Source organism: Dipodomys spectabilis, unplaced genomic scaffold, assembly GCF_019054845.1.
Source record: "Dipodomys spectabilis isolate Male_0828 unplaced genomic scaffold, ASM1905484v1 ptg000783l, whole genome shotgun sequence".
Classification (NCBI taxonomy): Eukaryota; Metazoa; Chordata; class Mammalia; order Rodentia; family Heteromyidae; genus Dipodomys; species Dipodomys spectabilis.
Genome location: NW_024871460.1, coordinates 17736226 through 17808314, shown reverse-complemented (window position 1 = coordinate 17808314; position 72089 = coordinate 17736226). Strand labels below are relative to the sequence as shown.

Here is a 72089-nt window from a genome sequence, read left to right as displayed (position 1 = left end):
CAAGATGGGCTGAGGTATTTCTATGACATGCCTGTGGCACATAATACATCTCCTTTCTCTGCTTCTTAACATTACTCCTTATTTGGAGAATGTGTGACTGGACCTGACAATGAAACTCCTGGAGTTTGGGTTTGGGGTCTAAAAACTCTATTTTCAATATTCTTAATTCTGCCAGTATTGAGGCTCAAACTCAGGGCCTGAGGACTGTCCCTTAGCTTTTTCCACTCAAGGCTAGTGCTCTACTACTTGGGCCACAGCTCCCCTTTTTGGTGGTTAATTGGTGATTAAGGGTCTCATGGACTTTCCCACTGGGCTGGCTTCAAACCTCAATCTGATCTCCAGATCACAGCTTCTTAGCATTGATTACAGGCATGAAGCTGTGAACACTAGTGCTAGCCTTGAATATCCTAAGGAACAAGGTTGTGAACCTTCCTTCTCATACTCTAAATTTCTTCCCAGGTTTTTGTTTTCTTTTGTTTTACCAGTACTGGGGTTTAAAAGTTTGAAGTCAAGGTTTACAAAGTTCTTAAGGAAGTGCTCTAACCATTTAAGTCATAACACCAGCCCCCAGCTCTTCTTTTAGCTTATTCACTTGAACTAACCCTTCTGTCATTTTAATTAGTCATTTAGAATATTCTTAAACAGAAAGTATCTCATTTTTACATGGGAAGAAATTTAGTACTTCTTAATACCTCCATAATTTCCTTTAGTGCTTAACTGATTTTTGTTGTTGTATACTGTTTTTCTCCTTTTCTTTCCCATATCTTGTAGGTCAACCTATGTTATCATTTTAACTTTAATAGTATATACAAACTCTGTTCCTCTATGCCTCTATCCCCTTTTAACGATGTTGTTATCCTCACAAATTATATCTTATGCATTATGTGGTCATTAACATAGATCTATAATGATTGTTTTTGTGTTGGCAGGTTGGATCATGGAGGAGTTATAACTAAAATACAATAATGCTAGCTATGTTTTAACTGATATTGACACATTTACAAGTGTGCTTTCCTTCTTTTTTATTTTTACTTTTTTGTGTTTGTGTGCCAGTACTAGGACTTGAACTCAGGGCCTGAGCATGTTCCTGAGCTTTTTATTTTTGGTCAAGACTAGTCTCTACTACTTGAGTCACAGCTCCATTTGAGGCTTTTTTTGGTAATTACTTGGAGATTATAGGCTTACAGACTTTCCTGCCAGAGCTGGCTTTGAATAACAATCTTTAGATCTCAGCCTCCTAAGTAGGTAGGATTATAGGCATGAGCCACCAGGATAAGGTCTTTCTTTCTTTGCATTTTATTTCTCCACATGACTTCCAGTTACTATCTAGGATCCTTTTCATATCCATGCTACAGGATTCACTTCAGCATTTTTTGTGGAGTGAGTCTGTAAGTTGGAATATCAGAACAACAGAAGTGAACCAACCTTGGAGCATCCGGGAAGGCCCTTAGCGGTTTTCTCTTAATCTATCTCAGAGACAAAGGAGTTCATTTTTCACTAGATTTAGGTAAGAACTATTGATATATCTCCCTTGTCCAGGCTTTGAGGAGTCAAGGAATCTAAATTTGTGTCCTGTTAATGCCCCTAACTCATTATGTGACTCTGAAATAGTCATTCATCTTACTAGAGCCTTATCCTTTATCTGTAAAGGTGGTGTAGATCAAAGGTTGATAGAGTTTTTCTCTAAAAGGACAGATTGTGAGCATTTTAGGCTTTGTAGTTGTTAAGGGCTCTGGGAAAACTACTCAACCGTGTCATTGGAGTGAGGAAGCAACCAGGAAGCACAAGTAAACAAATCGGCACAGCCTTCTTCCAGTAAAACACGATTTGGCCCTAGATTGCTATTCTCTATAATCTGGCAGGGTTGTTCTAGTTCAAAATGTAAAAGGCCTGGTGACCTGCACGGTTGCTGTTAGTGTGCTTTTCCAACTTCACTCATTCATATTGCCGAGCATGTCCTTCATCAACCATGCAGGGGTAAGAATCACTACCACTATTTTGGTACCTGTGTACCAACCTTTTCCAACTTTTTTTTTCTTTTCTTTTCTTGGTATCTTATTTGTTCTTCTCAACAAAATAGCAGGTGACTACTTGCTATGGTCAGAATGTCCTCAATTTCAATTTATCCCCATGGTGAGTGTTAGAAGGTGAGGGCTCTGGGAAGTGATTAGGGTATAAGGGCAGAGCACTCATGAATGAGCCTAGTACCTTTATGGAAGAATCCTCATGGAAGTAGCTCACCGCTTCTACCGTGCAAAAGCATAGTCAGTAGGAAGGCCCCAGCAGATACTAACTCTAACACCACCTGGATCTTGGACTTCCCAGCCTGTTCAACTGTATGATACAGATTTCTCCTATTTATAAACTATTCAGCTAACTGTTTGAACCAATTAATACAGTGCTATTATAATTCCTATACAAAAGAAGTATATAAGGTCAAAAAGGTCCCTTAAGATGTCACTCCAGAGCTGGTAAGAACAGAAAGCAGGCCTTTGTTGTATTTTCTCCTTGTCACTTATTTTACAATAAGGACTGTTTAAAAGAAAAGCACAGTAGACAGGCTGGGAACGTGGCTCAGTGCTAGAGTGCTTACCTTGCATGCATGAGGCCTTGGGTTTGATTCCTCAGTATCACATAAACAGAAAAAGCCAGAAGTGGTACAGTGGCTTAAGTGGTAGAGCCTGGGCATGAAAGTCTGTGAGACTACAAGTAACCTGAAAAGCCTGAGATAGAACTGTGGCTCAAGTGGCAGAGTTCTAGCCTTGGGGCAGGAGGCGGAGGGGGAGGGAGGAAGGAAGCTCAGGAATAACGCCTAGGCTCTCATGCCCTAAATTTAAGCCCCAAGACCAGCACCCCCCAAAAATTTTTGTGGTCAAATTAAGTCAGGAAATCTGTGAAAGTTTCAGAGAAAAGTACAATCTTAGGAGGATTAAACAACATGTAATAGAGATGGCTTCCACCTGTACCTCATGACCACTCCATTCACGACCACTCCATTCACGACCACTCCATTCATGACCACTCCACTCATGTGCCTATTGTGTCAGTTCTAGCATAGCTGATGGCTTAGAAAGGCCACAGTCTGATATGTTAAAAATCTCTGGGGTCATTCAAAAGATGTCTTCATTTTATCTGTGAGAGTTAAGAGGTGTTTTAACCTATGTCCCAACCTTATCAGACTAGCCTCTTTTGAACTATTCATCCTAACCTAAACTTTTTCAGTGCTTCCATTGTGGGCTAAAGGTGTTTTGCGTGTATCCAAAGGCTTCTAGACTTCACAGCTGACGTTCACCCTCAGGGCTCCATACAACTTAGATGACACTTAGCAATAGACACCCAATCCTGTTGTCCTCATATCTATCTTTTCCTTCAGTCTAAAATGTCTAATACAAGCCAGGTGCTGGTGGCTCACGCCTGTAATCCTAGCTACTCAGGAGGCTGAGATCTGAAGATCGCGGTTCAAGGCCAGCCCAGGCAGGAAAGACTGTGAGATTCCTATCTCCAATAAACCACCAGAAAACCAGAAGTGGTGCTGTAGCTCAAGTGGTAGAGCGCTAGCCTTGAGCTGAAGAGCTGAGGGACAGCGCCCAGGCCTCACGACCGACCAAAAAAAAAAAAAAAGTCTAATACTTTGTGTACCTGCCATTATAACACATTCCTAATACGACTCTGAAAGATTCAACAGTTGACCATCCATTGGTGTCTGGGCTACTGGCTAGCAGGATTGGGGTCCTCATGATCTTCTTCCCAAATTTAACCTTATTGGGGGCTGGGAAGGTGGCTCAGTGGTAGAGCGCTTGCCTTGCATGCTTGAGGCCCTGGGTTCGATTCCCCAGCACCACATAAGCAAAAAGAAAAAAAGCCAGAAGTGGCACTGTGGCTCAAGTGGTAGAGCGCTAGCCTTGAGCTGAAGAGCTGAGGGACAGCACCCAGGCCCAGAGTTCAGGCCCCAAGACTAAACCTCTCCCCCCCCCCCCCCCCCCCCCCCAAACAAACCTTATTTTCTGCTTTCATGGATCATATTCAACATTAACTGTTGTAGGTTAAGGCCTTTGGAAGTATGAAGAATAGATATTTGACTAGACATCAACGTTTCAAAGAATGTGAGAAGCAGGTGAGTACTAAGGAAGAAGTTAACTACAATGTCAGTCCAGCCTTTGGCAACCGAGGAGGAAAATCCAGAACAAGCAATTCTTGTCAGTTTTCCTAGGTCAAAATGGCTTTACATTCCTCTTCTTTTAGTCACGGGCTCAGCTGGGAAGGACATGATCTCTGGGGAAGCCACTGAGCCACTTGAAGAAACTGACCACTGCAGACTGTTGACCACATTCTCTAGAGTGCTCTTCTGTGGGGGAGGATTTTATGCTAGATCTTCATTTTTGCCTCTGGTATCTTTGAGGTTACCTTCCTCAAACCCAGTTCTGCCTCAAATAGAAAAACTGAGGAGTTCACTGCAAACTGGGAGATAGTGGCTCATACCTGTAATCATAGCTACTGAGGAAGCTGAGATCTGAGGATTATTCAAAATCAACCCAGACAAGAAAGTCTGTATGATTCTTATCTCCAATCAACCACCAAAAAACCAGAAGTGGAGCTGTGGCTCAAGTGGTAGAGTGCCAGCTAGCGTGAAAAATCTACAAAATAGTAACCAGGCCCTGAGTTCAAGCCTCACAACTGGCATGTGTGTGCGCACACCCACACCCACACAATTCACCACAGCTGCATACCAATTGGAGAATACCATAAAAGTAAAAGACCAGTCTAAACAGCATAAATTTCATCTTGAGACTTTTTTTTTGGTGGATCCTGGGGCTTGAATTCAGAGCCTAGGAACTATCCCTGAGCTTGTTTTATTCAAGGCTAGTGCTCTACCACTTGAGCCACAGAGCCACTTTGTGTTTTTGTAATTTATTAGAGTCTCATGGAGTTTCCTGCCCTGGCTGGCTTTGAACCATGATCCTCAGCTCTCAGCTTCCTGAGTAGCTAGGAAGGATTATAGACATGAGCCACAGGAGCCTAGCATCTTAAGATTTTTTTTAAAGGATCATTTATTCATTCATATTAGAAAAAAACCTTTGGTATTAATTTATTACAACATGCTCATAAGAATCAGTCATTGCTATTTCCCCCTTTAAATTCTAGATGAAAATCTTAAATGATTTTTCCTTTCCAGTCTCATTGGAAATGCAAAGTCATGTAGTAAACTCTGTTAGTAATTCACAGTTAAACTGTACAAAGTTAAAACCATCTCACGTGACTGTCATGGGTTCCCTGTGAAGAGCTGAATCACATACACAAAAGAAAACTTCCTTAGAAGGAAAGCCAAGGCATGGAAAACAAGAGGAAAGTCTCACTGTAGAGACCAAGCCGGAAGGGATCTTGGAGGCAAGCCACTACCCAAATTCCTACAGGGCAGAAATAATAACCTGGTTTTACTCTCCACCTCCTCCCCAGCAAGTGTGTGCTGAACATCTATATTTCCTTTAAGGTTCCACAAGTCCTCCAGGGATGCTGAGAGTCACAGGGACTAAATGACGCCTTTAATGGTACATTGCTTATTTGGGGCAAAACTGGGACAAAAGCCCAGACTTTCTGACTCTCTTCAGACTACATACTCTTTGCATGCAACAATATGTCTGACAGACTTAAAGACAGAAAGCAAAGCCCAACAGCCTTACTTTTTTGCATGCTACTACTCCAATTTCAAGATCACATCATGTTGTATATGTTCAGGCTCTGTGTGTGCCTTCCTCTGAGCAGCCCAGTTTCTGGGGAATCTCCATGTCATCCTCTCCCATTCTCCCTGCCCAATGGCTGGTTGGCATGGGCTTATGAGTTCCTATTTCCTTTCCTGCCAGGGAACAACTTTGGGATGAGACCTATTCTGTCTCCAAGTTAACTCTGCCCCCTAGAACCTCCTTTCCCTACTTAGCCCTCTCTCCTTTTCTATGCTGATTTCTTATTCCCTCATGGTCATTCCTGGCAGCACTTTTTAATAAATCATTTTTGTCCAAGTCTTCCTTGTCTCATAATCTATATTTTATTATTTATTTATTTATTTTTGGGTCCGGTTGTGGGGTCTGAACTCTGGGCCTGGGCACTGTCCTTCAGCTCTTCAGCTCAAGGCTAGCGCTCTACCACTTGAGCCACAGTGCCACTTCCGGATTTTTTCTTTTTGCTTGTGTGGTGCTGGGGAATCGAACCCAGGGCCTCACGCATGCAAGGCAAGCGCTCTACCACTGAGCCACCTTCCCAGCCCCTCATAATCTCTTTCTAAGGAACCGAAATGAAAAAGAAAAAAAAAAGCCAAAACTTCACACTTTGTTGAGCTTCTGCTTATATGGATCTGGACCTCAGAGAACCTTGCTTCCCACTGCTGGTGTACTGTTTGCCTTTGGACATGCTATTAAGTCTCTGATATATGGTTCCTTATAAAACATGGAAAGAAATCTCTCCTCTCAAGGATAGTAAGTGCCTATTTTTATGGCAAGAGAAGTATTATTTTTCTGCATTCCTTCTGGGACTAGGCCATTGAAGAATTTTCTATGTGTTGACATACAGGTGATTGTGGCCAGGTAAGCCCCAGGAGCTTACTAGGAAACATGGGGTGTTTGAGAGCGGATTGGGGTGGGAGAAAAAGAAACTGCAGAAGCATTGGAGCAAGCCTGGTATGTGCGAGGAGAAGGCCTGACCCACTGAAGTTCTGGGGATCAGCTGAAGATTCCAGAAAAAGAAGATGACAACAGGGGTGGGGGTAGCCTGCAGGAGGTAAAACTGGATGGGGTCACGAAGCACAGATACTCAAGGCAGAGATGCTTACGAACATTTTTAATCACTTCTTGTCAGATAAAGTAGTGGGTAACAGAGAGACATAAGGCTATTTGCATAGAAAGAGACTGTAAGGCCAGCAGTAAGGCCTAGAATTCCTACCAGCAAGTAAGACAGTGATCTTTAGAGTAAGATTCTTAACCTGTGAACATCTGTGAATGTGTATTATAACCAAACTGCATTTATTTGTTTGTTTTCCAGAGATAAGGTTTTGCTATGCAGTCCAGGCTAGCCGCTAATTCCAGATCTGCCTCCTGAGTGCTGGATTGCAGTTGTATGCTACCATGTCCTGGCATCAATCTGAAATTTTAGTTATTTCAAAATATTTATGATTTCTGTATTTTGAAACTAAAAAAAATGCTCCTAGATTTTTTTTAAAAAAGATCTTGTTATATAACCTAGGCTGACTTTGAACCATTTAATCTAGACTTGCCTCCAACTTTAGATCCTCCTGCCTTAGATTCTCAATACTAGGATTATAGGTGCATACCACCACTCCCGTTTTTCTTTTGGCAGTCTTGGGGATTTGAACTCAGGACCCGTGTTTAGGCAGACACATTCCCACTTGAACCACATCCCTAGCACTTCTTCGTCTTATTTTTTAATGTATTGATGAAGAATATGTATTACCATTTTATATTTTAAAACACATTTTGATGATGTATTTCAATATTATTGGCTCCCCTTTTTAAAAAATTAACTTAAATCCATTATTTTAAAGAGAAATCATAGAAGAAAAACTTACCAGGATACTGATGGTCACAGAAAAAAGAAAGAGCTCATTTTCTTTAACTATGAGCGGAGCTTTATTTTTCATGGAGGTCTTGAAGGGTTTGAGGAGAGTGTCTTTTGATGAGGGAAAGAGAAGTAAGGAGGAGTAGAGGACAGGACAGTTGGTCAAGGCTGGGATATCTCCAGGTGGTTTGTTTGTTTTTGCCAGTCCTGGGGCTTGAACTCAAGGCCTAGGCATTGTGCCTGAGCTTTCTTTGTTCAAGGCTAGCACTCTACCACTTGAGCCACAGGGCCACTTCTGGGTTTTTCTGGTTATGTGGTACTGAGGAATCAAATCCTAGGCTTTATGCATGCTAGGCAAGCACTCTACCACTAAGCTACCTTCCCAGCCCTGGAAGGACATATTTTAAAAGAGAAAATCAGAGAACTTGCACCAGAATACAACAAAGTAATTATGGGTTGAGGACTGAGTCAACCCAAACCTTGGTGTTTATTAAAAATACAGAATCCCAGGCTTGGCTTGAGCCTAGGAATTTGTAATTTGGGGGGTGGCGGGGTGGAGAGGGGAGTTGTTGGACTTGAACACATGGTCTGGGTGCTGTCTCTGAGCTTTTTTCCACTGAGCCACAGACCCAGCCAAAGCTCCACTTTTGATTTTTAGGTAGTTTATTGCAGGTAAGAGTCTCATGGACATTCCTGCCCAGGAATATCCTTAGATCTCAGCCTCCTTAGTAGCTAGGATTTACAGGCGTGAGCCTGTAAAGGAATCTGTATTTTTGATAAGCATTCTAGGTGCCTTGGAAGTAGTGTTGCCTATATACCAATGCTAGAGATAGAAGGAAAAGTTGTAGTTTTACTGGAAGTAATTCAGCTGTCCTTGACATGTTAATATGTGTCTGGCTTACCAAAATGCTTGCTTCAATGCTTGCTGGGGCAGGTGTATCTTCAACATCACAGAATTTTATTTCCTGTCTTTCACGTGTGTATGTGGTGCTATATTTTCCAAAGCCCAATTTTGGGGCTTTCCTTGGATTAGATGAATCTGAAATAGGCCAGATTTCTAACTATAGCTCCTGTCCTGATTTGTAAAGAGTGAAATATTTACTTATTAGGTGATTCTTATTATGTTAATCACAACATTCTAACCATGTCTGAATGCTGTCAAAATCAAATGCTGTAGGGAGTAAATTTGTGGCTCAGTTCAAAGAGAGATTTAAATTGCTAATCCTGTCTCCTCCCTCCCCCCCAATGTGAGGAAATTTAGCTGGAAAGACACATATTTAACATTCCTATCTAAGAACCCTCCCTTCACTTGCCTTTGGGTTTGACAAAACAGCAAGAACCAATTCAGCACTGGGGGAACTGTTGTTTCTTTAACAGAATATGAAGCTTGATGCCCATCAGGAAAAAGATTTCACTCACATGCCCCATCTTCACCACAGTTCTGTGCCATAGATTACCTCTGAGAGAACTACTGCTGTCTGCATACTGCTGAGTTCAGTTTTGGTCCCCAGAATAAGGAAGTAGAGGGATCTGTGAGACACACACACATCATGGAATGTAAAGAACAAGCATATCACCAGACAAATGTCATCTGGAACAAAGACATTTTTATTTGCCTAAGGCTCATAAAGTCATGCTAGCAGATACTGGGACAAACTGGCTGGGTCTTGCCCTTTGCAACCCCCTTCCTTCTCTGTTTCAACTGGCCAAGGAGTATTCTGACTACTAGCACAATGTCATTGGGATGTTTCAACAGCATAATTAGTGACAATTCAACCATGTTTTTTGTTGTTGTTGTTGTTGATCATGGGGCTTGAACTCTGGGCCTGGGCACTGTCCCTTAGCTCTTCAGCTCAAGGCTAGCACTCTACCACTTGTGCCACAGCGCCACTTCCAGTTTTCTAATGGTTTATTGGAGAAAAGTGTCTCACAGACTTTCCTGCCTGGGCTGGCTTTGAACTATGATCCTCAGATCTCAGCCTCCTGCTGAGCCACCAGCGCCCAGCTTTCAACCAGGTTTTTGTTGTTGTTGTTGTTGGTTGTGGGGCCTGAACTCTGGGCCTAGGCGCTGTCCCGCAGCTCTTCAGCTGTAGACTAGTGCTCTACCACTTGAGCCTCAGGCCCATTTCCAGCTTTTTCTGCTTATGTGGTGCTGAGGAATCGAACCCAGGGCCTCATGCATGCAAGCAAGCACTCTACCACTGAACCACCTTCCCAGCCCCTCAACCAGTTTTTATTGAGCATCTTCCACATACCCCAAAAACTGGACTCAGCCCTTTATGAACTTTGGCTTTACCACCTGAGCCATGCCTCCAACCCATACATAGCTCTTTAGATACTACTTGTGTCCAGCTTTTGCAAACAGACTTTTCTCCTGGATATTAAGGGCTTGCCAAAGCAGAGAAATGAGGTGATGATTTTTATGATTATTATTGGACCTGCCTAGCTGAGTACCTCTGTACCTGTAACTTGGCTACTATCTTTTTATTTATTGTCTCCCCTCCCATCTGTATTGCAGCTTGGAACAGAGCTTCAGGCTCTCAAGGCAAGTGCTTTACCACTAGAGCCACCTTCTCAGTCCCTTTTGCTTTAATTTTTCAGATAGGGTCTTATACTTTTGCCTACAGGCTGGCCAGGATCAAGATCCCCCTATCTATGCCTTCTGTGTTGTTAAGATTACAGGCCTGTACCACCATATTTGGCCCTTGGGTAGTATCCTTTCATATACCAATTTCTTTTCTTGTATTCCAATTCTATTCATAAAAATGATAATGATCATTATAACTAGCACTTTGAGGGGAGTCATTTGGTGCCAGGTACCTGCTTAAATGCATTATTACATTATTTTACTGACTTCTCCCAATAAGCCTGTTGGGGAATTTATAGATGAGACAATTGAGCTGCACATAAATTAGCACACTGGCAGAGCCAGGCCCACCTGAGTCATTACAGAGTCCATGCCACTCTCCAGTCCCTTTAACATAGTGTCTACAGTCCTATCTTTTGTTGAGCCATGCTCCCTCCTTTTCCACATACCCCAGGAACTGGACTCAGCCCTTTATGAACATCCTTCTGGCTTTACCACCTGAGCCATGCCTCCATGGCTTTGAAGACTCTCATGTCCTATTTCAAAGAATCAGTTATTCCAAGGATTTCTCTTCCTGCCCCGAGTATTGGTCATTGAACTCAGGGCCTCAAGCTAGGTAGGCAGGCACTCTACCACTTGCGCCACACTTTCAGTCCTTTTTCTTTTTGTTGTTGGCTGTGGGGCTTGAACTCAGGGCCTGGGCGCTATCCCTCAGTTCTTCTGCCCAAGGCTAACACTACCACTTTGAGCCACAGCTCCAAATCCAGTTTTCTGGTTATTAATTGGAGGTAAGAGTCTTATGGACTTTCCTGCCTGGACTGGCTTTGAAACTGTGATCCTCAGATCTGTCTTATGAGTAGCTGGGATTACAGGCAGGAGCTACCAGCACCCAGCTCCTTTTATTCTAGGTCATCTTTGAGGTATGGTTTCATGTAATTTTTGCTTGGGCTGGTTGAAAATTGTGATCTTCTTACTTCCATTGCCCAAGTACCTGGGACTACAGGAGTACACCAAAATACCTGGCCCTTATGCTAAGAATGTTGGACAGAGGTTAGTTCCTATAATTTGTATTAAACATGTATCTACCTAACCCTCCTATCCAAAGTGATAATGTAATATTAATTGTGCTTTTCAGATTATATTCCACCTCTTCTGTTTGAGGATCGTACTCCAGTTCTCATATCCTGTATGCCTTTTGCTGCTGATCAGCCTAGGACAAGAACACTACTGGTGAATGCCAGACCTGGAGTGACCTATTTCCACTTTCAGCTCTCTGCCTATACTCTCATGTGATACCTGAGGTCTATTCCTTTCATCCTTGGATATTTTATTAATCAGTCTATATGGCTCTTATATCCTATAGATAGTGCTTACCTATCCAACCCCCACAACACTCTATCTCTTATCTTCACCCCTGCAATGATGGTTTTACTTCCATGGACCCAGATAACATGTTCCCATTCTCTTTCAACTAACAGGCAAAAACTGGTTGATATGATAAAGTTTTACGCCAAAATCACCCTGATCTCTGGCCTCAAAGTCATTATATGTAATTTTCATGGTACTGAGGCTTGAACTCAGAGCTTAGGTGCTATACCTTAGCTTTCTCACTCAAGGCTGATACTCTGCAACTTGAGTCACACTTCTACTTTCAGCTTTTGATAGTTATAGATAACAGTCTTACAGACTTTCCTGTCCTGGCTAGCTTCAAATAATCATCCTCAGATCTCAGCCTCCTGAGCAGCTAGGATAACAGATGTGAGCCACTGATGCCCAGTTATAATTATTAAATTATTTGTCCATTTTAATCCAATCGAATATGTATAATCAAATAGGAATGTTTCCCTTGTGTTCAAATTGCTTGCAGTCATCTGATGATGGTGATGGGGCAACTGTCAACAAATGTTTAGGGTTTACGATTTTACCTGGCTTATAAGCTAGTTTTTTCAGACTTAATGGGTGCTAGTGTACTACACAAGTCTCTTGGGTCAGTAGCTTGAGCATCAGATTTCCATCAGCTCCCTTGGCCCTTATTCCTTAAAGGTTAATGTGGTGGTTTTGGTGGATGCCTGGACAGGGAGTGGGGCACATTACAGAAGAGGAACCCTAAACTTAGCCAACCTCAATCTTTCAGGCTGGACATTATAATATAAAGCTTAGCCAAACAAATATACCATACAGGAACTCTCTGCTGTCTTCAACTTTCTTATTTGTATTTTTTGTAAATATATTTTTTGAGCACTATAAAGTATAAACATTTTCCCACATACTTTAGCTAGTGGTATATTTTTTTCCTTTACTCAATTGATTTTTTTTTTTCTTTTTGCTTCTTTGGTGTGGTCTCAGTACTGTCTTTTGTCAGAAGAACTCTTTATGTGATGTAACTTGGATATCACAAATTTACACTAAAAAAAAGTTTACTTAAAGCAGTTGAGGTAGATTTCATTAAAGGATTGTGCAGACAGCAAAGATTTACAATATTGCACTTAAAATAATCTCAGGTGAAGTTCTAAATGTTTGTCTTTTACTAGAATTGTTGTTTTAAACCAATAAGCATTTATTTGTCTGAATTTGAAGTCTGGGAAGTTCAAGATCAATGCACTGGGAGTATCTCATGAAGAGCCATTCCTCAGAAACACCACTGCCTTATCCTGCACCAAATCCGCTTTTCTTTTTGTTGTTGTTTTTTAATTTTGTTGTTGTTGTTGGTTGTGGGCTTGAACTCTGGGCCTGGGCACTGTCCCTCAGCTCTTCAGCTCAAGGGGGCCTGGGCACTGTCCCTCAGCTCTTCAGCTCAAGGCTAGCACTCTACTACTTGAGCCACAGTGCCACTTCTGGCCTTTTCTGCTTATGTGGTGCTGGGGAATTGAACCCAGGGCCTCATGCATGCAAGGCAAGCACTCTACCACTGAGCCACCTTCCCAGCTCCATTTTTTAATTTTTGTATAAGGCTTTGGATGTTTTTGTTTTTCTCATCTCTTTCCATCATTTCTCCTTGCCTTTCTCTACCCATCCACACACCAATTCCTGCTCCTTTTCACTAAGTCTAGTTTAGTTGTTTTGCCTTTTTTGTCTCATTTATCCCAGCTGAGTTAATCTTCTCCGCCCTATTAGTTTACCAAAGTTATTTCCCTAAACAAGTACACTTTCTTTCCTGGGAGGGATTACCTTTACCAATTTTCAAGATAGCTTTAATATTATAAGAGAGTGAATAAAATAAATACTGTTTGAAACACTTTCCCATTTTCTTTCATTTGAATTTTATTGTTGGTGTGACTCCATTCTGTGAGGCTCCTCTCTAGAACATGGACTTTCATTTCCATACTCTTTTCTCCTATTTAAATATCTCTCCTGAGGTCCTAGAACTTTTTTTTTGTTGTTGTTAACTGATGACCAACTAAGTTTTTACCTTACTGTGGAAAATGATGGGAATGAATGTATTATCAAGAGTGATCAATTTAAACTGGTGGCTCCTACCTGTAATCTTAAGTATGTGGGAGGCTGGACAGCCTGGGTAGAAAAACTCCAAGACTGGATCTTAATGGAAAAACTTGGGTGTGGTGGTGTATGTCTGTCAGTCTAGCTACAAAGGGAAGAAAAAAAAATAGGATTGTGACTCAGGCACAAGGCTGGAAAGGAATCAAGACTCTTAATGTCAAAAATTGCCAGTGCATGCTGGACACTGGTGGCTCATGCCTGTAATCCTAGCTACTCAGGAGGCTGGAATCTGAAATTATGATTTGTAGCCAGCCCCAGCAGGAAAGTCCAAGAGATTCTAATCACCAATAAACTACTCAGAAAAAACAAAAACAAACAAAAAAAATCGTATAGCACCCTGTCTCCAGAGATAGAACCCTAGCTTTGAGCAAAAGCAGCTCAGGATCAGCACTCAGGCCCAGAGTTCAAGCCCCAGGAACTACACACCTACACACACACACACAAATTACCAGTGTAAACCTAAAAGGTTTAATGAGAAAAATCTCAAGATCTTTTGTTCTAAGAACAGTGGCACCTATATTATCCACCTTACACCATAAGGATATTTTAGAACAGCTACTTGCTACTCTATCTTTCCCCTTCCCTGAAGGACAACGCTTTCCCTTGTCCATGCCTGTCCTGAAGCCTTCCGTGGTTTCCCAAATGGGATGTGGCTTGCGCTCGGTGTGTTTACCACATGCTCTGCACACTCGGGAAGCGGACAAGGAAGGGCTCGTGGCAAAGGGCAACTTGCTCCGGTAGGTAATTCTTAAAAACAAACTCAATGCTGCCCGGTCAGCCATCCAGGGGCAATTAGGAAAGTAGGCAGAACTAGGTGAAGCTCACTCCCAGGTAAATTACCCCCCCCCAAATTCCGCTGGACAGGCCCGGGCAGAGGGCCGGAGAGAAGTTCTTACCTGCAGAAAGCCCAAAGGGGACAGGGATAGGGGTGAGGGGAGTGACGTTTCTGGAAGGCGACCCACACGCACACACGCACGCACGCACGTGGAGACGCTGAGAGGCGGGGAGCTCCTGAGCCCCGCCCACCCCAGAACCGCCAAGCCTCCGGCACTCTCTTATCCCCGCCCTTCAGAGCCGCGCCTGCGCAATAGCGCGCACGTAGGCGGAGAGCTGCACACCGCGGTCAGCTGACTGCTTCCTCCCGCACGTGACTTGCTCTGTGGGCGCCCGGGGTCGAGGAAGTCGAGAGGCCGGAGCTTAGGTCCAAGAGGGATGGAGCGCTGAGCCGTTAACGTCTGTCAGGCTGCTTGCCTTTACACCTGCTGCTGCGGCTGCTTCTTCCTTTGACACCTTCCTGGGTCAGTGAGCGATGGCCGCCCCGCGAGGGGAGCCCTGGCCAGGCCGGAGCTGGTGCCGCTCCCGTCGCCTGGACGGGAGCTGGGGGCCGGCGGTGGGGTGGGGGGTGGGGAGGTGTGAGCGGGACTGGCGGCTGCCGCTGGAGCCGGCCAGATGGCTGTGTGTGCTTTAACAGTGCCGTGCTCCTTGCCTGCAATCCTGGCCTAGGGTTCCGCTCTAGGGAAGAGGAAGGAGGGAAAAAAGGAAAGGGCACTGGGGATCACTCAGTAGCCGGGGCCAAATGAAGCTCAGAGGTTTGGGACGTTTCTTCTTGGGAAGGGGAGATCATAACGAATCCACGCCGCCTGATGAGGGGTTGCAAAGTGACAGTGGCCCAGGGAGGATCTGGGGGGTGTATGAGAGGTCACAGCTAGCTCAGTGGTCTTCCTTGGGTGTATGCGCGCGCGTGAGTTGGGGTGGTGGTGGCAGTTTTAAAGGCTTAAAAGCCCCACACTACAGACAGAGGACCAACCATCACTGAGGCAGGGAACTCATATTACTTTGTGTTAGAGTGGGGTAAAGGGGAGACAAAAAAAAAAAGCCCAGAGAAGGAACTTACTGGGAGAGGCTCATAGGCAAATTGAATCACCTGTTGGGCAAAGGCGTAAGAAGGAAGCAGTGTTCTTTTCAGAGGAAAAAATTGGTATGCTAGGGAAAAATCAAGTGTCTCAGTGAGAACTCAGTCCTCGGCACTGCTTTGGGAGTTGTGGAGTAGGGTACATGTATCCAGACATTCGGAGTTCACATGTTTAGAAGAAAAGTTTCACACAAAACTCTTGAAAGTATAGGCTAGGAAGGTGGCTCAGTGGTAGAGTGCTTGCCTTGTATGCATGAGGCCCTGAGTTCGATGCCTCAGCACCATATAAGCAGAGAAAGCCGGAAGTGGCGCTGTGGCTCAAAGTGGTAGAGCGCTAGCCTTGAGCTGAAGAGCTGAGAGACAGCGCCCAAGCCCAGAGTTCAGGCCCCTCGACCAACAAAAAACAAACAAAAAAAAAACTTGAAAGTAGTGTGAAGTTATAATTATTTTTTAAAAAAAGTACAAAGCTCTTTGAAAGCACAAATGGGGTGGGGGATATGTGAACTGGCACAGGAGAAAATATCCTGTAGGAAAGAAAATGTGAGCTGGGTCCTAGTTAAGCCAGTGGAATTTGAACCCTTTTAAAGAAATGGGGAGAACTTTCTAAGCAGTGAAAGTCACAGGATTTGAAGGTCTGAAGATGAGGGATGAAAGTTTGTAGTGGGTGGCATTGTGCTTAGGTGGGAGATAAAGCTGAGGTCTAGTGATAAGGACTTTTTTGAGTTATACTCATTTACTTATTAATTCAACTAATATTGAGTGCATACCATATACCTGTATTGCAATTCTTAGGTTTAGAAAACAGGCAGAGTCTCTTATAGTCTGAAGCTTATAGTCAAATGGAGAAGATAATTTTTTTCATAATCATCATGCACATGTGAAATGTGATTTGAAGGAATAACAGTTGTTCAAGAGTTCACTGGGAATATGACCCTTATGGAAGACTCAAAGAAGTCTTTATTGAGTATATAACTTGACCCAAGAAATGAGAAGGAGCTGGACAAGGGTCTGTGACGGTATACAATGAAAAGAACATTTCCAGGCTGAGAGAACTCCCAATGTCAGGTCTACAATTTTGAGGGATTGTAGGGAGGCTGCTGTGGTTGAAAAGTTGGGAGGTGATGTGAGACTGGGGTCAGTCTCAGACAGACTTTTCTCCAAAGGCAGAGGGAAGACAGTTAAGATTATAGGCAGTGTAGTGAGTCAGACTGTGGCTTTAGAAAAGATAATTTTGTGAAGAATGTGGAGGCGTGGAAGAAGTGAATGAGGGAGACTAGTTTAAGAGGACATTGTTGGAAACCACAGGACTTGAAGGCACCCTTCTTTTTCCACTAAGGAGTTAAGAAAAATGTTTAACTCTACTTATGTTTCCAGGGATTAGGGGATTGGAAAAGGAAAGTATAATTAAATTCTGTATCCCCCCCTTCCTAAGAATGGTGCCAAGCAGTTGTGAAATATGCAGGGGAGGCTGGATCATTTTGGAGTCAATGGGAGATTCTTTTGCAGAAATTTGGCCTTTCATATTTATCCCTTTGTATGGTAACCTATTTCAGAATAGTATTTTTTAATTAAAGTATAGTTGATTACAGGAAGTAATCAACTCCTTTCATGCTTGTTTGGTTCTCAAAAATCCTTGAAAGACAATAGGTGAAAAGTGCTATTCCTTGTATAGATAGGAACCCACCTAAATCCTTGGAACTGGAAACAGGTTAGTAAAATAATTTGCCTAAGTCTATCTAGCATGACTTCTGTGGTCTTCTGACTGCTAATAGTTCCTGCTGATTAGCTATCCAGTACTTACCATAAACACATCTGGCGAGAGTGTGTGTGTGTGTGTGTGTGTGTGTGTGTGTGTGTGTGTGTGTGTGTGTGTGTGTGTGTGTGTGTTTGCGTTTGCCAGTCCTGGGCTTGAACTCAGGGCCTGGCGAGATTGTGTGTGTGTGTGTGTGTGTGTGTGTGTGTGTGTGTGTGTGTTTGCATTGGCCTGGCGAGATTGTGTGTGTGTGTGTGTGTGTGTGTGTGTGTTTGCGTTTGCCAGTCCTGGGCTTGAACTCAGGGCCTGGGCACTGTCACCAAGCTTCTTTTGCTCAAGGCTAGTACTTTACCACTTGAACCACTGGGCCACTTCTGGCTTTTTTTGTTTATGTGGTACTGAGGAATCAAACCCAGGGCTTCATGCGTGCTAGGCAAGCGCTCTACCACTAAGCCACATACCCAGCCCTGAGATGAGTTTTTTGAAGTACGTAATTATCTATGATTTGGTTCCTCTGGTGGAATTTGTCTAGTAGGGACAGCTTTAAGAGTTTTGGCAATGATGGTCTGTGCTTAGGAACTATCTTTCTATGAGTTTGGGTAAAGTACTGCCATTTACAGACTAGCAAATGGGTGAGCAGAAAGTGCTCAAGGGTCAATCACGGTTCTTTGGCAACAAGTGAGTCTTAAATTGTGCTGACCAAGTCTCAGGATTGTGTCTTAGAATTTTAGGATTCTTTTCTTTTTTGGTATACCTTGCACATACTAGATTTAAAAATTTCAAGAAATAGTACTTGGGAACTAGCAAAATGCTGAGAACTAGGGGGCTAATTTAATCCTACTTTAAAATGGAACAGTAAATCATGAATGTTGTCCTTCTCTCTCTCTCTCTCTCTCTCCTTTCTTTTTTCACTCTTTTTTCTGTCTAGGGCTTGAATTTAGGGCGTGGGCACTGCCCCTGAACCTGTTAATGCTCAAGGCAAGCGCTCTACCACTTGAGCCACAGCACCACTTCTGGCTATTTTTGAATAGTTTATTGGAGATAAGAATCTTGGGGACTTTCCTGCCCGGGCTGGTTTTGAACTGCAATTCTCATATCTCAGCCTCCAGTGACTAGGATTGCAGGTATAAGCCACCAGTACCTGACTCAATTGCTAATCTTGATAATGAAACAATTCTTTTTTCTTTTGGTGCCAGTCCTGGGGATTCAACATAGGTCCTGGGTGCTGTCCCTTAGCATTTCTGCCCAAGGCTGACATTCTTCCATTGGAGCCAGAGTTCCACATCTAGTATTTTTGGTAGTTAATTTGAGATAAGAGTCTCATAGATTATTCCTGTCTGGGCTGGCTTTGCACTGTAGTCCTCAGTTCTGAGCCCCCTAAGTAGCTAGGATTACAGATGTGAGCAACCACATCTAGTGTTTGAAACAAAGTTCTTTTCCATTGGGAAATGTTATATACTACTGTTCAAACGTGTAATATACACTTACTGAGTTTAAATAAAGCTGGTTAGCGTTGGAGCAGAAGTGCTTTGTTTATATTGGGATAGTGGTAGACTAAAATGGGGGAAGGGAAGAAAATGGAAAAAAAAAGAAATAATTTGAAAATAGCATTGAGGTTAAACAGGTTAAACTGAGGTTAATATGAGGTTAAAATGATATGTTTTCTAAGTATTTTTATTTTGTGCTGGTCCTTTGGCTTGAACTCAGGGCCTAGGCGTTGTCCCTGAGCTTTTTTTGTTCAAGGCTAACACTCTACCACTTGAACCACAGCTCCACTTCTCAGTGTTTTTGGTGGTTAATTGAAGACAAGAGTCTCACAGACTTTTCATGTCTGGCCTGACTTAGAACCATGATACTCAGTCTATAGCCTTCTCAGTAGTTAGAATTATAGGTATGAGCCACCTGCCCCCAAATCTAAGCATTTTATACAGTCTGCTAATGAACAGGAAGTTATTTGTAATTTAAGCTAATTAACATGTGCATTAACTCCACCATGAAAGGTTTTCAGTGTGTACTAGTTCAGTGTTTCTGAATGGGTAGTACAGACATTTTGGGCAGAACAGGACTATCCCATATTTATTGTAGTCTTTACCTACCAAATTCTCTCTCTCTCTCTCTCTCTCTCTCTCTCTCTCCTCCCCTCTCTTTCTCTCTGTCGTGGGGCTTGAACTTGGCCTAGACGCTGTCCCTCAGCTCTTCAGCTCAAGATAGCGCTCTACCACTTGAGCCACAGGGCCACTTCCGGTTTTCTGGTGGCTTATTGGAAATTAATGTCTCACAGACTTTCTTGCCTGGGCTTTGAACCTTGATCCTCAGATCTCAGCCTCCTGGGTAGCTAGGATTACTGGTGTGAGCCACTGGTGCCCGGTCCAAATTCTTATTAATGATCCTCATATTGGGACAGCCCAAAATGCTCCAATATATATATATTTTTTGGGTCCGGTCATGGGGCCTGAACTCTGGGCCTGGGCGCTGTCCCTCAGATCTTCAGCTCAAAGCTAGCTAGCACTCTACCACTTGAGCCACAGCGCCACTTCCGGCTTTTTTCTTTTTGCTTATGTGGTGCTGAGGAATCGAACCCAGGGCCTTAGACATGCAAGGCAAGCGCCCTACCACTGAGCCACCTTCCCAGCCCTCCAATATATTTCTAGACTTCTTTTTTTTTTGGGGGGGGGAGGTCGGTTGTGGGGCTTGAACTCGGCCTAGGCGCTGTCCCTCAGCTCTTCAGCTCAAGGCTAGCGCTCTATCACTTGAGCCACACAATGCCACTTCCGGTTTTCTGGTGGCTTATTGGAGATTAATGTCTCACGGACTTTCTTGCCTGGGCTTTGAACCTTGATCCTCAGATCTCAGCCTCCTGGGTAGCTAGGATTACAGGCCTGAGCCACCAGTGCCCAGCTTAGATTTCTAGACTTGTGTTTTTTTTTTTGCTGATCATGGGGCCTGAACTCTGGGCCTGGGCACTGTCCCTCAGCTCTTCAGCTCAAGGCTAGTGCTCTACCACTTTGAGCCACAGCGCCACTTCCCGCTTTTTCTGCTTATGTGGTGCTGAGGAATCGAACCCAGGGCCTCATGCATGCAAGGCAAGCACTCTACCACTGAGCCACTTTCCCAGCCCCAGATTTCTAGACTTCTTAAAGAGAGGTGTACTATTTGGTTTCAACACGTGCTTCATGTACTTGGACTGATACTAAATGTTGCCCATACAGAGTCTGAAAGTAATGTTTTCATAATTTCATTTTTTGATGTCTTAATGTAATTTTTAGCATAAAACTGCAAAAATTTGTTATAATATTTCTGGGAAGAATTTGTCTACTATAAAAACTTCATGAATAACTCAAGTAGGTTTCCTTCAGTCCCAATTAAATGTAGTCATTAGTTGTGGGCAAGTAATTTCATTAGCTGTTCCCATGACTACAAGTGGAAATGGTAATAATACCTACTATGAAATAAGTACAGAATTGATTAGCATATTAAATTGCTTATCACTGGGCACTAACTACATAGTGGTATGTATTCAATAAGTGGTTACTGACCAGTTAATAAAATTTCATACTTCCTAGACTCATTAATTAGGAAAAGCCACCTTACTTGAAGTCTTTACTTTGAAGAATTTCAGGCTTGAATACATTGTATCAGAGATATCAGCAACTTTAACAGAGAGTAGTGTTGTGGTCCAGTGCCAATTATGAATGACCATGTAAGTGACCAACCCTAAAGAAAAGGAAGTAACATTAATGGAAGAACTGAGTGTGGATTTAGGGAATCCCCTGGAAGGAATTGTTTTCTCCCTTGAGTTACTGCTTGGTTGTATGTGAAGAGGAGTCTGTGGGAGCTGAAAATATTCTGATGATGACTTTCAGACTCTTCAACTCTTCATACTTTTTGCCAGAAATTACTAGAAACTTTCCACCATTGAATTTTCTGTTACTACTTTCCTCCTCCCTGACCCTTCACCATATTTTTAGTCTTTATGATGGGTTCTGTGTGAAAGTAAAGCTCTCCTGCTGCAGATTTTTTTTCTTATGATCTGTGGCATGGAAGGATGGTACTTGTTTATAAAGATTAAATTTCCTTTCATATTTAAGTGTATTATATGAAATTTAGTGTTGATAGGATATGGAGTATTTTTGAGGGGAGGTTAATAATTATTTATATTATAATTTTATTATAATTTATGTGGCACTGAGGAATCAAACCCAGGGCCTCATGCACGCTAGGCAAGCATGCTACCACTAAGCCACATTCCCAGCCCTCAATGTGGAGTATTTGTAAGTATTATTTTAGTTGAAAGTAAAACATGCATAGCTAATATTTATCAAAGATGTATATTTAACAGTTTTGAAATTTTATTGTAAATTTTAGAAATATCTTTGAAAAAGAATCCCCTTTTACTAGAAACATCAACACAAGTTATGTTAGGAAACCCCTCTTAAAGTCCCACTCAAATTGTTTGCTTTAGAAAGGATAACAGGTTTACATTCAAGAGAGATGTTATACTTCTCTCTCTCTCTTTCTTTCTTTCTCCCTCCCTCCTCCTCTCCCTCCCTCCCCCTCTCTCTTTCCCTTTCTTTCTTTCCTTCCTTCCTTCCTTCTTTCTTTCTTTCTTTTTTTCTTTCTTTTGTTTCTTTCTCGTGAGGCTTGAACTCTGGGCTTGGGTGCTGACCCTCAGCTCTTTAGCTCAAACCAAGTGCTCTCCCACTTGAGCCACAGTGCCACTTCTGGTTTTCCGGTGGTTAGTTGGAGATAAGAGTTTCACAGACTTTTCACGATCCTCAGATCTTAGCCTCTTAAGTAGCTAGGAGTACAGGCATGAGCCACCAGCACCCGCCATGTTATACTTTTTCTTTGTAGAATATTGGTGATAGCTAGGGTAGGATATGGCAGCTTTTAAAATGAATTGTTTGTGGAAAGTGTTTAATGATCAACCCATTTAAAAGTTGAAATGCAACTGGCTACTGATCCCTTGTAATCACAGCTATTTAGGTGGTTGAGATCTGAGAACTGGGGTTCAGAGCCAGCTTGAGCAGACAAATCTGAGAGATTGTTATCCCCAATTAACCAGTAAAAAGCCAGAAGTGAAAGTATTGTTCAAGTGATATAGTACCAGCATTGAAAGAAAAACCTAAGCAAGAGTGTGAGGCCCTGAGTTCAAGTCTCAGTATCTTTACCTATAAACTCATATGCGTGTGCACACAGAGTTGAAGTGCATATTTGGAAGACTCTGGAATTTTACTATTATCTGATGTATGCCTTTTGCTTGTTAAAATAAGCTTCTTTAGTAAAGTTGGTACAGTTATTATTTGTTGCTTCCAGGAACTTGGTTTCAATACCCCTCCTTGGTGGGGCTGTTCCAGTGTCTCATATAAAATGACATAGTATTTCCATGTAACTTGCGTACATTTTCCCATATACTTTAAAATCATCTCTATAGTACCTGTATTACTTAATACAGTGAAAATGCTATGTAAATAGTTCTAGCTGGGCACTGTGGGTGGCTCAAGCCTCTACTCCTAGCTACTCAGGAGGCTGAAATCTGAGGATTGCAGTAAAAGCCAGCCTTGACTACAAAGTCTGTGGAACTCTTATCTCCAGTTAACTATCAAAAATGCCAGGAGTCAGGGTTGGGAAGATGGCTTAGTGATAGAGTGCTTGCCTTGCAGGCATGATGCCCTGGGTTTGATTTCTCAGCACCACATAAACAGAAAAAAGCCGGAAGTGGCGCTGTGGCTCAAGTGGTAGAGTGCTAGCCTTGAGCTGAAGAGCTGAGGGATAGAGCCCAGACCCAGAGTTCAAGCCCCACGACTGACAAAAAAAAAAGCCGGAAGTGGAGCTGTGGCTCTAGTGGTAGAGTGCTGGCCTTGAGCAGAAAAAGAAAAAAGGTCAGTGACAGCACCCAGACCCTCAGTTCAAGCCTCAGGACTAGCACACACAGCACAAAAAGTAGTTCTATAATGTTTAGGGAATAATGATAAGGACGAGTCTGCATATTCAGCGCAGGCATGTTTCCCCCAGATTTTTGATCTGTGGTTGGCTGAATTCTCAGATGTGAAATGTGTGAATATGGAAGATTTTTCTTTTTTGGGGGGGGGGGGTCAGTCGTGGGGCCTGAACTCTGGGCCTGGGCACTGTTCCTCAGCTCTTCAGCTCAAGGCTAGCACTCTACCACTTGAGCCACAGCACCACTTCCAACTTTTTCTGCTTATGTGATGCTGAGGAATTGAACCCAGGGCCTCATGTATGCAAAGTAAGCACTCTACCACTGAGCCACCTTCCTAGCCCAGGTTGACTATATTAAAGGTAATTTTTTTTTGCCTCTAGACTATCTTCTAGGCTTAATTTGTTGTGCAGTTTAATTTACTGTGAGAAATAACTGCATTTCAGAGATTACAGTATTGGTTTCAGGAAAGCATTAATGTTGGAGCAATTACTGAAGGTCACTGTCTTATTTTCTTTCTTTCTTTTTTTTTAATTTTTGGGTCCGGTTGTGGGGCCTGAACTCTGGGCCTGGGTGCTGTCCCTCAGCTCTTCAGCTCAAGGCTAGCACGCTACCACTTGAGCCATAGCACCACTTCTGGCTTTTTTTTTTTTTTTCTGCTTATGAGGAATCGAACCCAGGGCCTCATGTATTCAAGGCAAGTGCTCCACCACTGAGCCACCTTCCCAGCCCCCACTGTCTTATTTTCTGTGGTTACCCCTCTTTTGAGTCCTACTCTACTCATACATAGAATCTGTGCTAGCAGATATCCTGTGCAAGTCCAGCATCCCACCATTTGGCTGATGTGTAACTTATTGCATTGTCTTTATTTTGTGTTTATATCAGTTATAGAAAAATAATACACAGGCTTTCTAACTTGCACAAATGAGAGGTATAGTAAGTAATATAATAGTTGCAGAGATGTAGGCCAGGCCTACCTTTTTTCTCTCCCATTTTTCTTCCTTTTGTTTTGAAAAGCAGTATAATTATTGCAGAAAATATGGAAGTGTTTAATATGACTAGTGTTTTCCCTGTGCCTCTGCTTCTAGTTGGCATCTACATGGCAATTCCCCTCCCTGTCTACACATTGTACCTTCTCATATTGGTCAATACGTATGTAGATAGACTTGTACCACCACCCCACCACTGTAGTCTCCTTGAAGACAGGGACTGCAGTTTTAAATCTTGCTTTCAGAGCCAAGCCACAATTCTGGGTACTTAAGCACCCTGTACAAAATGAATGATACAACCTTAAATTGAAAATGATTAGCACAGCTAAGTAAGAGATGTGTGGCAAAACACAAAATAGATAACTTGTCTTATTGTAGTGAATTACTTGGGTTAAATGGATATGTGGGCTCAGAGAGGAGTTGGGAGTATAAAAATGGGTTTAGTGCTGCATAAACTTAGTTGGGAAAAGGATTTTGTTAAAGGAAGCATGAGTTGATTTAAACAGGTAGAGAAAAGTTGTTTTGTGCGAAATTGAGGCAGAGGTAGACAGAGTAGGGAAGAGAACTAAAGGCAGGCCTGAAGTTATGAGGATAAAGCAGAGCTCAGAGTGAAGAGAAAAGGAAAGGGAATGTAACCAAATTCATTAGACCCCAATGTTCTCTGAACCTGGGTCTATAGAGGTAGGGTCACAGGGTTCAGCCAGACAAGGTAGAAGTATTTTAAAATTTGACTAGTGTTTCCAAGTATAGTGTGTATCTCTTCAAATGGGAGAGCTCAAATGCTCTTAGATGCGAGCATTCATTCTTCTCTGTTAGCATGGTGCAATAAAGAAAACATGGTCTTTGGAGTCAGACATCTACCAGTTGTGTGACAGGGGATAGATTACCAACCTCAAGTATTCATAGGGTATTGTATGCATCAAGTAAGAACCAAAGGTAAAGGGTCCTCTTTTCTTTCCTCCTTATCCTTTAAAAGAGGGCTTCAGTTAAAAATTAGAGAAGTTTCTGTGATTTTCTTAGACATTTCTCAACTATTGTTTAGATTATTCACAATATTGTTTCCTTTGATCCCCATGAAAGCCCAGTGAAGTAGATAGAGCAGGTACTTGTGTGTGTGTGTGTGTGTGCGCGTGCGTGCGTGTGCACATATGCATGTGAGCACATGTGCACAAGCACTCATGCCAGTCCTGGGACTTGAACTCAGGGCCTGCGCACTGTCCTCAAGGAACTTGAGCAAAAAAGTGACTGTGACTCACTTGAGTCACAGCTCTACTTCTAGCCTTTTTGGAAGTTAATTGGAAATGAGAATCCCATAGACTTTCCTGCCCAGGCTGGCTTCAAAGGTGATCCTCAGATCTCAGCCTCCTGAGTAGCTAGGATTACAGGTGTGAGCCACTGGCACTTGGCAGTTTAGGTAATTTAACACTATCAGGAAGTATAAAAAATATATTATCAAATATATTTTAACGGAGATAGGAAACAGCCAAGGCCAGGGTGGCCCATGGGAAGTAAAAAGTGTCGATGATTCCCATGTGCAGTGGAAAATAGAAAAAGAGGATGACAGGCCTTTATTATAAAAGGCAACTTCCTGAGAGAAGTTCTGGAATTAGTACAGGTATAGTCCAAATCATGCTCTGTACTGTTCATACAGTTGGAATTATTGAAACTATTGACCCAATGGGAGGATTATAGTGACCCAAGAGGAGCATCACTTCTGGCTTTTTCTGTTTATGTGGTACTGAAGAATCGAACCCAGGACTTCATGAATGCTACTCAAGCACTATACTACTAAGCCACACTCCCAGCCCAGAAAAGTTAATTTCAAAGTTAGATTATTCTGTTCTCCAAATACACCATTTGAAAGTTCACTAAAATTTTACTTTATTATCTGTATTAATATCGTCATCATTATTATTCATTTTGCGCTGGTTCTGGGGCTTGAACTCAGGGCTTGGGTATAGTCCCTGTGTTGTTTTTGCTCAAGGCTACCACTCTACCTCTTGAATAACAACTCCATATCCAGCCTCTTTTTTAGGTGGTTAATTTGAGATAACAGTCTCATGGACTTTCCTGTGTGGGCGGCTTTGAATGTTGATCCTCACATCTCAGCCTTGAGTGGCTAGGATTATTACATTTTAATGTATGCAATTTATTTCAGATAAATAATAGATATTACAGATTAACAAACATCCATACACCTATTACCCAGATTTAACACACATGAACATTTTACCATTTTTTTACGCTAGCTATTTTTCTTAAAGTCTGGGGATATGACTCATTAGTATTGTGCTTGCCTGGTGTGCCTGAGGAACCAACTCTGATCCCCCTAGTGTGGGGACTTGCTCAATACCCTAGCACTGTGAAAACAAAGCAAAACAAAACAGAAACAAAAAAATCACTGTCAAAAAATAAAACCTTAGCTGGGTGTGGTGGCTCAAGTTTGTACTCTTAGCTACATGGGAGATAGAGATGAGAGATGAGAATTCTTAGTTGTAAGTCAGCTTGGGCAAAAAGAAGAGAAGAAAACTATCTCAACCAATGGCTCAGTGTGGTGGCTGGCGCCTGTCACTCCCAGCAATGTAAGGAAACACAAGTAAGAGGATTTCAGTCTAACCCTGTCTGGCATAAAGTAAGACCCCCTATTCCAAATAAACAACAAAATAAGGGATTCGGTATGTGGCTTAATCGTAGAGAGAAGCAAAATCTTAGTCTTCTCTATGTGTATTTTTATACCTTTTGTAAGTATATAACTCTGTATAGAGTACACCATGTATATTTTAAAGTTGTGGATATGGACACTTTTTTCTTGCTGGTTAGAAGTTGATAACAGCTGTGGTGAACAATTTGACAATACCCAAGAGAACTGGCAATGATTTATTTCAGTTATGATGAAGAAATCTCTTCATCCCGGCCCTAGTGGCTCACTCCTGTAATCCTAGCTACTCAGGAGATCTAAGATCTGAGTATCATGATTGAAAGCCAGCTTGGTGAAGAAAGCCTGTGAGACTCTCATCTCCAATTAAGTTCAAACCCAGCACCCCCCACCCCCAAATCACCTAAAAAAAAAAATTTAGTGGCTGTTCTAGTTTCACCTGGGCTACTAATGTGGCTGCATTCAGGTGGGAGATTGGCTGGGCAGGTCTCCTTCAGTGGTTGGCAGTTTTCTGCCATGAGAACCCCTTATCCTCCAGTATACTAGCTTGGTTACTTTCCATGGTTCTCTGAGAGCAGTAGTTGAAGGAACAGAAGTTAGAAGTTGCCAAGTCCTTGAGAGCTGGCTGCTGACCTTGCATAATGTGGCTCCCATGTGTTTTGTTGGTCAAGTGAGTCAGAAGTCTGACTCTTGAAAGATTGGTAAGTCACACTGATTGTATAGCAGCATGTAAAGACCTGTTTCTTCCATCATTGAAGAAGACAATCTACCACAAGATTATGCAGTTCATCTGTTTTACTCCTATCTGTCCTGAACTTTTTTCAAAATAGCAGACACATACACATGTACAAAGTTATTCACTACAGAATTGTTTATAATAAAGAACTTAACACTTTCAGAAGGCAAAAAGGTACTCAATTTTAGTTCATTCATATAGCAGAATTCCATGTAGTAATTAAAATGGATGAATTCTATCTTCATGGATCACTATGGATAATTGTAAAAAGTAGGTTGAACAAAAAAAAATGAATATAGGTGTTATGATTTAAAATACCCCAGTGATGAACATTTTAACATTTGAAATACTTCCTGTAGGCTGTAGATTTTTACCCCTTTCTTTTTCACTTTATATTGATGTCACAGTTTTTCTTTGAAAGACTTCATTAGAACTTTGGACTGGACCAGCCACCATCCTTGTGTGGGCCACTTAAGCTGTACTGGCCAGATTAAGTACTTTGTTTGGGCTTGCCATAACTATCAAGTCTGTGGTTAGCCTGTGAGCCATTTGGGAAAATACAGCTCTTTGGCTTGAGAAATATAACTTGTCATCACTAAGAGCTAATAGAGAAGCAGCTTTGGGCCAGTGGTGTGGCAGCACGTCATGAGCAAAGTATATGTCAGAGGAGGCCTATTCATTTCATCGTAGTAGGGAACAAAAAGAGAAGCTAGCATGGTGGCATGTGCCTGTATTTACAGCTTCTTGGGAGATTGAGGTAGGAAGATAGTGAGAGTCCAGAAGTTTGAGGCCAATATAGACAATATTTGAGATGCTGGCAAAAAAAAGGTGGGGGGGGCGCTGGGAAGGTGGCTCAGTGGTAGAGCGCTTGCCTTGCATGCATGAGGCCCTGGGTTTGATTTCTCAGCACCACATAAGCAAAAAGGAAAAAGCCGGAAGTGCCGCTTTGGCTCAAGTGGTAGAGCGCTAACCTTGAGCTGAAGAGCTGAGGGACAGCGCCCAGGCCCAGAATTCAGGCCCCACGACCGGACCCAAAAAAAAAAAAAAGAGTGGGGGACAGAAAAGAAACGGAGAGAAGGGGACATGGTCCTAATGCTCTCTTCAGGGGCACATCGACAGTGTTCTGAGTTCCTCCCACTAGGTCCTATCTCAGAAAGCTTTTACCATTTCTCAGCCACAGGCTGGGGACACAGCCTTTAACAATTTCTGCTAATGTCTATAGGAGACATTTTAGATCCAACTAAAGAGCTTATACTTTAGCACTTGTCTGAGACTTTGAAACAGTAGAAACAAATTATATTAAATGTGTTTTTTTGTTCCTTTCACATTATAGCCTTTCTCCATTTCCTAAGAAGTGGTAGGAAACATGACTGAATTCTGGCTTATATCTGCTCCTGGGGAGAAAACTTGTCAGCAAACATGGGAGAAACTGCATGCTGCAACTACGAAGAACAATAATCTTGCTGTCACTTCCAAGTTCAACATTCCTGATTTAAAGGTGAAGCTGCAATGAGCAAAAGCCTATGAGTTCCTTATTGGAGGAAGGGGGCAGTTCTCTTTTGGCAGAAGTGAGATCCCAGGTTCCTTTAGAGAAAAAGCTGCTCAGCTCTCACCATTGGCATAACTTGAAATGTGTTCTTTTTTGTTGTTGTTGTTGATTGTAGATCTTGAACTCTAGGCCTGGGCACTGTCCCTGAGCTCTTCTACCACTTGAGCCACAGAGCCACTTCTGGCTTTTGCTGTTTATGTGGTGCTCAGGAATTGAACCCAGGGCCTCATGCATTCAAGGCAAGCACTCTACCACTGAGCCATCTTCCCAGCTCCTTAAAATGTATTCTTGTTCTAAGAGAAGCTACAAGTAAACTACCAAAGGAAAAATCTTTCTTAAACTTTTATGTGCTTTTCTAAATTATAATGAAAAACTGTATGAAAATAAATACGCTTGCAAAATAGGATTTTTCAAAAGTCAAAATGATAGAAATATTTAAATATCACAGTGCCAATTTTGTTATTAAATTAATATTTTGCTAATACTTTAAATGTGTTATCATAGCACCAACTCACTCATACTTGAAAAATCTAACATTATTTAACCCAGTTAATCTCTTTAACAGGATTAGTAATCAAGTAGCCTTTTTGGGGGAGACTATATCAGGATTTGAATTCAGGGCTCTATGTTTGCAAGGTAGGCACTCTACCACTGAGCCATTCCTCCAGCTCCTAATCTGTCCTTAACAGGTTGCCAGGAATCAGTTGATATGCTTTTGTAAAGAATGGGAAAGATGGTGGTGTTTACATTTGCTAGTTTTCTAGCTCTTTTTTTTTCCAGGGCTGAGGACCGAACCCAAGGCCTTGCATGTGCCGGGTGGGCGCCCTTCCGCTGGGCTAAACCCCCAGCCCCCATTTGCTATTTTTGAAACAGTCATATGTAGCATATATAAAATTAAAGAATACTTGAAATTACTTATTTTTGGTATAGTTTGGCATCGTGAACTCTTTGGGGACAGAATTTTTCTCCAAAACACAATTATTTGCATACAGTTCAGCTACAGATCCTCTGATATATACCCACAGACCTGCTCAAGAACCAATGTTGTAAAGCAGGATTCAAATGACCCATTATCACTGGACATTATAAACACAGACCTCCCTAGACAAGTCCTTAGTGGTACTTACCCATGAATAGAGAATTACCTCATATATTTAAAAAGATTGAAATATTTAGCAAACATCTTTTGCTACACTGTTACTTTAGGAAGTAAAATGCGGAGAATGATTTGTGAACATTTCAAATGAAGATGTATCATCTTTTTTAAAAAATAAAATGAACCAGACATGATGACAGGATGTGGAGGTAGGAAGAGCTTGAGGTTAAAGCCAGTCTGGGCTACATAATTAGACCCTGTCTCAAAAATAGGAAGAAGGAAAGAGAGATGGAGGTTTAATAAAATTCTCTATTTCCCTTCTAGGTTGGCACTCTGGATGTTTTGGTTGGCTTGTCGGATGAACTGGCTAAACTGGATGCATTTGTAGAAGGGTAATTACTTACATGCATGGAGTAGAGCAAAATGAGACACTATTATCAGGCCACCTGAGCATTGGTTTTATTATCAATGTATACTTTGTTTATTGGAATGGTTTTAGAAAATGATTACTATGTTCTTTGTAAGACAGTTTTGTGAAGGTACAATTTTTATATACTTAAATCTACCAGTTTGAAGTGTGAAAATAGTGGTATTCTTTTTTAATACTTTTTTTGATGCTAGTCCTGGGGCTTGATTTTAGGGCCTGAACACTGTCTTTGAACTTTTTCGTTCAGGGTTAGCACTCTACCTCTTAAGCTGTAGCTATACTTTCAGCTTTTTTGTTGTTTAACTTGAGATCAGAGTCTCGTGGCCTTTCCTGCCTCAGCTGGCTTTGAACTGCAATCCTCAGATGTCAGCCTCCTGAGTAGCTAGGATTACAGGTATGAGCCACTGGTGCTCAGTTATTGTTATTTTTAGTATATTCACAGCAATGTGCAAACGGAACTATGGCTTTAGAACATTTTTATCAATTTTCCCCTCAAAAATTGTTTCTGATAAGTAGACACTTATCCCCCAACACCCACTATCCACTTTCTGACACTACAGATTTCCCTATCCTGCTGCTGCTTTCATATAAGTGGAGATAATACATGGTCTCATTTGACTGGTTCTTTTATTTAGCACATAGTATTTTCAAATTTTACCCATGCTGTATATCAACATCTCATTTCTTTTCCCTTTTTTTTTTGTCCTGGACATGATCTTACCAGGTAAGCCAGGCTGGCTTTAAACCTTCCTCCTTACTCCTGCTTTAGCCTCCCATGTGCTAAATGCTGGGATTACAGTTCTGTGCTACCACACTTACTCATATTTTATTTATTTATTATTTGTCAGTCATAGGGCTTGAACTCTGGGCTTGCGTGCTGTCCCTGCGCTCTTCAGCTCAAGACAAGCACTCTACCACTTGAGCCACAGCTCCACTTCCAGTTTTCTGGTGGTTAATTGGCGATAAGAGTCTCACGGACTTTCCTGCCTGGGCTGGCTTTAAACCGTGATCCTCAGATCTCAGCCTCCTGAATAGCTAGGATTACAGGCATGAGCCACTAGCATCTGTCCTTACTCATTTTTTTTTTAACACAACCAAATAAAATTCTGTTAAATTTCACTATTACCAAGTATTAATCCATTGCATAGATTTATCACATTTATGAATCCATTCATCAGTCGATGGACATTTATTTATTTTTGCTCCTTGACTAATATGAATAATGCTGCTATGAACATTGTATACATGGGTTTTTTTTTTGGGGGGGGGTGCTTCTAAGGTTTTCTTTGTTTTTAATATGTGTCTGAGAGTGGAATTTCTAGATCATTTGGTTGCTTTGAAGAATTGCAGAACTGCTCTTCAAATGGTTATACTACTTAATATTTTCACCATTAATGTTTAAGTGTTCTAACTTTTCTACTTCTTAGAAACACTTAGTTACTATTGGTATTTTTTGTTCTTTGTTTTTTGTTTATTTTTTTTTTAGCCAGGCTCACGTGAATGAGGTAGTATCCCATTGTATATTTGATTTCTATTTCAGAATGTTGGGATTATAGTTATAGGTGTGTGCCACAACATCTGGCCCAACTTCATTCTTTTGCTTTTGGATATCTTGTCCCAGCACCATGTGATGTGATTTTGCCACTGAATTGTTTTGACCCCCCTGCTGAAAATTAGTTGAATATAATGTGATGGTTTATTTTTATACTTATAGCTGTTTTATTTGTATGTTTATACTTTTGCCTATATATTATCTTGATTTTTCTTTTGTTGTTGTTGTTGGTCATGGGGCTTGAACTCAGGGCCTGGGGGATGTCCCTGAGCTCTTTCACTCAAGGCCAACACTCTACCACTTTGAGCCACAACTCCACTTCCGGTTTTCTGGTGGTTAATTGGAGATAAGAATCTCATAGACTTTTCTGCCTGAGCTGGCTTTCAACCAGGATCCCCAGATCTCTACCGTCTGAGTAGCTAGGATTTCAGGCATCAGCCACCAGCTGGCTTCATTATCTTGGTTATTGTGGCTTTTTAGCAAGTTTTAGAATCAGAGTGTGAGTTCTCCAACTTCATTGTTTCTTCACTGTTTACTTGGCCACTGTGGAGTCCTTGCATTGCCATATGAATTTTAGAATCACAGTATGTGAATTTTATGAGGATTATGTTCAGTCTGTGGATCAACAAAGAAGCATTGCCAATCTAACAGTATTGTCTTGATTCATTCCATTTGTTTGAAGATGTGATGGTTTTGTCTTGAAAATTCAGTTAGCAAAGTTTTTTGTTGTTTTTTTTTTGGTCCGGTCGTGGGGCCAGAACTCTGGGCCTGGGCGCTGTCCCTTAGCTCTTCAGCTCAAGGCTAGCACTCTACCACTTGAGCCACAGCGCCACTTCCGGCTTTTTTCTTTTTGCTTATGTGGTGCTGAGGAATCGAACCCAGAGCCTTGAACATGCAAGGCAAGGGCTCTACCACTGAGCCACCTTCCCAGCCCAGCAAAGTTTTTTTAAACTATGGGTTCTGTCACTTTTATTGTGCTGTGTATAGGCATAAAATTCTGAAGTTTGATACATTGGTGGAATCAGTTTAGAATCTCATTGATTTTTGGAATACAGAGCTTTAAAGTATGACCTATGTAAATAAGTGTGGTTTATAAAATGCAGAATTTTGGAGGATTTAGAAATTACTTGAAGTTTGCTTAAAGTTTAAAAACAATAGCCTTGATTACAGGGGAATGTTTTCTGGAAACATGCCTGTGTATGTTGTTAAACACATCTGAATTTATAGAGCTACCACAAAGCAACTGATCTGGCAGAGGCAGCTGAGATCAGGATTGCAGAGAGAGATCTTTCAAAATAACATGGAGTGAAAAAGCAAACAGACTTAAAATGTTACATTGATGGCCTTTAATAATGGAGGTGAGTAGGCCTTGTAGGAGACAGTTTTAGTAGTCAACTGATATTGAAACCTTCAAATAAGTCTAGGTATTTGGCCAAATAGAATGGAAAAGAAAGAATGAAGGATATAGAACAAATTACTTTTAGGGTTATAATTCTATGTATTCAATTGGAGCAAATAATTATGAATTATTATAAATATAGTGAAATGTATTCAAGATATACTCAAAGACTAATTGATGGAAAGAGTAGTCTCGTTTTTTGTTTTTTGTTTATTATAAGTTTTAAGGTTTATTTACTCCTGGGGATCGAACCCAGGACTTTGAGCCTGCTAATAAGTATGTGCTCTACCATTGAGTTACAACTGCAACATGATTATAGGCTTTTGGTTACTGGCTTTTAGTTACCAGTCCTGAGGTGATTATCCTCTCTGAGATCCCTTCTGTGTCATTCTTCATAGTTTCAGGTCATGACAACCAAAGAGACACTTAAGAAAGGAAGTTCCAGCCAGGCGCCGGTGGCTCACACCTGTAATCCTAGCTACTCAGGAGGCTGAGATCTGAGGATCATGGTTCAAAGCCAGCCTGGGCAGGAAAACTGTGAAACTCTTATCTCCAATAAACCACCAGAAAACTGGAAGTGGCGCTGTGGCTCAAGTGGCAGAGCACTTGCCTTGAGCTCAGGCCCAGAGTTCAAGCCCCACAACCGACCAAAAAAAAAAAAAAACCATCAACCAGAAAGGAAGTTCCTGAGAATGTAATTATCAGCATTATATATGGCCTTTGTTAATCATCCTGTTGGCTGTCTGCTGGTCTTCAACTTTTCAGTGGGATGTTCTGAGTATAGTTTATGTTAGCTAAAGGGTTTTAGAGAGGAATCTGAAAAGTATTTAGGGCAAATGTAGAGAGCATGGTGAATAGAGAGAGTTACCTGTGCAGTTTGTTGGCTTATCTGTGTTGCTCTATAAGCTTGTCTTTATTCTACCTGAGATGGGAAACTTGAAAATCTGTGGTTAGACCTGGGTAGAATTGACAGATGGTAGCTTAGTGATTTAAATGTTTCATCTTTTAAAGACTGATCAAGTGGTATGTAGAGTAAATCATAGTATATAGTTTCTTTTTTTTTCTTTCTTTCTTTTTTTTTTTTGTTTTTTGTTTTTGGGGGTCAGGTCGTGGGGCCTGAACTCTGGGCCTGGGCGCTGTCCCTCAGCTCTTCAGCTCAAGGCTAGCTCTCTACCACTTGATCCACAGCGCCACTTCCGGCTTTTTTTTTCTTTTTGCTTATGTGGTGCTGGGGAATCGAACCCAGGGCCTCAGGCATGCAAGGCAAGTGCTCTACCACTGAGCCACCTTCCCAGCCCCCAATAGTTTCTTTTTTTAACTGTCTTTTCTTTTTTGGTACTGGGGGATCGAACCCAGGACGTTGCACTTGCTAGGCAAGCGCTTTGCCACTGAGCTACATCCCAGCCCTAGTGTATAGTTTCTAAACACTTTAAGCATTAGAGCAGATTTTTGAGGTGATATGACATTAATATTTTTAGAGCAATGCATAGGGAGACTGTGTGGCTACAAATCTCAGGTTAAATGTATTTAAGACTTAGGGTTTATGTCATTGGTTCTTACATTATTCTACTTTCTTCATTTGGAATCACTCAACCTAAGACTGTCATTTAAGTTTGCTCCTTCTAACATTTTCTGGCCCTTTCTGATTCGGTTTATACTTTTACAGGTTTTCTGGTTTTTTTCCCTTTGAGTCATTGAACATATTATTCCTATAGCATGTTTTCCATCCTGCATTTTTGTCTAGCGTTAACATAGAGGCTAGCTATGTGCAGTCAGCCTTGCACAGTTTCTAACAGAGTCCCAACCTCCTCCATCTTCTGAATGCCCAGGCATTTCTGTATCTCCTTATCTTGACTCAGATGATGTTTTTTGGCAAGAGTGTACTTTCTTCCCATGATTGTATGGGAAAAATAAACTCTTGCCATCCTTCCTTGCCCTTGCTCCTGAACTGCTATACTAAGTTTTCTTGATTATAGCAGCAGGAAATGATTGCTTTTCTCTGTGTGCTTCTTTGTAACCTGATAGTCTCAACTGACACTTACCTCAGATTTCTTTGTAGTTACTCATTTGTGTATCTTGGTACCTCTCCAGTTAGATTGCAAGCAATGTGAAGGTAGTGATTTTGTTTTGTATAATTTTGAATTCCACCAGGCCTACAGGCAGGCATGGGATGGGGAAAATGGCACTGAACTCCAGAGTCAGGATACCATGTTTCTTCTCAGAGGTCTGCCTTTAATTGTTGTGACATTGGATAAGTCACGAATCCTCTTTATCTTAGTATCTTAACTTACAAAGTGAAAGGATTGACAAGGTCAGACCCAGGTAATTTCTGCACTAAGCTTTCTTCTATAGCATAGCTTCTGTAGTTACTCATGAATAAATTGAATAAATAATGTAGGACTGTGATCTTCATGACAATTGCTGATGTCTGTTGCTGGTCTGATCCCATCTATCCTAAGTGAAGGCATGGTTCTGCTGCAAAAGCTAGCTCCCTACCTCCTCCTCTGTCCTTGACCCTTGCATTAGCCAGTTTCTTGGTATGTAATATACAAACTGTTTCATGAAATATTCTGATCATTTCCCCTTAGCATCCTACCCCTTCCTTTCTAGGCTAATAAACACATTACATGTATCTTTTTTTAAGCAATTTTTTAATTGTGATTGGTTACATAAATTTTTCATTATTGTGGGATAGTGATAGTTAAAGTCACAAACACACTCATTATGCATTTTTAAAACTACCATTAGACATTTGATTTTTGTGTATAACAAAATTTTGGTCCATTTTGTCTTTAACATGTTATATAAGGTAGGACCCATGTCTTCTACTTATAATATTTGTGTGGAAATATAGTATGTGTGTCTGCATATAGGTATATATATTCAAATTTATGTTTGTCTGCCATGTTCATTGCATAACATGGAATATAGGTCTTTTTCTTGAAAATGATGATTTGTTCTTTTGCTCCCCAGCGTGGTTAAGAAAGTGGCTCAATACATGGCTGATGTATTAGAGGATAGTAAAGATAAAGTTCAGGAGAATCTGTTGGCCAATGGAGGTAAGCTAATGTTTCATGATTTTATTATTTTTAACTTGTATAAAGTAAATGACTTAGCTATAAGAATAAAAGATGTGAAAATAATCTGTATGTAAAGATTTTGTTAAATACAACAGAAAGCCATTAATAGTTATTGATATTATTGAGTTTGGTGATACTATAACCATTCCCAGTCCGCCCCTAAAACATAATTTCACATAAGATAATCTTACATTATGGTTTTTGTGGGTTTTTTTTTTTTTGTCGGTCGTGGGGCTTGAACTCTGGGCCTGGACGCTGGCCCTCAGCTCTTCAGCTCAAGGCTGGCTAGCTAGCGCTCTACCACTTGAGGCACAGCGCTACTTCCGGCTTTTTCTGGTTATGAGGTGCTGAGGAATCGAACCCAAGGCCTCATGCCTACAAGGCAAGTACTCTACCACTGAGCTACCTTCCCATCCCTTACATTATGTTTAATGTTGCTTATGAGATGAAGTCAGGTCTTCCATAAGAGCAGTATTAGGGCTTTACCTCTGTCTAGATTCTGTTTGCTAACTTTTATGTAAGTTTCTAAGTTGCATATCTGAGCATTAATCCAGATATATATCAGCTATCATCTCTAGCTTTTCTGTTTAACAGCATCTGACTACTAAAGTCTTAGAATTGAATTACTGATTTTATTTCAGAGTTATGGTTCTTTCCCCTCAAACTCAAATAATGGCTTTTCTTAATACTTATAAAAATGGACTTCTGACATTTCTGTTTCTTCGGCTAGAAGCTAATAGTTACTAGAATTTGATCCATGTATTAATAGCTTTATAAAGATGGCTTTGACCTCATTGTGAGTTTTACTTAGATTTCTTTTCTTCTGAAATATCACTTTAGCATTTGCTTCATTTTAAATTAGGTCTTTTTTCTTTCTTTCTTTCTTTTTTTTTTTTTTGGTTAAGTCCTCAGCTTGAACTCTGGACCTGGGCACAGTCTCTGAACTCCTTTCTGCTCAAAGCTAGCACTTTACCATTTGAGCCACAGTGCCACTTCTGGCTTTTTCTGTGATTAATTGGAAATAAGAGTCTCAGGGACTTTCCTGCCTGGGATGGCTTCAAACTGGGATCCTCAGATGTTCTAGAATCCAGGTGTGAGCCACCGGCACCCAGCCAACCCTTGGTATTTTGAGACAAGGTCTCACTATATAGCAGCTATGTATATGTCACAGATAGAAATCAGAAGTAATCTTTACTATATCTTTAAATGTGAAAAATGTTATAAAGTATAGCATTTTCACGTATAGATTATCAAAATTGTATAGGTTGACTTTGCATTCACTGTATAGCTTAGAGGCTTCATACTTTTGATCTTCTTGCCTCAGCCTCCTGAGTTGTGGGAGTACAGGTAAAGTTGTCAAGGAAAGAACAAATTAAATATATGGAAAAGACACTTTGAAGTAATTTCTTAATATTTATATTTTTGTCCTACATATGAGGCTTATCATAGATGTGAACATATTCTATTTATTCAATCATCAAACCAGAAGGAACATTGTCTACATAAAATTTTGAGTTGAGGAGAGATTATAAGATTAAAATTTTGGGGGCTGGGAAGGTGGCTTAGTGGTAGAACGCTTGCCTTGCATGCATGAGGCCCTGGGGTGCGATTCCTCAGCACCACATAAGCAAAAAGGAAAAAGCCGGAAGTGGCGCTGTGGCTCAAGTGGTAGACGCTAGCCTTGAGCTGAAGAGCTGAGGGACAGTGCCCAGGCCCAGAGTTCAGGCCCCACGACTGGACCCAAAAAAAAAATATTAAAAATTTTGATAAATCCATGTTATTTAATGTAACTTCCCTAACAATCTTGAGAACTGATATCTTTACTAATTTTTTTCATTACCAATTTGAACATTAAAGCGTATTACTCTGCTAGAAAAAATAACTCTTAACAATGCTACTGCTTCTATTCAATAATTAATTTATTTCCTTATTTCAGTTGACTTGGTTACTTACATAACAAGATTCCAGTGGGATATGGCCAAATATCCAATCAAGCAGTCTCTGAAAAATATTTCTGAAATAATTGGCAAGGTAAGACAAAAATTGAGATGGATGGGACACATTAATTTATACTGGCTTTATTTTATTTTATTTTGTCGGTCATGGGGCTTGAACTGTGGGCCTGGGCGCTGTCCCTGGGCTCTTCAGCCCAAGGTGAGCACTCTACCACTTAAGCCATAGTGCCACTTCCGGTTTTCTAGTGGTTTATTGGAGATAAGAGTCTCACAGACTTTTCTGCCCAGGCTGGCTTTGAACCGCAATCCTCAGATCTCAGCCTCCTGAGTAGCTAGGATTACAGGTGTGAGCCACTGGCACCTGGCTTTTCTGGTTTTCTTGTGGTTAATTGGAGGTAAAAGTCTCACTGACTTTTCTGCCCAGATTGGCTTCCAACCATCATCCTCATATCTCACCCCTAGGGATTACAGGTATGAGCCATCAGCATCTGGTACTTTTTAGGTTTTTGACAAGCAGCTTAAGTATGTGTCACAGATAGAAATCAGAAGTATCTCGACTGTAACTTTAGATAGGGAAAAATGTTATAATCACATATAGATGATCAAAATTGTATGGTTTGCTTGCTTACATGGCTAATTTCAATATTACATCAAGCTTTTTTGTTTTTGTGTCAGTCCTGAGGCTTGAACTCATGGCCTGGGTACTTCTCTTGAGCTTTTTTGCTCAAGACTAGATCTCTACTCTTTGAGCCGTAGCTCTACTTGCAGCTTTTTTGGGTAGTAAACTGGAGATAAGAGTCTCAAGAGCTTTCCTGCTCCAGCTGTCTTTAAACCATGGCCCTTTGGTCTCAAGCCAGGATTACAGGTGTGAGCCCCCGACACCTGGCTTAGATCAACAATTTTTCAAGAAGAGATTTTCAAATTCTATTATTATTTATGTAAATTTTAAGGTTAAGTTAGATTTTATAGGACAGGAAATTAGAATCTAGTAAAGATTTATTAGCTATCCAAAGAGATAACTGGTACTTAGGTATATATGGATACAGTACTTGTGTAGACACTACATGTGTTTCTGATTCTTCTCTTATTGTTATATTGATCTTCTGTACCAATTGCAGAAAATTCTCACATCAGGAAGTATTGGCATTTTTTGTGCAAATTAAAGTTTGGTATCTATTTTAATTGTGTTAATAGAAGCAGACTTAGACCTGTTTTTCTTTTTCTTTTCTGAAGGGCGTAACTCAGATTGATAATGACCTAAAGTCTCGAGCATCTGCATACAATAACCTGAAAGGGAATCTTCAGAATTTGGAGCGAAAGAATGCGTAAGCATCTCAAGTATATATGACTATTAAGTATAACAAAGTATACAATAACATGTACTGGATGAAGTCGTGTTGGTGTTTTGTAAGTTCTAAATTATGCTGTTTCCCTAACCAAAATGAAGTTTTTATTTCATAAAGGAAGCTTACTAATATAAGTTTATAGAATTCAGATAAAACATTTTGAGATTGATTTATTGTTCTTGTTTCTTAAGTAATTGTGAACTGAGTTCTGGCTTACCATTTTCTATATTTGATATTTTTCTGAAAACTTATAAAATTATTCATTTTATTTTTATTATTATTAAGTAGTTTACAAAGTAGTTTGATTTCAACATGTCAGTCTATGAGCACAATGTATCTTGATGAGTGTCACCCCTTTCATAATTCTCCCCCATGTCTCAACCTCATTCATCTCCATACATTTCCAAGTTCCATTTTCACACATATACATTGACTGTTAGGATTTCATTTGCCCGTCCTTCCTCTCTCATTCGTCTCTCACCCCTCTTCTGGACCCCTCCTCTTGAAAGTTAATAATTTTAGATTCAGTCAGAATATTAACTATACAACAATTACCTGCTGCTAAGAATTCTGTAAAAATATCCTTTTATGATATAAAATTATTCTTTCTGTTTTCCAGGTTTAGATTTTTCACATTAGGTATTATTAAAATAGGATACCCTTGTTTTAGCTGATCTCCTTGTATGACTATTACCAATGTTTGAAGTATATACCTATTCAACTTGTATTTGCATAGCCTAGAGGGGAACTTGATTGCAGATTATCAGTATACAAACAGAACAAGTCATTTTTACTAGGGGCATATCATTACTGGAGGACCAAATGAAGACTGGTTTGAAAGAGCTGATTACTAGGTTAAAAAATGGAAAATTGCCCAGAATCAAATGATAGCCAGAGAGAGGGAAGAAAACTAAAAGGTTATGCTTAGATGACATAATACATTGAAATAGACTTTGATCTAATAAATAGCACTTTCCTAGTCAATACTACATGTAATCAGGAAAACTGAGTTATAATAAAGCAAACACAAAGGTAGACACTGGATCTTGATAAATGTTGACATCTCTGTGGTTACAGAGATGGAATATATTTGGCAAAGTGTTAACCAAGGCTAACCATTGCCTTGAGATATATATGTAGCATGCATAAATAGGATTAGTCTAACACAAGTGAAGACTTGTGTTATAGAAAAGCATAACTATTCACCAAATGATTTTTTTTTCTTACTCTTCAGAGGAAGTTTGCTAACGAGAAGTCTGGCAGAAATTGTGAAGAAGGATGACTTTGTTCTTGATTCAGAGTATCTTGTCACATTACTGGTAGTAGTTCCCAAGTAAGTCTTTCTATTAAAAAAGATTTATTTGTTAAAATAGAAGAAAAATGTTAGTGTCTGTTTTACTATAAAACTGAAGTATAGAGAGTATAACCTTGTCATTTATCTGTCAACCAACATTAACTCATGTGGCACACACAATAGAATTTAGTTCATAATCTGGTAATAGAGACACTGGTTTTAAATTGAGATTGGTAGAGTTGACTCATTAAAAAATTAAATACTGGGCTGGGAAGGTGGCTCAGTGGTAGAGTGCTTGCCTTGCATGCCTGAGGCCCTGGGTTCGATTCCTCAGCACCACATAAGCAAAGAGAAAAAAGCTGGAAGTGGCGCTGTGGCTCAAGTGGTAGAGCGCTAGCCTTGAGCTGAAGGCCCCATGACCGGACCCAAAAAAAAACCGAAAACAAAAAATTAAGTACTGAAAGTGGCACTGTAGCTCAAGTGGTAGAGCGCTAGCCTTGAGCTGAAGAGCTGAGGGACAGCGTTCAAGACAGAGTTCAAGGCCCACAACCGACCAAAAAAAAAAAAATTAAATATTAAGTTACTATTTTATTTTCTTAGAGTCAGGTTTTGGATTTCTTGAAATAGAAAAGTACTTGGGGTTTGCTTTTCTAAAAAAACCTTTCTGACTAGTTAGATGGATTTAAGCCCTGTAAAAAACAAAGAATAGATTGGATTAGGGACACTTATCTTCCCCTCACCCCCCTCCTCCTATCCCCCCAAAAAGGGCCAGATAGTAGTTTAGGCTTTGCTAGCTATCTGAACTCTATCACAACTACTCAACTCTATTATGTCAAATTTGTTGTTAGAGTTGAAGCAGCCCAGACAAGCAAGAATATATGGCTTTGTTTCGGTAAAACTATTTGCCAAACAGGTTCTATTATGGGAATAATTTGCTGACCCCTGGATTAGATAACTCTTTTAAATCTCATTTTGAATAGGCTTTCCATATTAATTACTACTTGATCATAGCTAGTGGTAAAATGAAATCTTTGGCTAATAGGAGGAAGATCAGAATTATGTGTAGCACTGTTAATGATTTCACTTCTTACACTGAAGTCTTGGTATTGGAATCCTTGGGGAATCCCAGCTGAGATGAGAAACTTGGAATCTTTTCAGAGTGATATTGCATGGAGCTTTTCTTACCTTGCTCTGCATGTTTATCTAGTTAGATTGGGAATACTCGAAAACAGTGGTTCCTAGAGAAGGGAGGGAATGTACCTCCGTGGAATTCCCAATGGCTGTAATGTTATCTGATTTGTTGTAGTATGCAGGCTTTTCTATTTTTTTTTGGTCTGGTCGTGGGGCCTGAACTCTGGGCCTGGGCGCTGTCCCTCAGCTCTTCAGCTCAAGGCAAGCACTCTACCACTTGAGCCACAGTGCCACTTCTGGCATTTTTTTTTTCTGCTTATGTGGTGCTGAGGAATCAAACCCAGGGCCTCAAGGCATGCAAGGCAAGAGCTCTACCACTGAGCCAACATCCCAGCCCGTGGCTTTTCTGTTTTTCTTTGCACATAGAGAAAGACTTGAAACTCAGGGTATGGCTCTGAAAGTTTAGTTTTATATTTAAATATAAAACTCTTCCCTGCTGTATTGGAGCATTGGTTCTTAATGAGGAATTTCCGCATACCTGTGCTTTAATATCTTGTCAGAAAATAATATTTGCCCATATTTTTGTCTAGTTCAATTTTGTTTAAAACCAGAACATTTCTGTATCTTGGAATTGACTTATGTAGCTTACCTTACATAATAAATTATTCTTTATTATGGTCCACAAAGACTATATTAGTCTTTATGTTTACACTCAAACACACCTTATTTTGCATCCCAAACATAGTTACCTCGCCACACCTCCAGAAACCAGTGTCCTGTGAACAGGTTGTAGTGTTTCAGGTGTAGTACTTATCAGCCATAGAATAGAAAGTATAAAATATATACTGAGTTTTGTTTCCTTTCCATTTCAATTCTAGGATTTGTCTCTTTTGAGACAATGGCCATACGAGTGGTGATTTGTACTTCCTATCTTACTCTGTTTTTGAAATTTATTCTCATTAGAAAGTTTGAAGTTTTTACTCCATATATGGGGTGTATTTTACTCTATCTAAATTTCTTATTTGTCCTGTATTTTTTTCTCTTCCTGGATGGGGCTAGAAATAGTAATTGTTTTTCTTTTCCAGTGCTTACTATTCCTTCTCTGCAGGTTAAACCACAATGACTGGATTAAGCAGTATGAAACATTAGCTGAAATGGTCGTTCCAAGATCTAGCAAGTAAGTAGTAGTTTTTGTAAAACCATTTGTTTCTGGGCCATGGATGTAGTGAAAAACATTTGCCTAGAATGCACAAGGCTCTGGGTTTGATCCCCAGTACTACCAGAAAGAAAAAGAGGAATTGCTATCATTTTTCTTTACAGGTTGGACGTTGGGTCAGGAAATGATTTTGCTGTCTTTCCTTTGTGGCAAACCTATAATTTTAGAGTATAATTTTTATGCTGTAAGATAAATTCAGTAATCATAGTTTTAGATGTGGAAGAGACTTGACACAGACTTGGCATGTTTATAGACAGAAGATTGTGGTCAGTGAGGAAGAATTGTTTGCCCAGAGTCATTGTGACAGCCTTAGAACTGGAACCCTAGTCTGTAGTATGGCACTTTTTTTTGCTGTGTCATGCTACCTTCTGAGAAATCTTCACTTCCTGTGTCCTGCATCCCCACTGTGTCACTAATTCCTCATTTTGTCTTGGAAGAACTTTCACTAGGTGGCTGCAGATAATCTCAATTGATCTTCAGATATTCATCATTGCTTTGAGTATTGACTTTGCCGAATCTATACATTTCTTAAAAATAGCAACACCACCATTTCTGTGAAACAGTTGTTCAATTTATGAACTTACCATAGATTATGCAGTTTGATATTTACAGCAATTCATGAAGCAATTTAGGTTGTTATCTTTTCACTCATAGGTGAGGAAGTCAGATTCTTATGTGGTATCCAGTGGCAAAGTTAGCAAGCTCAGATCTTTTTTTTGTGCTGGTACCAGGGTTTGAACTCAAAGCCTAAGCACTGCCCCTTTGCTTTTTGGCTTGAGGCTAGTGCTCTACCACTTGAGCCATATCTCTGTTTTCAGCTTTTTACTGGATAATGGGAGATGAGAGTCTCATGGAGTTTTCTTCCTATTCTAGCTTTGAACCATACTATGCTCCTCAAATCTTCAACCTTTTGATTAGCTAGGATTACAAGTGTAAACCATTGGCACCTCACTCAGGCTCAGATCTTTAACTTCAGATCTTGTATTTAACCCTGTTCTGTGTCATCTTCCCTTGTATTTTGCCTTTGTCACATAAGATGTTCTTTGAGAAAATACTAGTATAGTATATGCATACCAAAAGAATGCTTTTGTATGGAAAATACCTGGAGGAGACAACCCTGTGAAAGAAAGGTATTAGGAGCTAGAAAAGTAGTGGAATTAGTCAGGTCAGGCCCATGAAATATTTTCTTTTCCAGTTTCATTGTGTCATATGGGAGGTAGCTTAGTATAATGGAAAGAGTCCTGGACCCAGGGATCTGAGTTCTATTGCGTTCTGCTACCAGCTTGCTGTGTGACCTGGGGTAAGTCTTTTAACTTCTCTGGGCCTCATTTTCTTTGTAGAGTGAGCATAGGACTTTCCTCCTTTATGTTATGAAGTTAGCTTAAGTTTGAGAGAATATACAAAAATAAGGTAGTATTTCACAAATGAGGCTGTAATTTCACAATATTAAATCCTCCTTTGAAAGTAGGACTGTAAAATATTAATTCAGAAATTTAGACCCTTTGCTAATCACCTTAGTAATTTAAAGGCAGAAATGCCAATGAGAACAGGTAATGTCTGTCTTCTGAATGAACTTCCTAGAGTCCCCAACCCTGCCTCATTCAGTACAAATATCTATTTCTCAGTTCAAAATACATCTGGACTCATTGACTCAGAAATGTAGCTGTTCACATGTTGTAGAGAATGGAGCACCTTCACAGCCACCACCATGAAGAGCTTGGATAGGCATGTTTCTAAGGCATATGTTATTCAGGAAAGGCCTCTAACCTCTAATGCATATTTTTTGGTAGGCTAATAGCTAACATTTTAAAATAATAATTTCTATATGCTGTTTATTGCAAGTGCTTTACACAAATCAACTAAATGTAGACAGTACTTGATACATTTTTTTTTTTTTTTGCAGTACTGGGCATGGAATTTGGGATTCAGGGCCTTGTAAATGCTAAGTGAGGCATGTAAGCTATGCTTTCAAAGCCCTTTTTATCTTGGTTATTTTTAAGATAGGGTCTCTTATGCCCTACATGGGGCTTTCGTCCTCCTCCTTGTATTTTCTGTATTACTGGAGATGACAGGTGCATACACCCAGCCTTTTTGCTTTCCTGGTAGCTGGGATGACAGGCTTGGCCCACTCTGTTTAGCCATTGAATGGGATGAATCTCACATACTCTTAGGCCTTGGTTGGCCTTGAACCGCTGATCTCTGCCACCCAAGAAACTAAGATTCAGGTGTTAGCTACTACACCCAGCTTACTTGATAGTTTTTAGCATGATGAATGAGCGATTAGTCTTGGAAGCAGTGAAGGTGAAAGTGGCATTTTGAAGTAGAAGATTGGAAAATATTGTTCTCAAACTTCTTTCATCTGTGTGTGCTTGAGATAGTATCTCACTGTGTAGCCCAGGCTGCTTTTCTGAATGCTAGAATTATAGACGTGTGCCATACTTGGCTTCATTTTAAAAATAATTCAAAATCTATTTGCAGAATATCCCCAGAAGTTTGAAAATATCGGGCAATTGAAAAACTGGCGTTGTATGGCAAAATGCATAGATGTATATAAAAGCCTGTGCAGAGAAGTAGAGGCTGGGCTGCTATTCTGTGTCTTTTTGTTCTAACAACAAGAGAGAGAAGCTTTTCACTTTCCCCTTTCTTGTGTCTCCATTTGCTCCTTAAAATGTCTGAATGGAGCCAGGCACATGTAATCCTAGCTACTCAGGAGGTTGAGATCTGAGGATCCCAGTTCAAAGCCAGTCTGGACAAGAAAGTCCATGAGACTCTTATCTCCAATAAACCACCAGAAAACCAGAAGTTCAAGCTGGGAGTATGACTCAGTAATGGAGCCCTTTGCCTAACATGCAGAAAGCAGCACCAGAAAAAAATAAAGTCTGATTGGGTCAGATGGCTGATTAATTTGTGTCTTTCCTCCACCATAAATTCATTTGGGCTTCAGAGGATCAGTTCAGTGAGTTAGAACTGCAAGTGAAGTTGAATTTCTCCAGAAGTGCACAAAGAATCACAGTAGCTGCTATGCAAAGATTTTGCAGCTTTGCAAAGGTTAGGGAAGCACCTAGATGGATTGGTGAGGGAGCAGCCAGCATGGCTGGCCCAACTCTTAGGACAGAGGCAAGGGACCACAAACAGCAGTAAGAGCTCCTAGGCTCCAGAAAGCACTACCTCTCTTAGCGTCCACTGGACTGGAAATACCAGGAAACATCTGAAAAACGCACAAGCATGGCTTTTTAGGCATGTGACACCTATGAGAAGTCATAATGGTAGAACTAAGTGGAGTGAGTTTACTTATTTATTAGAAGCTGGTAGAACTTTTGCAAATTGGATCAAATTAAGCCTCCTGGCAGACAGTTTCTGGCTGACCTGTATCTTAGGAGCGTAAAGTCCATGTTTAGTTATGAAGATAAGGTGACTTTCTTCCCTTTTTCTCTCCTTGTGGCTTACATTTTGTTGCTTCACCCTGGCTTCATGTGTTACTTAGGTCCCTACTGGTTTTGCCTTGGTTTCAAATCTGTCGTTGGTCACCTCCCTGATGGTCACACGTTTTATCACTTCTACTTGGTTTCTTTTTTTTTTTTTTTTCTACTTGGTTTCTGTGACTTACCGTTTGTCTCACCCTGAACTTCTTGCCTTAGAGTCTTAACTCCTTAGCAGGCTAGCTCTCTTTTTTTACTCCCCCTGAAGTTGGTTTGATCTTGTGCAAAGGCCCAGCCCTTTGTTTGCCTTAATTTGTTGATCATCATGCTTCCCCCTTGCATAGACTAGACTCTCTAGTCATTGCCAGGCCTTCTTCTGCCAGCAACATTAGCCCTGCAATTCCCTGCCCAAATGTAATGGCTAGCCTCCGCCCCTACATTGCTAGAGTGAGTGGAAGAGACTGGTATCACTTTAACCCCCTCCTAAGCTGCCTTGTGTTGGGGCACCGTCTGGTTTTGCATCTCTGGAGTTTTGGGACTTTGGAGTCTTCATCTGTCTCCTGCCCTACCCATAACTTCAGATTTAACACACTGGGTTCCCAGTGGACTGTCCCTAGGAAATCAGCATGACCTCCCCAGGCTCAGACTGCAGCTGTCCATTTTCCTTGTGGTAGGTGGCAGTAGCACTGCCTGCCTAGTGATCCAGACCAAAGCACAGCCAGAAGCCATCAAGACTCCTCTTCCCCCAGCTCCACCCCAACCACTCATGTCATTTCTTCCTCCCATGGTTGTTGGAGACATATGAAATTTCTGTTCTGTAGGTGAAAATAGATACCTAATTTCATGAAGTTTTTTCTGTCTGCTTTAAATGCTCCCTCCTCTTCCACCTATCTGGTGCTGCCCCAGTTTAAACTCCTGTCATCCCCGGCTGGGCCCCTGGTAACTGCCCTCTGCTGGTCTTCTTTGTCCTCACTCACTGCTGCCATTTCCATCTTGAGATAAATCAGTCTGTTTGCTGCTGCTCTGCTTAACACCCTTCTTCCTCCTCACTTTGACATGCTATGTTCCAGCTATACTTACTTGGGGGCAGTTCCTCCTCTGGGTTTGTTTGCATAGGAGGTCCTACCTGGAATGTTTTCTTTTGCCTTTCTCACAAACTACCAGTTGGATGGCCTCATCTGTAAAACTCTTGAATGCCCATGTACAGGTACTCATTGCCCATAGTCTAATATGTGTCTTCAGCTTTAGAGTAGTTATCTGTTTATATGTTTCCTCAATTGGAGCCATACCTGGAGGTCAGAGAATTCTGTCTTACAAATTTCACCTAAAATTTAATAAGAATGGGGCACATTAGAGCCGCTAAGTACATGTACATGACTAAAAGTACATTATACTAAGGACTTAACGTTTATTTTTTATAAGGTTTTTTTGGCACTCTGGGCCTTGTGTTTTCTATGCTGGCCCTTTACCACTTGAACCACATCCCCATCTTTTTTTGCTTTAGTTACTTTTAGGTTCTGTGTTTTTGCCCAGGGCTGGCATAAATCATGATCTTCTTAAGTAACTATGCCTCTGTTATAGCTAGGATTAAAGGTCTTGGCCACTATGATAGGCCTATATGGTATTTAAAAAAATACTTTCTTGGGGAGAGAGAGGAAAAGACAAGTAGCTCTTACATATTTATTTTATCTTATTTTCTTTGTTTCAGTCCTAGAGTTTGAACTCCAGACTTGGGCGCTGTCGAGACTAGCCATTTACCATTTGAGCCACAGCTCTACTTCCAGCATATTGGTGGTTAATTGGAGATAAGAGTCTCATAGACTTTCTTGCCTGACCTGGCTTTGAATCATGATCTTCAGGTCTCTGCCTCCTGAGTAGCTAGGATTACAACCACTAGTGCCTGGCATATATTTTTTTTTCTTTCTCTCCCTCCCCTGCTTTTTTTTTTTTTTTTTGCCAATCCTGGGGCTTGCACTCTGGGCCTAGGTGCTATCCTTAAGCCTCTTTGTGCTCAAGGCTAGTAGTCTGCCACTTGAGCTTTTTCTGAGTAGTTTATTGGAGATAAGAGTCTCACAGACTTTTCTGCCCAGGCTGGCCTCAAACCACTCGTCAGCCTCCTGATTAGGCTAGGATTATAGGCATGAGCTGCTGCACTGGCGCCCAGCTTATTTTTTTCTTGATAAGGCACACAGTAGGATCTAACTGTACAACAAAGTTTTTTTTTTTTCTATCTTGGCTTCTTTAGCCATCAGGATTTTGAGTCAGCTGTATTACTTTGCTTTCAAATGCTTTTGGAAGGGCTTCAAAACAGCAAAATAATCCTGGCACCAGTGGGTCACATTGTAATCCTAGTTATTGGGGAGGCTGAGATCTAGAGGATTACAGTTCAAAGCCAGCATGGGTGCAGAAGTACATAAGAGTCCATCTCCAAAAAGAATCAGTAAAATAACCAGCCATGCTGGCTGGAAGCATAGCTTAAGTACTAGAGTATCAGGCAGGCAAGCAAGTTGAGCAAGTACGAGGCCCTGAGTTTAAACCTGTGGATCCTCCCTACCTCAAATAAAACCTACCTAAATAAACAAAATAAAAAACCTACCAATGCCACAGTATTATATAAAGTTATGATTGATAGCATAATTAATTATAATGGTAGAATATTGCTCATGACTGTGAAATGACCACAGCAAAATTTTGATTTATTTTGATCTCAAACCAGTTTACTCATCGTTGAATCAACCATGGAAATATAGTTAAAAGCTTTTTTTTTTCCTTTAAATTTTGTTATTTTGAAACAGGCTGTCATTATTTTGCCCAGGCTAGCATGTAGCCCTGGCTGGCCTCTGACTGAAAATCTACCTACCTCAGCTTACCAAGTGCTGGGATTATAGGTATGCACTACCACACCTGGTTTAACATTTTTTTTTAAATTCTTCAATCACTATTATAAAGGTGATATACACAGGGGTTACAGTTATATGTCATGCATAATACACTTTTTTTTGGTTGGTTGTGGGGCATGAACTCTCAGTCTGGGTGTTGTCTCTGAGCTCTTCAACTCAAGGCAAGCGCTCTGCCACTTTTTTTTTTTTTTGGGGTCCGGTAGTGAGGCCTGAACTCTGGGCCTGAGCGCTGTCCCTCAGCTCTTCAGCTCAAGGCTAGCACTCTACCACTTAAGCCACAGTGCCACTTCCGGCTTTTTTCTTTTTGCTTATGTGGTGCTGGGGAATCGAACCAAGGATCTCAGGCATGCAAGGCAAGCGCTCTACCACTGAGCCACCTTCCCAGCCCCGTGCTCTGCCACTTGAGCCACAGTGCCACTTCTGGTTTTCTGGTGGTTTATTGGCAATAAGAGACTCAAGGACTTTCCTGCCGAGGCTGACTTTGAATCTCGATCCTTAAATCTAAGCCTCCTGAGTAGCAAGTGTGAGCCACCAGTGCCCTGCCCTAACAAGGTTTTAAAATTGAACTCTGTTCACTTGGTAGCTGACTTGATTTGAATTTCAAAGGCACTAGGAACAAGAGCAAAGGGTAATAGTTTTAGAAGACATATTTCAAGAGGAGATTTAAATGTTCTAAATCTAGAGAAGTGGTGTTCTTCTGCATGTAAATGATCACAAAATGATGGCAACTCTGAAGTATCTGTTGGTCCTATGCTAGGGAGGTAAGGTTGTCCCTCTCTGCTTGGCTAAAAGCCAGGACTGGTTCAGTTCTTTAAGCCAGTCTTCAGTTCAGCTTTGTAGCTGGCACCAGTATGTATCTGGCTAGCCAAGTAGTCCTTAAGTTTCTGAGAACAGTGGAATTTGCTTTTTATTTTTAGTACAATTTAATGAAGTATCATTAAATTCCATGAGATCCCTTCCATTTCATCAAACTAATTTTTTAAAAAATTTCATAAGAAATGGGTTGGGAAGGTGGTTCAGTGGTAGAGTGCTTGCCTTGCATGCATGAGGCCCTGGATTCAATTCCTCCATACCACATAAGCAGAAAAAAAAAAAGCTGGAAGTGGCACTGTGGCTCAAGTGGTAGAGTGCTCGCCTTGAGCTGAAGAGCTGAGGGACAGCGCCCAGGCCCAGAGTTCAGGCCCACGACCGGACCAAAAAAAATTTTTTTTTCAGAAGAAGCTGGGTATTAGTGGCTCATACCTATAATTCTACTTATTCAGGAGGCTGAGATCTGAGGATCACAGTTTGAAGCCAGCCTGGGCAGAAAAGTCTGTGAGACTCTTATCTCTAATTACAAAAAGCCAGAAATAAAGCTGTGACTCAAATGGTAGAGCACTAGCGTTGAGCACAAAAGCTCAGGAATAGTTCCTAGGCCCACAGTTTAAGCCCCAGAATCAACCAAAAAATTAAAAACACTACATTGTAAATAAAAACTAAATTAAAAATAAAACAATAAAGGGCATAAGGGAGCTTTTAGACATAGTAGTGTTAATTACCTTTGTTGTAGAGGATAGTCTCATATGTATATATGTGTCCAGATTTAACTAAAGTCTACAATTTTTTTATGTCATCAAAGCTTGATAAAGTTTGCTTTAAAAATACACAAATTAAATACATGAATTATAGACGAGCAAGAAACTCTTGGTAATGATCCCCCAGCACAAGGTCATGACGGAGTGGGTGTACAGTTCCATAGCCTTTGCATGTTCATAGGAGATTTTTGAAAGTCAAATTACATATCATATGAGCCATACAGTTTGCCCTTCAAATAGTGGACTTTTACCCAAAGGCATTACAAATTGATGTGACAGTTAAAATTTCTTGGCAGTTGTTCCCAGAGAGGTCTTTCTAGTGATTTCTAGAGATGGGACTGAGTTCTAAGCTCACTGACATCTTTAGAAACGTAAAATAGAGCCTAGGATATGCAGAGTACATTGAGTGATGGAAGAACAAAGATCTCTGAAGTATGAGGTTGGGGCAGTGCTGTGAAGTTGGGCTATGCCTTGGTAGGCTGCCTGGGTTAGATTCGAGAGAGGAAAGAGAACTGATTTTCCAGACAAGAAGGGAATATGCTTGAGTAGCAAGGAGACATTATCAGCAACCAATCTGGCACTGATAGAGAAACTGATAGAGAGCTTGCTGCTTGTTTTGTTTTTAATACCGGTGATCAAATGTGGGGCCCGCACTTGCCAGACAAGAGCTTTACCACTTGCTATAGGTCCTGAGTCTTTTTATTTTTTTGAAAAGTGCTTCTTAAGATGTTTCACTTGAGTTAGTAGTTTAATTTTGTTGGTTAATAAGAAGTAAATATAATAGAGACTATGAAGGCATCATAAAGAAACATCCAGGGGGTTCAGTATAGAGACAGTACACATAAAGAATATGGATATGCTTTGGGAACGGTGGTATCCCTTGCCTTGCACCTCTTCTGAACTCTGCTCTTGATAGGAATGAGAGCAGTAAGTACAGAAATTCATGACCATCTTTTTCTGTTTTGTCCTCAGTGTTCTCTCAGAGGACCAAGACAGTTACCTTTGTAATGTCACCTTGTTTAGGAAGGCGGTTGATGATTTCAGACACAAAGCCAGGGAAAACAAGTAAGACTATTATGTTTTTGTTTTCTTTAATTTGTTAGATTAGCTGTGTATAGTATGAACACATTTTGGTTATTTTTCCCTCCAAATTTAGATTCATTGTTCGTGACTTTCAGTATAATGAAGAAGAGATGAAAGCCGATAAAGAAGAAATGAACAGGCTTTCTACTGACAAGAAAAAGCAATTTGTATGTATTCTTTTCTTTAAAAAATAGCATACATTAAAACCCAAGCACCAGTGGCTCATGCCTGTAATCCTAGCTACTCAAGAGGCTGAGATCTGAGGATTATGGTTCAAAGCTAGCCCAGGAAGGAGAGTCCGTGAGACTCTTATCTCCAGTTAACCACTCAAAAGCTGGGAGTAGAGCTGAGGCTCAAGTGGTAGAGCACCAGCCTTGAAAAAAAAAAATCTCAGACAGCACCTAGCCCCTGAGATCAAGTTGGAGTACTAGCGCGCATACACACACACACACAGAAATAGCATATATTAATTATACAGGAAGTTTCATTGTAACATCTCTACACATGTGTGCAGTATATCCTGTTAATTTCTTCTTCTATATCATTCGGTTTTATCTGCTGTTTTCTTTTTTTCTTTCTTTTTTTTTCTGGTCGTGGGGCTTGAACTCTGGGCTGGGTGCTGTCCCTGAGCTCTTTAGCTAAAGGCAAGCCCTCTACCACTTGGAGCCATAGGACCACTTCCAGTTTTTTAGTAGTTAACTGGAGATTAGAGTCTCACGGACTTTCCTGCCTGGAGCAGGCTTTGAACTGGGATCCACAGATCTCAGCCTCCTGAGTAGCTAGGATTATAGGTGTGAGCCACTGGTGCCTGGCTTTTAATTTTTTTTATTATAAAGATACTGTACAGAAGGGTTACAGTTACATGAGTAAGGTAATGAGTACATTGCCTATTGAGCATTGTTGCCCACTACTTTGTTTTTCTCCTACTATGTCTCCCCCCACCCACAAGTTTTTTTTTGTTTGTTTGTTTGTTTTTGGGGTCCGGTCGTGGGGCCTGAACTCTAGGCCTGGGCACTGCCCCTCAGCTCTTCCGCTCAAGGCTAATGCTCTACCATTTGAGCCACAGCGCCACTTCCGGCTTTTTCCTTTTTGCTTATGTGGTGCTGAGGAATTGAACCCAGGGCCTCAGGCATGCAAGGCAAGCGCTCTACCACTGAGCCACCTTCCCAGCCCCCCACCCACAAGTTTTAAAGATCATTTTCAACATAGTGTCTTGTACATCTCATTGTTAAAATGGGTTGACCTGTATCCTTGTTTCAGCATTTTATTATTTCCCTTCCCCTCCCAAATTAGAAAAAATGTATATACAAGATGCAGGGTACCAGAATCAAATACAGTGATAACAGGAGTTATACCATAGGGCGAAGAACATACAAAAGAAACAAAAAAAATCACATAGTACATTAAAAACAACAGCAACAAAGAAAAAACCTCTTGAAATATTTGACATTAAAAAAAATAAATTCTTTGACTTATTTCTTCTGTGGATTAATACTCCTTTACAAATATTTGACCTACTGGATTGTTACTTACAAGACCTAATTTGTGGTGATTGTGTTTTCTTTTTAAAGGGACCACTTGTACGGTGGCTGAAAGTGAATTTCAGTGAGGCATTCATTGCGTGGATTCATGTGAAGGCATTAAGGGTTTTTGTTGAATCTGTTTTAAGGTAAGGAAAGTTAGTTAAGAAGCTTGGGCCTGAAGAGCTCAGAGATTCTGAGGAGTTCAATGGACCTCTTTCTTAGAACACAGTCCCAACAAGGGCCAGTCATGCGGGCAAGACAATCAGTCAGTACCCAGCAGTTTATCAAGCACATATTTTTCTTATCCTTTGACACCAGGTTATAAAAAGACATTCTTGTGGATATATTCTTTGGTTGTTATGTATAGTCAGTTAACAAGGAGATTATTTCTGAGAAGTTCATGGTTCATCGTTGTGTAGACTTCACGGAGTGCATGATGTAGGTTAGTCACTTGACATGGCATCTTTTTTCCCTTTTCATTTTGAGACAAGGTCTTGCTATGTTTCAGATTAGCCTGGAACTTGCTATTTAGTTCAGGCTAGCCTTCAACTTGAAATTATCCTCCTCTAGCCTCCTGAGTGCTGGGATTAAAACCCTATATCACCATGCCAAGATTAATGTGGCTTCTTGATACAAAACAGATATGCATGAAACATGAGGTGCATGCATGAGACTGCTGTTAGTATAACCTGGCATACTATCTTATAGGAAACTCTTTTACAACTTCTCATCAAAAGGAACATATTCCAAAATCGTGATAAAAGTATAGCACTAGGACTGGGAAGGTGGCTCAGTGGTAGAGCGCTTGCCTTGCATGCATGAGGCCCTGGGTTCGATTCCTCAGCACCACATAAGCAAAAAGAAAAAAGCCGGAAGTGGCGCTGTGGCTCAAGTGGTAGAACACTAGCCTTGAGCTGAAGAGCTGAAGGACAGTGCCCAGGCCCAGAGTTCAGGCCCCACGACTGGACCAAAAAAAAAAATATAGCACTATAAATACTAAACCAGTAACATAGTTATTATTACCATATACTATGTAGTGTTCATAATTGTATGAGCTATGCTTTTATATGCTGGCGGCCCAGACTTGTATATACCAGCATCAGCACATAGTAATGTGATACAATGACTGTGACATCAGTAGGTGACAGAAAATTTTAACCTCTATTATAACCTTAGAGAACCAGTATCATGTACATTGTCTGTCATTGAGCAAAAACATTGATATGCAGTATATGACTTATAGTTAAAATTGGACTACAAAATGTTAACCAATGTTTTCTTAAAATAAAGATTTTTCAAATGTTCTACCTATATTTTGGTACATAGTATACTAATGAGTTACTGAAATCATTTCATTTTAACCTAAATTTCAATATTTTAGGATATGTAAAATCTTAGTCTTGAGATACTTTGTACATAATAAAATTTTCAAAGTAGGTGTAAATAGTGTCTCAAGTTTTCAGTGTATTAGCCTTCCATGTTTTCCTTACTTCTTGAAAGTATTCATGTTTCACCTTAAAAATTGAATAGTAATTGAAGTAACTCCTCATAATGGGTTAATTTTTTTTATTATTGGTTGATTTGGTTTTTTTTTTTTTAACATAAGATCTTGTATAGTTTTGTTGACCTTGAACTTGTGCTTATCCTGCCCGAGCCTCCTGAGTACTGAGATTTAAGACATATATCACTAAGCTCAGCTGTGGGTTTTTTGTTTGTTTGTTTGTTTGTTTTGCTAGTTCTGGGGCTTGAACTCAGGGCCTGGGCACTGTCCCTGAGCTTATTTTGCTCAAGGCTAGCACTCTACCACTTGAGCCACAGCACCACTTCTGGCTTTTTCTGCTTATATGGTACTAAGGAATGGAACCCAGGGCTTCACACATGCTAGGCAAGCGCTCTTACCACTAAGCCACATTCCCAACCCTGTGGGTTTTTTTTGTTTTGTTTTGTCTTGTTTTTGTCGGTCGTGGGGATTGAACTCTGGCCTTGGGCACTGTCCCTGCGCTTAAGCCAATGCGCCACTTCCAGTTTTCTAGTAGTTTTTATTGGAGATAAGAGTCTCATGGACTTTCCTGCAGGCTGGCTTTGAACCGCAATCCTCAGAACTCAGCCTCCTGAGTAGCTAGGATTACAGGCGTGAGCCACTGGCGCCCGGCTGTGGTTTGTTTTTAAAGAGAGCTTCCTAGTGGGTAGTGAGGAACCAGATATTTGTGTTTGTGATAGTGTAAGTTTTTATGGATATTAGTTGGGCTTGTAAAGAGAGTTATTTAAATGACATACGTTGTCTATGAGTAAACAAGTACTGAGAGAAAATTTCTTTATGTGCTTATTTGTGTTGTACACCATTTTTGCTTCCTTGTAAGGTATGGCTTGCCAGTGAACTTCCAAGCAATGCTACTTCAGCCTAATAAGAAGACAATGAAGAAACTGAGAGAAGTATTATATGAATTGTACAAACATTTAGACAGCAGTGCAGCAGCTATTATTGATGTAAGTACTTATTAGATAGCCTGGGAGAGCAGGAATTAGAATGACAGAAACAAATTATTGGAATATTATACACAGTCACTTCTGCTGCCTCCAGTGGTGGAACCCTGACCTGGCAGGTGGGCTCTAGGTGTAGAGGCATGCGCAGGTGGAGGCTCTGTGGGTGTAGACGCATGAGCACAGGTGGAGGCTCTGGAGAGGCACAAGAGGGAGAAGATCATGTGAGTCTGCCCTCCTTCCTCACCCAGAATTATGGAGAGTTGTTGAGAAAGCAAGCTCTTTGCACACCTATAGTAGACAAAACATCTTGTGTCTTGAGTAATCATTGTCATTACCAAAGAATGTAGCAAAGATAGAACATGGAGGACCATCAGGCTCTAAACAAAACTAAAGTCATAGCCATAGATCATCTAATGTGAAAGCTTTATCAAGAAGCTCTGAATATGTTTGATATTCTTGCTAAGTTTGTGAATTAACCTGGAAATGAGTATTAGTGAGGAAATACATATCTCATAATTTAGAAGAGATTTTGGATGAAATTTAGCATTTAGGTATGGGACTCTAACAGAAACAATAGTCAAAAACTGAGCCATTAGTCAACAGTCCCAAAGTTGAAGTTAGTTATAGGAAATAGGCTTTCAAGCCCAAGCACAACTTCAAAGATAAAAATGTCCTTCTAAGCCTCTTAGATCACCCTGACTAGGCAGGGATAGAAGGAATTCTCTCAAAAGACATTGAAGGAGAACTATCTAATTCCCAGAAAGCCATCAAGGCTTTAGGGGACCAGATGTTGTTGGTAAATTTTCCTAATAGAAAAAAATAGACTTTTCTTCAATTATAAGTGCTGTCATTTCTGTGTATAAAGAATTCCAGGAGCTTTGGGATAGTGTCATTATGAATTCAGTGAATGAGGAGAAACTTAAACAATACCTGAAGCGACAGACTGTTTCTTCCATGCTTGAATCTAGACCAAAAAAAGTAGCCCCAATTCATGAAAGAAAAAAAAGCTAGTTTCACAGAAAAACTGATTGCTTAAATGTGCTCATAATGAAGTTGGACACCAGTGGCTCATGCCTGTAATCCTAGCTACTTAGGAGGCTGAGATTGTTCTAAGCCAGTCCAGGCAGATAAATCTTCAAGTCTATTAATTCCACTCAACCAACATAAAGCCTGAACTAGATGTGTGGCACAAATGGTAAGGTGCTAGCCATGAGAGAAAGAACCAAGTGAGAGCAACAGGCCCTAACTTCAAGTCCCAGTACTGAAACAAGAAAAAGAAGGTGGGATAAAAGACTCATAATGAACACTCGGTCAGGGTGCTGAAAGATTACTCAGATATTATCCTTGGCAATAGAGGATACTTGTCCTTGAACAAAGCTACAAAGGCATAATTGAGATCTTGTTGATAGTTGGGGTTAGATGACCCACTGTCTTTCCATCTGCTTCTCAGGAGAGAACAGTGGAGAGGAACAGTCCAGTTTTCAGAACCAGTGTGGATCACAGAACACAAAGCTTTTTTTTTTTTTTGGGTCCGGTCGTGGGGCCTGAACTCTGGGCCTGGGTGCTGTCCCTCAGCTCTTCAGCTCAAGGCTAGCGCTCTACCACTTGAGCCACAGCGCCACTTCTGGCTTTTTTCTTTTTGCTTACGTGGTGCTCAGGAATCGAACCCAGGGCCTCAGGCATGCAATGCAAGCGCTCTACCACTGAGCCACCTTCCCAGCCCCACACAAAGCTTATTTTAACCGAGTAGGCAGGGAAGAAATACGATAGCTCTGTTCACCTTCTGTCACTACTTGGGAGAAAGGCACTTGGCATGGCAGGAGGGTGTCTTTGCTATTTCTCTTTACTAAATGGTTCCTGGTTCCAGTTTTCCTCCATATTACTTGAAATCAAGTTGGCAGATAGTCTTGAGTGCCACATTTTTTTATTTCAAAAGAACATTTATAATTAGAAAAAGAATATACACAAAAAGGATAGTGAATATGTATCATGATAATGATGCTTAATCGTGGTATGTAATCATTGCTTTGAGGTTCTCAGGTAAAATTAGCAAGTAATTTATTTTTACTCTTACATACTATTGATAGTTGTGCTTTGCTTCATGCTATTTCTAGAAACCCATTAGGACCTTACTATTTAATGTATCAGATATTTATAGTTACAGAACTCCTGAAACAACTAGGCCACTAGTTTTCAAAACCTATAAATTTCAGAAAGGAAGAAAATACATAGTTATTTTAATTCTACTGGATGGATATGTGTGTGTATATACGTGTGTGTGCATGTGCGCATGCTCACATGTGCATACGTGAGTGCTCACTTGTACTGGGGCTTAAACTTGGGGCCTGGGTACTGTCCCTTCACTTTTCACTCAATGCTGATGCTCTGCCACTTGAACCACAGCTCTACTTCAGCTTTTTGGTGATTAATTGGACTTTCCTGCTTGAGCTGGTTTCTAACCACGATCCTCAGATCTCAGCCTCTTGAGTAGCTAGGATTACAGGGATGAGCCGCTGGCTCCTGGTCTAAACTATCATTTTTCTAAAGTGGTTTTTAAACAAAAGAATATCTAAAAAGTATATGTGCTCCTTGTTGCTGCTATTCCACCTTATCGTAGACGTTTATATATTAAAGGTACATTACTGATTTTTTTTTCTCCTTAGGATGATAGTATTCTACACATGCATTGATTATTAGAACCCATTCCTGAAAGTATGAATAAAATATCAGGCCAAACTCTTTGATATATAGTTTCCACTTGTCAGTTCTTAGGCTATTGTAAGTGTCACATTTAAAACCATAGTTGGCTTATTTTAATACATTTGTAAGCCTTGTACATCCTTAACCAAGTGTCTGTCCTAAACCTGAGAATTAAGAATGATTTTTTTGTAGTAGTCAACAAAAAGGACAAAAGGTTCGTGTGGGTTTTTGGAGTCAAGAGTTTGAATCTGGCTTGCTGCTCACTGTTTTCTAGAAGGGATTGCTTCCATTCTTGCAGAATGGAGACAGTGCCTAACTTTGGTTAAATCAGCATCAGTACATAAATTTAGCCCAGAATAGGTGTTCAGAGGTAAATGATAATGCTTATTTTTTCCAAGTTATTTAAGTACATGAATGGCTTTCCTGATTTTTCCGTAGGCTCCTATGGACATTCCTGGCTTGAACCTGAGTCAACAAGAATACTACCCCTATGTGTACTATAAGATCGACTGCAACTTGCTGGAATTCAAGTAAAGATGAGCTCCTCCCCAGACAATCCTGACCTCGTGTTGGTGTATACTAACAGACAGGTTGCAGTATGACAGTACTTTTTACCCTCTTAGCTTTTGCTTGCTCCTTACCCCTCTCCCTTGGTGACTTCTCCCACAGTGGTCCTTAGCTCAGTGTTTTCTTTTTAAAAGAGAAATACGTATTGTTTCTTTTTATTGATCAGGTCTGTAAATGTGTACTAAAAAAATCAAGAGTTTATTTATAAACAGAATAGTTTATTTAAAGAGCAGGTTGTTTCTTCACTGATATTGTGATATGCATTAATTCCATTTGTTATCATTGTGCACAAAAGCCTTGTTTACAAGGGAATGGTGTAAACATACCATGTTGTTCATTGTGTTTAGTGGACATAGTTGTTTAATAGTTACAGAATTGTGATGTAAAGAAATGTGACAATATTCAGGTATGTGCTTTCTGAATGTTTCAAATTAAAACCTATAAGCACTGTCAACACCCACAGGAGAAAATAAAATTACCTGTGCAAAGGTATATTTTGGTGTGTGTGACTTAAGAAGATTATAGTTCACTGTGAGAGTTTAAATAAATGATGTTATGGCTAACATGCTATGGTATTTTTCAGGATTTTGCTACATGCTCAGGTGTGAATGTTTGTATCTGACTTGTGTATGATTTAATTGTGCCAAAATTTGGGTCAGAGTACAAATCTGGAGACTATTTTTCAATACACTGTGAGTATTTACATTTGGACCCTAGACTTAGTTCTCTCAAATACCAAGTAGGGGCAGTGTTGAATAGTGTATAGCAGAACAACACAGCTTTATCTGTTTGTCTTAATTGTTTCACATGTTTACTTTTTGAAAGTTGTGTCATTTATGGCATCGTCTGAAAGTACAGACATTGCTAGCCTTTGCTTTGGAACCTCTGAACTGAATGGCTTAGTGTTAGAAGGAGCTGCTGCTGCTATTGCTGCTGGTGGTTCTTCTTTTATGGGAGTACGGGGGCTTGAACTCAGCCTCATACTCTTGCTTGGCTTTTTCTGTTTAAGACTAGTGCTCTACCACTTGAGTCACAATTCTACTTCCAGCTTTTTGCTGGTTAATTTAAGATAAGAATGACATAAATTTGTCTGGCCAGGCTGGTTATGAATTACTATCCTCAGATCTCAGCCTACGTGACTAGGATGACAGATATGTACCACCAATGCCTGGTTACAAGAAGCTTTTAAAGTAGGGTTTGTGTCCGTGCTACAATACTGTGTGTTCAGTTTTGGAAATATGAGTACTGCTATAAACTCAGTCATATTCCCTTAAGAAAATTAGCTTTCCAAGTTCTTTTCATTTCAGAACTTTATATTATTATCTCATAAGTAATTACTAGCTTCAAGTACAAATGTCTGCAAAGTAGAACATGAATGACATTCTTTGTCCCTGTATAATTTCCACCTCCTGAGGGAAGTTTGCTCATACTTCTGTTATGTAACATTATCCATCCATGCATCTTACTATGGGCCTTCTTCTCTCCCTGCTTCCCTCCTGACTTTGTTTCTTCCTTTCCTTCTGTTCCTTCTCCCCTTTTTCACTCTCACACAAAGCTTGCTTTTAATAAAAATAGAATCAAGAAGTGGACGTGTGGCTTGAGGCTTGAGCAAAAAAGCTCAGCAATGGTGTAAGGCCCTGAGTTCAAGCCTCATTACATGCACGTGTTCATGCATGCATGCATGCACACACACACACACACAATCACATGCAGAATCATAGTAAACACGTTCTGTCATTTGCTCTTTAACTTGCTAGTATGTCCAAGATAGCTATATGTGTCAGTGTGGCTAGAGCTACCTCTTTCCTTTGACTGGCCACATGGTGTTCCATCACATGTCTATGGCATAATGATTTAACCAGTGATGGGTGTTTTTAGTTTTGCTCTTTATTGAGCATGCTTGCACAGATCTCTGTGTGCTTGTAGTATCCTGTAAGCCTAGAATTTGTAGGGCCAAGAGGAAGTTTTGTTTTGCTTTGTTTGTCAGTCATGGGGTTGAACTTGGGGCCTGGGCACTGTCTTTGAGCACTTTTGCTCAAGGCTAGCACTCTACCACATTGAGCCACAGTGGCACTTGCAGTTTTCTGGTGGTTAGAGATAAGAGTTTCATAGACTTTCCTGTGTAGGCTGGCTTTGAACTGTGATACTCAGATCTCAGACTCCTAAGTTGTTGGATTACAGGCATGAGCCACCAGAGGTATTTTTAGTTAAAATTTGATACACTGCCAAGCTAGTTATTGTTCAGAATTCTAATTACAGACATGTTAGGAATGTGGTTTTGTTTTTAGTGTGCTTTAGACAGAAGTTGAAGATCTGTAGTTTTGATATCAGAATACTTTTTCCTTTGTCTTCTTTTGCAAGTGTTATTTGAGCCTTAGTGTGTCTAAGATGGGGATAATCATAGGGGGAATGTGTTTGACAGGAAGTGACTGGTAGGCCCACAAGCTGACATGGTAGATTGTACGTAGCCCTCACAACTATTTGGATGCAGTAGATAAGGGGCCATATCAGTCTAGAATCCCAGTGTGTTTGCAGGTGTGGCCCTTTCACTAAAGGTTTTATCAGGGACACAATACAGCAAAAGGGTTGGGGCCTGGCTCTGGAGCAGACCCCAGCCCTGGGACTGCTGAGGCCTGTGTCCTGGGCAGAGTGAGCTCTGCATCCCAGGCTCTCTTGAGGAACTTGTGTTCTGTCTCCATTAGAGATGGATGGATGGTTAGAGGTGTTGGGATGAGTAAATGACTCCATATGCCCAGCAAGGGTATTAGTGGTGCCTGCTGAAAGCTCAGTACATGTATTTACAATTCTTGAGGAGTACATGGGATTCTTTTTTGCCATTTTAAGTGTGATAAATTCAAAGCACTTATAGAGTCTGGAGATTTTTAGAAAAGAGTAATTATGTGTAGATAAATAGAACTTGTGACTGTGACACTAAAATATTAAAGCAGTTTTTGAATGTCGTTGAGCTTCAGTATATATTGAATTATTTATGCTATTCCTGGTGGCCGCCATTCCTGGCAAAGGACTGGTCCTATTCACTTGCCTTACCAAAGAGACTGACTCTTGGTTCTCCTGGATGGAGCTCAAATAACTTTTGAGACTCATTAAACATTTAGAGATCTTCACATCACTGCCTCAGCCTTTTCCTGTTTGTGATGGAAACCAGTTCCTGTTTTACATAGATCAGGGTCAAAGAAAGCTAAGTGCTTTCATGGTTAAAAGTCGTAATTTTTTCCTTTTTAAACATTAACTTCAGTTAGCAAGATGTATCTTGATGTATCTTGATCAATCACCCTTCCATTCCTCTCCTTCCTTGCCCCTCCCTCTTCCCAGACCAATCTCAAGTTTCTTGTTCCATTTTTCACACAGGTACATAGGTAATTTTGACTCCCCCTCCCCTTCTCCACTCATCCTCTCCCCCAACAAACTTTAATTTTGTGTGTACAGTGCCTGGGATCTAACCCAGAGCCTCATATAAACTAGGAAACTGCTTTGTCACTGTGCTATACTTTCTAGCCCCAAAATTTGGGCTCACAAATTTTGAGGCAGTTGAATTTGATCCTAAGATGTCTGGCTGCTGGGTTCCTCATATTGTAACCACTTTTGTCCACCAGGTGCTGTATGAGCCAGTCAGACACACCTTTAACCTTTGTCCAAGATAGACAGTGATAAAGGGTAGATTGGGGAATGAATAATCAGATAATACGTTGTGTTTGTATTCGGCAGGAGCCCAGAACGTGTCTTTGACAATAGGTGACAATATGTCCAGTTGCTGCATGCTAATTTTACTAACCTACATTATTCAGCCTAGGAGATTTTCCTGCCTCTCATGACTCCTGTAGTTGCGCTTAAGCAGAAACTCTTTGTGGAATATATTCTACATGGTTTTTTGAATGAATATATATGGTAGTTCCTTTAAAACAATGCTTTGTGCATATATGTTCAGCAATGTGAATTTTTACTTGCTCATGGTTCAAAATTATAGCCCCTAATGTTGGAAATAAAATGTAAGAAATTACTCTAGATGTGAAGGGTTGTTCCTTCATTCTCGGCTACCTTTTTATTTTAAGAAGGAATCAAGGTAACATTCATAAGGTTACAGATCATATTACAGCTTACAATTAAAATGTTCTCTACTTTGTGTCTATGTGTATGAGAGTGAGAGAGAGAGAGAGAGAGAGAATCCTGAAACTTGAACTCAGCCTGGATGCTGTCTCTGAGACTTTTTTGCTCAAGGCTAGAGCTCTAACACTTGAGCCACAGCTCCATTTCTGGCTTTTTGGTTGTCAATTGGAGATAAAAGTCTCAGGGACTCTCCTGCCCAGCTGGCTTCCAACTGTGATCCTCAGATTTTATCCTTCTGAATAGGATTACAGGCGTGAGCCACTGGCACCCAGCCCTTCCCTGCTTTTAGAAAAAAGTTTATAACATTATTATGTTCTAGAGTGAGAAAATCTGGAAAAGATTTCTACTTTAGTACTTTAGTACTTGTCTTCATTAATGTAAACTTATTCACAGTCTTTATCTTTCTAGTATCCATAGCATTTGATCCCTTAATATCTGAATATAATGCTGGCTTTTTTTTTTTTTTTTACAAGAAGGATTATGGCACACTGGATCCATTTCATTCACCCGCAGATTTACTTTTATAATATTTGTAGATCTGAGCCCCAAGACCTGTGAGAGGGAAAGGGACCAGAGTAAAACCATGGCATCATTTAACAGTCAGAGATTGTCTGCTGGGACTGGTTAGCTCTGCAGAGAAGAGGAGGAGAAGCAGGACAGCCAGAAATTGTCACGATAATGGAAGAAGAAACAAAAGCTTTGAGACAACGCAGAAGGACGTTTCCTGACAGTTGCTTAACACAGAAATTGGTTATGTCCAACATGGAGAATTTAATAAAAATGCAGATTCATTACTGAACTCCACAGAGAGGTGGTTTATAGTCTTGAGTCAATCTGAGAAACAATCTACCTTCTGTTTTGTGGTACTGGGGACTGAATTTAGGGATTCCAGTTGTACTGCATAAGCCATACTCAGCCCTTTTGATTTTAGCTTGTTTTTTAAGTAGGGTCTCAACCTCACACTTTTGCCTTGATTAGCCATGAACTAAATAGCTTAGATTATAGGCATGAATTACCATGCCTAGCTTGCCTATGATATAGGGTTTTGCTGTAGCCTCCTCTCTCAACCTCTTGAATGATCTGTATTTAAAACATATATGGAAGAGAACTTGTTGATAGTACTCAGCCAGTTATAAAGATTCTTTCTCCAAGTCGCAGAATGGCCACCGACTTTTTTTTTGGTCCAGTTGTGGGGCCTGAACTCTGGGCCTGGGCGCTGTCCCTCAGCTCTTCAGCTCAAGGCTAGCGCTCTACCACTTGAGCCACAGCGCCACTTCCGGCTTTATTCTTTTTGCTTATGTGGTGCTGAGGAATCGAACCCACTGAGCCACCTTCCCAGCCTCCTGGCCATTGACTTTGTGAGCACCTTGAGGCCTTCTTCAAATAGCTGTTCTTGTCTGTGTAACAGACACTTGATACACTCACCGTGCTATTGAGTTTTCTAATGTGTCACCTGTGAAGTCCCCATGTCATTCACTATTCTGCCTCAGCAGAAGCAGATGGCCTCACTCCCAAGACAGGCAACAACAGTTGTCCACAGTGATTGTCACATTTTTTATGTTTTGAGAATCCATATAGTATGATTTATCACAGCTTATGAAATGTAGAACAACCAGACTTCTAAAGAATTGCAGATATGAGGACACCAAGGAAAAGGTGAAATAGTGGCCATAAGCATTACTTTCGTTGATGTCAAAGGAAGGAATAAACTATGTATTATAAGGCCTTAAACTTGAAAGTGGTCATAAAACCAGAAGATGGACAGAACACTCCAGAAGATCAGATTCTTTCTCCTCCACTCCCCCCCCCCCCCCCCCCCCAAGTCATGTTGCTTGAGCCTGGGCGCTGTCCCTGACCATTTCTGCTCAACATTAGCACTTTTACCACTTTGAGCCACAGCACTAGTTCCAGTTTTTTGGTAGCTAATTGGGTCCTGCTGGGGCTGGCTTTGACCCATGAGCCTCAGATCTGTGTCCGAGTAGCTAGGATTACAAGCATGAGCCACCATTGCCCTCGCAGATCAGATTCTGAGAGCTGCTTTCATATATGTTGCTACTGTCTAGGTTGTGGTTCTTTTTCATCAATGACAATTGCAGTATTTAATATTTAGGTATATATTTAGACTGATTCTGAGAGCATCAGTATGGGTTTTATGTGTTTCTAGAAGCATAAAGTCACTTGCTTTTGAAACTAAAATTGACAATACATTCTGTGGCTTACCACAAGGGGGCACTTGGGTGCCGTTGAAAAGCAAACAGGCAAGTTTCTTGCCCTGTCTTCCCCTTAAGTTTGAAGTCAATTTAGAGAAGTCCACTCTGTAGACTTGATGTGGGATGTTTTGTTACAAATGTATTAATATATATAAAGTTCTCAGAAAACATTAGCTGACTCACTGTGTGCCTGTGTTTTGTGTGTGTGTGTGTTTGTTGGTGTATATATAGAACCCAGGCACCTTTCAGCAGACTGGTGCTGGCAAAAGATAGCCAGGCACTGTGATCCTAGCTAATCATGAAGCTGAGATCTGAAGATCACGGTTCAAAGCCAGCCCCAGCAGGAAAGTCCGTGAAACTTTCCTCAAGAGCACTCATCTTGAGCTAAAGAGCTAAGGGACAGTGCCCAGGCCCAGAGTTCAAACCCCATGACCAACAAAAAAAAAAAAGATAATCAGTGTGTGGTGGCACACATCTATAATCCCAGCTACTCTGGAGGTAGAAATGGGGTGATTGTGATCTGAGCAAAAGTGTTGGACTATATTTGAAAAATGAAGTAAAAGTAAAAGGGCTGGGAGTATGGTTTAAGAGAACTTGCTTGGAAAGCGTGAGGGACCTGAGTTTAATCTTAAAACAGATGTATGCTGTGTACTTTGTATGCATGGATATTCTTTCATTAGCTGCTAGTGGCTGAGCATGCTGTGAATTTGACTTTGTTTTCAGGCTGATCAATCAGAAAGGCACATATCTTCATGGAGCTTACAGCCTAGTCATTTGGTAGCAGCCATATTAGAGAAGATACAAACTTGGCAACCCCAGATTATCAAAAGGATTGTTCTGATCTCTGAAGTTTGAAGTCTAAAAAACATTTTTTTTTCCAATTCTGACCAGGCAGTAGATCTGGTTGAACGGTATCCAAAAGAACTTTTTGCAGTGATGGACTTCATGTATCTTTGCTACTCATTGTGATGGTCTATAGTCACATGTAGTGGTGGGTCACTTGAAGTGTGGCTCGTGTGACTGAGGAATGGGTCATTTAGTGTAATTAGCTGTGTCTGGAAAGTGGCTTCCTTGGACAGTTCAGGTTTAGTTGGTCAGCCAGGGTGATAGTCCCTATAGTCTCCATATCCCTTGGCTCCCTCCTCTCCCTCATAACTGGAAGATCCAGCCTAGCTTCTGTTTGCTTTTATTGCAAGATTGCGATTTCCCAACAAGCTGAGAAGTGAGGAGAGAAGAGAATTGCTCTGAATCATTGTGGATGAGCCTCAGATTGCTACACAGCATTCTCTTTGATCACAAAAGGCACTCCACACACTTTGTGCCTTTATGTGATGAGGATAAACCAGTTGCAATATTGAAAGATGGAAAGCTGGCTTTGATGGGAAATATTGAATCAGCAGAATTGAAAACACAGCTGTGTGGTTCTAATGGAAGCATAATTTCCTCCATCAGCGCTCACTTAGCGTCCATTGTATGCTGCACACTGGCTGTGCCAGGCTCCAGGGAGACTTCAAGGAGATGCCCAGCACACATTCTTGAAAGACACTGTCACTACTGACAGGAGTTGAAGAGCTTAGCTTCCTTAAATGGTGAAGCAGTTAGGGCTTGGAGCTGATGAACTTAACAAGTGTCCTCAGGAAGAGGCACTGTGTAAAGCAGGAAAGCCAAGAGGATATGTTCTGTGACTGGCATGTGGGCGTGGCTCTCACTTCCCTCAGCCCCTGGACACTACTCTGTCTGATGAAGGGAGGTGGAGTCAGAGCCAAGCTCTTTGTCTGCAACCTGGCACTCCCATTCTTAGCTGTTCATCTCTCCTTTGCCCCTATCACAGGGAGCATTCTGGAACCTCCTTCCTTCTGGCCTCTCCTTTGCTATCTCTGTTGGCTGAATGTCTTCTCAGTGTGCATGGCAGCACCCCACATGCCTGCCGTGTCCCCAGCTGCCCTCTGCTCACCTTCAGTTCACCCTTGCTGCAGCAGAGCACAGTCTGGTCAGACCCAGAATAAAGACCCTTTGTTCAAATTGGATTTTCCCTCATTTAAACTCAGCTTCTCTGTGCTTTCTGAAGGCAGGATGTTGTTTAATGTTTGTTTCTTTAGTTTTTTATTTGATGGGAGCCTCTTAGACTGGGGAATTGGGCCATGGATCTTTGCTAGGAATGTGCCAGGAGGCTGCTTTTCTCTCTGACACCGTTTTGGAGCTGGCCAATGTGGCCAGTAGACCTGAGCTTCTACAGAGTATGAGCATGGGCAACATTATCTCCTGTGGTTTTTCGTTTGTACCGTAAAGATACTTGTGATCATGCATAGGATTAAACCCCAGGCACAAATTTTCTAACACAGCACAAGGCACCAGGGAGGGGTGCAGCAAGTTAACTGCTGATTTTGTTCTTAGTGTTAACTTTTAAAAGCACAGCTTTGTTTCTTGTTCACTTTTGCCTTTTATATGTGAATTTAAGTTAGTTCACATTGTATGTCTATGTAGAAGGCAGGTTCCTCATTAAAAAGCTGCCAGAACCATGATGCACACCAGTAATTTGAACCTTGGAGAGGCTAAGATAGGAGGATTGCTACGCTATTTCAAGGAAAAAATAAACCAAAACAAACAAAAAAAGTCCTGCTGGAATCACATGACTACAATTTCATTCAGGAGAACTGAAACTATATTTACACACACAAAAAAATTGGATATGAAAGTTCAAAGCATCCATAATAGCCAAAAGTGTTAACAACTCAAATGTCTATCTACTGATGGATGAATGTATAAACAAAACTTAATTTCCATGTAATGGAATATTATTTAGCCATAAAAAGAATGGGGTATTGCCACAACATAAAAACAGTGAAAGAAGCCAGACACAAAGAAGTCTCGTGTAGGGTTAGGAAGGTGGCTCAGTGGAAGAATGCTTGCCTAGTATGCATGAGGCCCTGGGTTCGATTCCTCAGCACCACATAAGCAGAAAAAGCCAGAAGTGGTGCTATGACCCAAGTAGTTCAGCCTTAAGCAGAAGAGCTGAGAGTCAGTGCCCAGGCCTAAAGTTCAGGCTCCAAGACTGACCAAAAAAGAAAAAAAAAATAAAAAGGCAAGTGTTGTGTGATGCCATTTGTGTAAAATGGCAGACAAACCCATAGATTCAGAAAGATTAGTTTTGGGAAGTACCAAAGAGAGAAGGGTTTGTAAGCAGCTGCCAGTGAGCACAGGGCTTCTTAGGAAAGTGATTAAAATGTTCTGGAATTAGATAGTAGTCATAGTGTGCAACTTTGAATGCATATTAAATGCTATTGGTACTTGAAAAGTGTGACTAACAACTGGGAGTTGATGCCTGTGCATGCCTGTAATGCCAACACTTGGAAGGCTGAGGCAAGAGGATGGGTAAGTTTAAGGCTCCCCTATGCTACACAGGGAGAATCCTGGTCTTGCCTTCTCTCAAAAATTCAATAGTAACATAATGAAAAGAGTGAATTTCATTGTTTAGCAATTGTCAGTTTTAAAAGCCTACCAGGAATGACCTGAAACTTCTCTTAATTATTTGCTTAATATTTATGTAATTTAAAATTCTAATTTGAATTCCCTTTTATGAAAGATAAGGAGTTTGGAACCTAACGGTTATACTTACCATTTATTCTGTCAGTTGGTGCTTTTTTTTGTTTGCAGCTGCAAACCCTCCTCCCCCCAGGGCTGAGTTACAGAGTTGTTCCGGGATGGTCCATCACTCTCGTTCCCACGCCCACAGCCATTCCTTCCCAGCAGTCCCTGAACTGGAGATACTGGCTTAGGGTAAGTGTATCAGATTTTTCTACTATTGCCGATAGCTTGGCTGCTTTTTTCCACGTCACCAACAACATTCCTAGATATAACTCAGCAACCACTTACTGAGGGCAGAATCCTCAGCCTCTTGGCCAATGTTGAATAGTTGCTAACTACCTAGCTCTGGGGCAGGAGCACTTTCACAAAAGGAGCCCGCTACCTTCAGCTTTCCTGCTAGTGGGTGAAAACTAAACACCTACCTAGCAAGAGCTTTCTGTCATGGTGACACAATACCTAAGAAAATCAACTTAAAAGAAGAAAGGGGTGGTTCTGGCCCAGGGTTTCAGCCCTTGGTTGTTTGGCCGTACTGTTTGGGGCCAGTGGTAAGGTAGGACATCACAGTGGGAAGTGCATGGTGGAGCAGCGCTGCTCACCTCATGGTGGCCAAGATGCAGAAAGAGACAGAAGGGGCCTTAGTCCCAATATCTCCTTCAAGGAGATAATTTCCTCCCATAGGCCTCACCTCCTATTGGGAGGTTTTACTGCCTCCCAATAGTTGGGGAGAAGACTTTAGCACATAAGTCTTTGGGGCTCATTTAAAATTTAACCTATAACATTTTATTCTGGCCCTAGCAGCCCATCTCACAATGCAAAATGCATATAGTACTCCATCTCCAAGTGACCCCCAAATCTTAACAACTCCAGCCTTGCTGGAAAGGCCAAGTTCAGAGTCTCCTCTGAGACTCAAGGCAAACTGGGATGTGAGGCTCCTATAAAAACCAAAATACCAAATCACATACTTCCAACATGTGGTGGCTCAGGATACACATCCCCATCCACAACAGGAAAAGAATAGTAAAAAGGAGTCCAAGCTGAGTGAGATTGAAAGCCAACAGGGCAAACAGGGCTTGGGCAGCTCTGCCTCTGGAACTTTGCTGGCCTTTGTACTTAGGCTGTTTGTGCTTGCTCTTCGTAGCATTCTGCAGGCCTTCCACATTCCTATCATTTCCGTTCTCCTGGGTCTCCAGTGTAGCTTCACTCTGCCTGCAGGGATTTCATTGATTTCTCTGTGGAAGCCATCATAACCCCAAAACTCTAATGTTGTCCATGCCTCCAAACCAGCATCATATGGGTGTTGCCGAAGTTCATTAACCATTTCAAGGCACAGAAACAAGTTCTAGGGAAGCAATTTCTTAGGTGGCCCTGGGCAGACAGGAAGCCCTGATAGGGCTTTCTTCTCAAAGAAGTCTTTAAAAAGTTTATACTTTTATGTCTCTGAACCTGTAATAAGTGATCAATTCCAGAGATGTTGTCAAGACATCTTTTTCTGTAGTCCCATTGCAGAGCATTTGGTTTTCTTTTAATGGTGCTAATTTCTCTAGCAACTGTACCTTCCTTACTTGGCAGCCCCTTTAAATACACTCCTTTTCTAGCCCAGTTGCAATACCCAGGCCACAGCCTGAATGCTGGGCTGTCTTAATTAAACTTAGCTTCCCATAGTCCCAGGGGATGGACAAAATGTAGACCAGCATGGCTTCTGGTTTAATTCCCAATATAGTCCTCATTTCCATCTGAAAAACTCTTGAATATAACTTTTACCATTGACATTCCTATCTGAATTCTGGCATTCCGAGTTCTCACCAGAAGCTCCTATCAAACTCTGCTTATAGCATTCTCTGCTTTCTTTAGCCTGGTTCTCTAAGCCTTTCCAATCTCCTCCCACTAACTGATTTTAAAGGAACCATATTGTCAGGAGTAGTCCAAGCAGTGACTCCATTTCTTAATCTGAGCATTCTGTGTTACATTTCTATTGCTATGATCAAATACCTGAGAAAGCCAACTTAAAATGCCTTTAGAAGGTTCGCTCAGTCTTTGGTCAGTTGGCACTGTTACATGTGGCGGGATTGGGTGGTGAAGAAGCTGTTTCCCTCGTGGTAACTAGGAAGCAGAGATACTGGGAGTCCCAAGATCCTCTTCAAAGGTGTGCTCCCAGTGATTTAACTTCCTTTCACTAGACTCCTACCTCCTACATCTACCACCTCCCCATAGCACCACAGGCTGGAAAGCAGGCCTTTGGCAC

The 72089-nt window shown here is 40.9% G+C and overlaps 1 protein-coding gene and 1 pseudogene across 1 annotated transcript; both read left to right on the top strand.

Moving 5' to 3' along the window:
- Positions 1-14777: 14777 nt before the first annotated feature.
- Atp6v1c1 (ATPase H+ transporting V1 subunit C1) lies at positions 14778-60418 on the top strand. The gene is made up of 13 exons (XM_042672961.1): positions 14778-14946; positions 28966-29130; positions 30602-30669; positions 36629-36714; positions 38672-38766; positions 39924-40015; positions 41271-41369; positions 43570-43638; positions 52543-52635; positions 52727-52820; positions 54225-54322; positions 56537-56663; positions 59799-60418. Exons 2-13 carry the CDS (start codon positions 28999-29001, stop codon positions 59892-59894), a joined length of 1149 nt encoding a protein of 382 aa, XP_042528895.1. The 5' UTR covers positions 14778-14946; positions 28966-28998; the 3' UTR covers positions 59895-60418.
- LOC122102274 lies at positions 56834-57671 on the top strand (annotated as a pseudogene).
- Positions 60419-72089: the final 11671 nt, after the last annotated feature.

Coding starts and splice junctions, on each gene's coding strand:
- Atp6v1c1 (XM_042672961.1), top strand. CDS start 28,999: ATGACTGAATTCTGGCTTATATCTGCTCCTGGGGAGAAAACTTGTCAG. Junction 38,767..39,923: donor TTTCTGAAATAATTGGCAAG/GTAAGACAAAAA, acceptor TCTTTTCTGAAG/GGCGTAACTCAGATTGATAA. Junction 41,370..43,569: donor TTACTGGTAGTAGTTCCCAA/GTAAGTCTTTCT, acceptor CCTTCTCTGCAG/GTTAAACCACAATGACTGGA.